The following is a 63,204-nucleotide window of genomic DNA, read 5'->3' as shown; positions in this document are numbered from 1 at the left end:
TGTCTATTTGATGAGAACAATGTTGACTGTAGTCATCGATGATGACGTATTGATCTTAGATGTCTTGAACAGATGATCACAAATAGAACTGATGGATGAATGGTATTTAGATCATTATGCTTGATGCTCTTATGAAGCATCATTTATTTTCTCTTCTTTTTCATCGGTTTACTCGAGGGAGTCTTATCTACTCAGTGATGTGACATTACTGGTTCCTTTCATGATTTTATCCACTTAAAATGTCTGGTGGAAATCCCGTACACGTGCATTTCATTTATTAGGTATTTCAGTAGAAAATTCATTTTCCCAAGAATCATTGATTTTTTTCAGGACAATATCTTTAAGAAAATGGATTTTTTGATGCGCTGAGGCTGTGTCCTGCAAATATTTTGCTCGTGGCACTCACAATTATTATTTTAAAGAAAATATCCTTTGTGACATCTGAAAACATGATTTGATGTCAAAGGGTTCTTGGGGGACAAAATTCTAAGAATTTAAAAAAAATAAAAAAATTTCACCATTGAATTTTAATTTTACAAATAGGAGTTCGGTAGTCATCCATTTTCAACACCTTCATCAAGTTCTGATGGTGGTTTTTTAATCTGATTTTTTAGATGAAATCTAAAAATCCATAATGTTAGTAGGTGATAATCCACGTGGATTCAACAACCCTTATTATGATTTGAAATCTTATTGAGGCTAAGGCTTATTCTATTTTTAATAATAGAAAGCTTAGGCAGATAAAAGAAAGGAATCGTTGGCAGCTGGGTAGATAGAGTTTGGTTAAGAGAAATTTTTTTATGTTTTGACTCTTTCCCACGTGTCATGCAATTTGGGTGGGGATGGGGGGTGAAAATTTTCTCATATATTTCATTTTATTATATCCTAACTAGGTAGGAATGATAAGATTCATATATGACATTATTGACTATATAAATAATCTTGTGCGAGAAATAAAATAACAATTAGAATAAAAAATGAATAATGCAAGAGGTGATATCAAGATTGGACCTCACATTGCACACCATGATGTGGGAAGCATAGAGGCTTTTCCTCTTGGTACAAGTGAAAAAGCATTTATGGTGCCTATTCACTTTCATGTCAAGACATGTGACGTGAGGTTTAATCTTAAGGTCATTTCAGCATGACTCATAAAAAAATAGAATAATGCAAACATGACTTCAAGGATTGACATTATTTCACACTTTCATGATGCAAAGTTGTGTACGAAGTACTAGCCATTGATGTTTTTCATCGAGGTACGAGTGAAAAATATCTATGATTTTGTGTGCACTTGTACGACAGGAAAGTGTGAAATGAGGTTAATCTTGAGATCACTTACAATACGATACAAAATTGAAGTAATTCCATAAGATTGCCTACGTCCATGGGCGATGATGAGATCCTTTCACGGTGAGGCAATGAATGCAATTCACATGCATTTTAGAGAAAATACTCTCTTGGAAATAATTTTCTTTGGTTAAAGTTTACAAACATCCAAATTTCTTGGAAAATAATTTCATTGTTAGGGATCAATAGATTCTAATAGATTTTTTTAATTATTATTACCCAATCCAAATAAAAACATTTTCTTATTTGAAAAAAATTCCATGCAAACATTCTTTCATAAATCTAGCTTTTCATTAATCCTCTTAGTACTAGAAAAAAGGGGTTTTTTTCAACAATAGTACATTGGGGTAGTTGAATTTAATGGATATGGTCGGCTTTTCTCAGACAAGTTTATAAATTATAACCCTTCCATAAGTGGACATAAATTCAACTCCTTTTCTATAAGAGTCTGGCCAAGTAGTACATTCGACTATTTTATATTAATTTTTCACATACATACATGTTAAGAGTTCATTGCTTATTAAGATTCTAATTTAGTATTAGAATTTGATTAGGAGTCATATATTTAGAAAGAAAGTATTATTAGTTAGGAGTCTAAAAGGAAAATCAAATTTCATTTGGAGTAAATTATTAAAGGATAAGTGTTACGAATTCTAGTAGGAGTTTACTTTTGCTTTTTCTATAAATACTTTATGTAGCTTCAAAGAAAGCAATTAACATAGAGAAAATCACTTCCTACTTACTCCTTTATTCTCTAGGTATTGTGTGGTGATCTATGATATACACTACTATGTGTATAATCTAACCTTATTTTGTTACAATACATAATCAATCTTTAAAAAATTAGATAATTTTTTTATTATAGCTAAGTTGATTTTTTAATGGTACCCTCGATTCATTATTAAAAAGACCCAATTACATTGGAATGTAATTAGTAGATGTATCATCCTCCCCCAAAGATAAGTCCCCAGAACTTGACGTATTTAGCATAGAATTTTCACCTCCTATTGGGATATGATAAGGGTTGATGTGTGTGAGGCCATTCTCAATCCTTTTGGGCGCGGAAATTTTTTAAAATAAGTGAATGCCACTCTTATTTATTAATTGCTATGCAAGTACACGAGATTTATAGTAATGTCAGAAAACTGTACACGTTAGTGACACTCTCTATTTTACAATCCGAATTCCACTCTTATTTTCGAATGATAGACATCTTGAAAGTTTTAGGCCTATCTCTCTTTCTAATTTCTTGTATAAAATCATTTAAATTTTTTTGTCTAATAGATTCTCCCTTTTTCTTCCTTTTTTATCATTAGCTCCTTTCAATTGATTTTTGTGAAAATCCATGATAACATTCTCTTGACACATGAAATGGTTAGAAACTTCCACCTAAAAAATTGTTTTCCAATTCTTATTTGTTAAGACAGACATTCGGAAAGCCTTTGATTGTGTACACAATCCAATTCTCTTAACATGTTAGCAAGTAACTCCTGAAGTCAATCCTTTTCCAATTAGGTTGCTCGGATTGTTGGATAAATTAGATTATGGAATGTGTTTTTTGGGCCAAGTTTTCAGTTTTAATCAACAGGTTGAGTTTTGGGTATTTTTCTTGATAGAGAAATCCATTTGGTTAGGTAGAAAAAAAATGTGCATCTCCCCTTGAAAAACAATTCGTATTACATTGTTTTTACTTATATCCCATGATCCACACCTTTTATATATATAGGAAGCGTTTAACAAGTACGCTCACTAAAAATCCCTACACTCCTTCTCTATAAGAGTCCGGGCAAGTTATGCATTCAACTTTTTATTTATTAATTTTTTTCACATGCATACATGTTAGGAGTTCATTGCTAATTAGGATTCTAGTTTGGAGTTAGAATTTTATTAGGATTAATTGTTTTATTTAGAAAGAAAAGTTTTATTAGGATTCTCCAAAGAAGTTGAATTTGATTAGGATTGAATTATTGTAGGATAAGAGTTACCTATCTTAGTTTACTTTTGCTTTTCAAATAAATACTTTGTGTAGCTTCAAATAAAAAATCAATATAGAGAAAATTTTATTTTATTTTTTGTAGAGAAATATCACTTCCATACTTTATTCTCTATTCTCAACTTTTTACCTTCTTTTTTTATACAGTTATTGTATGGTGTTTCATGATATACACTGCTATGTATGATCTAGCCTTATTTTGTTATAATATAATCAATTTTAAAAAATTAATTAACTTTTTTCTTATAACTAACGTGGGTTTTTTAATTGGACCTCCATTCATTAATAAAAGGACCCAATTACATTGGAATGTAATTAGTAGATGTGTCATCCTCTTAGCCCTATTACTAGGGGAGAGATTAAAGAAGTGATTTTTGCCTCTTAAAAGAAGAGGCCTTGGGGCCTGATGGATTTGGCATGAAAATTTTCACCTCTTATTGCGATATAATAAGGGTTGACTTGTGTAAGGCCATTCTCGAATTTTTTGAAATGGAAAACTTGTACAATGGGTGAATGCAAAAGATTCGAATGCTAGACGTCTTGAAAGTTTTAGGCATATCTCTCTTTGCAATTTCTTGTATAAATTCAAATTCTCTATTTGTTGACTTTTTATCGTTGGTCCCTTTCAATCGAACTTTGTGAAAAGTAAGAAATCCAGGATAACATTCTCTTGGCGCATGAAATGGTTAGAAAACTTCATCTAAAAAAATTCTTTCCTAATGCTTATGTTCTAGGATAGACATTGAGAAGCATTTTGATTGTGTTAGTTGGTCGTTGCTGAAGTCAATTCTTTTCCAAATAGGTATGTCCAGATTGTTGGATAAATTGGAATATTATGAAATGTGTTTCTTCGGTGGTGAAGTTTTCAGTTTTAATCAATAGGACGAGTTTTTGGTATTTCTCTTGATAGATAAATCCATTTGGTTTAATTGGAAAAAAATGCGCATCTCCTCTTGATTGGGGGGGGGGGGGGGACGACACTATGTGAAAGAATTCAACGGGCCAAGGTCCATGAATTTTAGAAATCAAAATTTGACGGCTTAGGGCTGTCGAATTTCTCCCACCCTCCATTAATTTGATGGTTTCAATCCGTCAAAAGAAAAAAAAAAATCTTGATAATGAAAAAGTTGATGCCATGGTTCGTCAATGTCGAATATGAGCTTTTTTCACGTCGTGAGACTTGGATTTGAAGATTACGAGATTGTAACAGAGTTGTATGATGAAAATCTTTCATACTATTGTTGAAAACAAGACCCGATGGGCTAAGTGGTTGAGGAAAATATATGGTGAAGACATTTGGAATGTTGAAATTCCACAAAATGTTTCATGGTCTTGGAGGGGAATTAACATGGTCAGAAAAGAGATGCTATGTCAAAATGTTAATTTATTGCATTATGGTGCTTATACTCTCATGCTGAATGACCCTTGGCTTGAAGATGGGCCTCTAATTTCCCAATTTCGGAATAGAATAATCCATTTCTTTGAGAGCCATGCGGATGCACAAGTCAAAGCCTTTCTGGATGAGAATTCTTGACAGTTAAAGATGCCATTTAATACAAGAATGGAGGAAGTTTTGTGAAATCCCAACTAATAATAATAATAATAATAAACATTTTTTTTTGTTGTTGATAAATTTAAAAATTTAGTGTTGGACTGAATCAAGGCCCATAAGAGTTTACTTTATTGTAAAAATCAAGTGTATTTTTAGGATTTTGTTTTACAATTAAGTAGAAGTAGTGGTGGCAGGAGTTTGCATGTACAGAGTGTGTGCGAGATTTTTAAGGAGAATTCTAACTTAACCCTTGGATAAAAAATCTATGGCTTACAATTTGAGAAGAAAAAAAAAAGGTCTTTCATATGAATCAACAAAAGAAAAGATGATATTTTACTTTAAGAAAAAGTCTATTTCAATTCAATTAGTTGCAAATTATTTAAAAAAAAGGGGGTTTTCAAAATCTTTTTTTCTTTTTGGAGTATTTTACTTTTGTTAGAATCAGAACTTTATTTTAGGGGAGAGAAGAACTATGATTTTTTTTTCAATGATTTAAACTTTACTGTAGCAAATTTGATTGGAGAAGAGAAAAAATAGGTAATGTTTTATTTTATTCAAGAATCAACTTGGATTAATCGAGTTATATCAAATCGATCACACAAATTTCTAGGGTTTATGGTTTTTTTTTCTTGATTAATTGACTTGGTTTAAATTTCTTTATATGTGGATAATCGTTATTTCTAGTTTTTCTCAAGTCAATTTCGATTTAAAGTCCATGAAAATTTATTTTTTATCTTGTTCGGATGCCACTATTCCATATTTATAATTGTAAGGTTTATTTTAATTATTTTAATATTTTTATTTCAATATTTAATGACTTTAATTCTTTATTTTGTTTTACTTTAAATAAATCGAATTAACCATATCTTTTTTGAAGAATTTATGTTTCTAGTTAGTCAAAACAAATTTGTTGGGTTAATTGTAAAATCTATTGAGGACTTGTTATATATCCATTTACGATGATCCATATATCATTAGAAAGACTGAGAAGTTATCTTTACAAGATAAATATTATAAAATACTTTTCAATAGAGAAGCAGTCTTGCAATTCACAACTTGTTTGTTGGTTTTCGTTTTGCGAGGTAGCACAACAATGCTTACTTGTAAAATTCACCAAAGTTAGTAGTTTATTCGAGATGATCCCTATATCATTAGAAAGCTTTGAAATTATTATATTTTTGAAAAATACCAAAAAAAAAAAAAATTATCCTGTCAGTTTTTGTTGTTTTTTGAATATTGTGTTGTTTTAATATTTTTGTTGCTTTTTAAAAAAAAAAAATTTATTTAAATAAAAAATCCTTCGGATGGGAGAGACACTAAGATTTTATTAGGGTAGCTTGGCCATCTTTAGTAGTCATGTAATTTTTATTGGTATAATTATTTTATGTAAAAAAATTAAGAAAGGCGTATAAATACAGAAGAAGGAATCATATTGTATTAGGGGGAATTTATATATGTTTTATATGTGCCTATCGATAAATAATGTGGGATATAAATGTTTAGTAGTTTTTTGTTATAAATTTTTATTTGTCATAATAATATTTATATTGAAATTATATAAAATGTTTAATCAGATTTTTTAGAAGTTACTAGGAAAATTGGTCTCATTATCTGTTGATTGTTTTCTTTGTAGATAAGCTTGAACTTCCTTATGTTAGAGCTGTAAATTAAGGGCTAAGCCTTTTGTACAGTTTCCATCTTTATAATAAACAAAATGCAATTTTTGACCAAACTAATTATAAGGACTGTTTGATTTTACTCAAAGCCATCGAATTAATTTCAATTTTCATTAATCTCCCAATGAGAATGGATCCATCAAAAGATATAGATATTAGAATATTGATATTAAAATGATGGGAAGAGTGGTCTAAAGGTACAGACGAGAATGAGAGTTGAGAGAGAGAGACGTGTGGGTATGGAGGGGAGTTTCTCTATAATAAAAAAAAGTTCTCCCTGGATCTTTTGCAAGCTCATCCTTTTATAAATTTTATTGATAAGATTCATGATAATTTGATTACCACATGTGGCAAACTCAGTTGACTATCCTAACGTGATAAGTTTGGGAACTGTAGATCTGCATTTTACGGAATAAATGATTACACTTCCTCATAAATAAGTGTATCTCGAGGGAATCATGTATTATGAGGAGCACAGATCTACAATTTTTGAACTTATCACGTCAAGTTGTTGATTGAACATGCCCACGCCGGTGGTCAGATTATCACCACTCTATTGATAAAATTGTTTTTAGGAATTACCCGACACATTATTTCCACTTTTTCTTGTTGTCAATGCGTGATTCCACTAGATTGTCTATGTTCCTTGGCGATGATGAGATCCTTTTACTATTATGCCGAGGGAAGTGATCATTACCATCTCCCCCATTGTGACAACCTCAAGACTTTCTCCACTTTAGCTAGTGGGCAGAATTCAAGATCCTATAGATTCTAGTTAAGGATTTTGCCTCTCACCTCCTCCTTATAAGTCAAGCTTTTTTTTTTTTTTTTTTCTAGATCTTAAAATCTCAAAAATAATAGTTACAAGATTCAGGTTTTGTCCTAAGGTGTATGTATCCTATCAATTCTTCGGGGGATTGAGCTCTTTATCTATAGAAGGTGGAGCCGGGGATTTGTCTACGTTGGGGGGTGGGGGGGAGGGGATAGTTTCAATTTTTTTCTCCACCATTATTATTTAATTATTTTGTTTATTGTGTGTATCCTCACTCTTCAAGTTAGACTAGTCACAAGCACCGCCCCCTCCATAAATCCTACGTGCAACTGGTTGAATCAAGGGTGGTGGATGGCCCCAAGGAATTCATTGCTTCATGAGGTTTCAAATATTTGCCCTACCCTTCTCGAACTTATCAAGTGCCCCCATTGTAGATCTATTGGTCTTTGTTTTCATACCATTCAATGATTCATATGTTTGATTCCTCTACTTCATACTCATACTACAAAATTTTGGTTTACACTCTTTTTCGATTCCGATTAGCAAAATTCAATTTTAATTTCGAGTTCGAACTATCCATCAATGAGATTAAATGTACAACCCCACTTTCTGTTTTTTCTATAAAAAAAGAAAAAAAAAAAACATAATATTGGGCAGAGACCTCAAAGTACCTTTTGTTAACATAATTAAGAGTTCCCAGTACAAGTAAAAATCTTGAAGTAGATTTATTTTTATTCCCTCATCTACAATTCTCTTTCGCATGTGGGGGGAAAAACTCAGATTTTTCTTGGCGACTAGACTTAGTCACACACATAAACAGATCATGTGAATTAGGGGTGTCAATGGATGGTCAAAAATTCGAATTTGAAAAATAGGATATTATTCGACAATTTCAGTTTTATGTATTTGAATCCTGATCAGATACGGATTCAAATGTTAATATTTCAAATTCGATGATATCCGATTTAAAATAATATATAATATATATTATTTTATATAAGTAATATAATAAATATTATTTTATTTGATTTATTTATCATATACATAATATAATATATAATAGGTTTTTTTTAATAATGAAAAATCACTTGGATAAAGAAAATTTGTGTGTGTGTGTTTTTTTTAATATACAAATTATTTGAATTCTAATTGGATATTATCTAATATTTGATAGAATAATTAGATTCGAATTTGGATAGAATTTTAGAACATTTGTCGGATTCAAATTCGGATTCGAATTCGAATTCAGATTCAGATATTATGGTATCCGAACCGACAAGCATTCGTTGACAGCCCTAATGTGAATTAAGTGTTACATTTATTTTCTTGTTAGACATTTTACCTGTTAAGAAAAATAGAATGAGAAAAAAAAAGATGCAATGACACACAAAACATAAAGATTTTTACGTGGTTCACTCAAGATTGAAGTACACCCATGGATCGTATTGCTTCCACTATAAAGAAAAAATTCACACTTACATATTTTTTACCTTTTCATCACCAATAATAGAAATATATACCCTCTCGAAAAAATCTAACTAGGATTTTACATAATACCAGTGAAATTACGAAAATACTATTGAGGAATATTCTTTTGAGACCTTTGCCCCCAAATCCCCGTCTTTAGGACAGGGGGCCCTAGTCCCGCCCCCCCCCCCCCCTAAGCAAACTTAGCTTTGAGGTCGATTGGTGAGCATTGTGTTACATGATGACCAATACTCACTACACGAAAATTGGAAAATTTGACTAGAAAATTCGACGGGTCAAGGCCCACAAATTTTAGAAGGCCCATTGAAATTTTGATGTTCCTTAGACTTGATGGCTTAGAGATGTCGAATTTCTCCCATCGTCCATTTATTTGATGTTTTCGGTCCATCGAAAAAAATAAAAAAAATATGACAATGAAAATTTCAATGCCTTAGGTGGGTTGAACATGGGCTTTTTTCACATTGGGACTCGCTGCTGACCAGTAACGTCAGTCTCCACAAACAATAACATCGTCATGGTCTCCTAAAATCAATGACATGGGTTTCCATCAAGATTCAATTACCAAGACAATGGGCTTATCAAAACTTGAATTTTTTCCTTCCAAAAAAGAAAACTTGGGACCTTATGTTGTTTATTTTTATTAGTGAAAGACGCATTTATTCATGAAAAGGAAAGGGTTGCAAAGGAATACAGCTTACACACAACTACAAGTGAGACAGCTTCCCACCAGGGAAAGAGAAATGAAGAAGCATTTATTCATGAAAAGTAAGGGTTGCATAGGAAGACAACTTACACACAAGTGAGACAGCTTCCCACCAGGGAAAGAGAAATAAAGACGCATTTATTCATGAAAAGGAAAGGGTTGCAAAGGAAGACAACTTACACACAAGTGAGACAGCTTCCCACCAACGGAAAGAGAAATAAAGGAAGAAAAAGAAACAAACTAAACTAGGAGTTCCTAGTTTCCAATTATTCATACATATATAAATAAAACCACGCAATAAAAATCAAATGCTGGGGACAGGGTAGTCCTCTTTAGATACGGCCTCAATCCATTCTCCATCTTCATTAATCACCATCCCTTTGTTCTCCTCAACCCCCCATATTTTAGGAATCATGTACTCATCTTTAAGCAAATCTTGTTCCTTGTTAACCAGACTAACACTCCTCTTAACCTTCAAGTCAAAGTCACCATCCGTTCCATTCCAACCTGCAACAATATGTAGCAATAATTGAAGGTCATGAAACTTTAGTAAGAGGAGAAAGTCCTGCTTGAGGTATGGTGACTTGAAAGGGTCCATCACGAGATCGACACCGATAGGAGCATTTTCGATGGGAAAAGGTGATACCGGGTCATACTTATTCTTTGTGTGCAAGATTCGGAGGTTCGGGAATGACTCGACCTTCTCCTTGAAGGCCTCGTTACCGACTTTCGGGCAATTAAAGAGAAAAGCTGTTACCGGGATATCCGACAACCCATTTTCGACTACATCAAATGCACTTAGGACCGATAGAGCTCCACCGAGGCTGTGTCCCGTAAATATTATGCTTAGAGTATCGTCTTTGTACCGTTCCACCAATTCTTTGATCTTTGTTTGAAGTTGGGTTCTCGCGCTAGGTATGGTGCTAGTCGGTTTTGGGTTATCGGAAGTGTAAATGCTGAACCAACCCTTCGTGACCTTCAAGGTATCATCATCGATGTCGTCTGGGTTCAAAATATCATTTATCGAAACATGCTCTAGTTCGAAGACCTTTTTACATTCAAGAGATGTCCTAGTACCACGCCATGTGACATATATTTCACGTCTCCCAGAGATTTGACTTACTTCATCGGATGTGACAGCGATAAATCCAAACCAATTGACTTCGGAATCGCCATTTTCGATCACGACCACGGCATAAAGGAACGTATCGACGAAGTAGTCTGATGCTAATTGGAAATGAACCTTATGCAAAAGTGATTTCTTGGAATGGCGGCATTTGCCAAAGTATTGGGAGCTTTCATCGCTAATGAATGGATCGCCGTTTGCCTGGCAGAAGTCACCACATTGAAGGATGAGTTGCCGAAGTTTTAGGTTTAGAGGTTCTAGCAAACCTTCCCAATTTTTGCTCCCTAGCAATTCTTCCCACGTTGGTTCAATTTTGTTCATCTCCATAACCACGATATAGATGAAAATGGCTAAGTTAAGTGAAAGATTGATATTGATTCAATCAAGCATACTAAGGTCCGTATTTATAAGAAAAAATGCTCGACTTGAAATGACACATGCATGCATTAGAGTGTGCACAAAATCATATATATTTTCTCGAGATGTGAAGTATACAATCGAGGACAATCAATGGTTCTCTATACTGCATTCTTATTTCGACTACCTTCTATCTAAAAACGAGGAAAATGCCCCTTAAATTTTTTATTTTACTAAAATACCCTCCAAATGCAATTTTCACAATGTATATTTATTGCATTAACGTGTGCATATAAAACACGTATTAACAAGTCCTGCACACAGTTTGGGATAAGCAAATGATATGGCGGGCATAGAACCGTAAATCTTTTTCTTGAGTACACATGAAACATGCTCTTGCCACGTCAGCTTCGTACAGAAAATCACGTGCATTAGTTGAATTTAATGATAGAAGTTGGCTTGTCTTATTCAAACTTTTTAAGCCCGACCCCACAATGTGTGAATGTGGTGTGGTTGGCTTCTCTTATTTGCTTTAGAAAAAGGGGGCGTCTATTTGCTGCACACACACCAAAAGTACTTTACTTACCCACCTTAAAATGTAAATGGCATTTACTATTTTACCTTTTTTATTTTAAATTCTCAATATACACATCTAAACATACCGATTTAAAGAGGAAAAGATATCCATGACAGGTGGATTTACAATTGGGGATTGGGGGGAGGATTGGGGCATTTTCCCTTACAAGAATTTTCAAAGTCTATGGATAGTGAGATATTGTGATAGATTTTAATGATAGATAAAAAAAATCTATCAAAATTGTCCACATATTTTTTTTTTCCCATTTTTAATCCTTCCCACAAATATTTTTTTCACCCTTAATTGTTCTTACAAAAAAAATTTCTACTCTTGGTTGCCCCCACACATGGGTAAAATCCTGACTTTGCCCCTGTGAACCGATTTGAAATGCGTCTTCTTCTTCTACCAATTGAAATCATACTTCATTATATCAATTGAAACCTTAAAATTTCTAGCTCAAAATTAAGAGTATATCATTGTTTATTTATCATTCACGACCAAATGTCGTCCAAAATGATCACAATTGGTGTTGAAAAATCATATTATGGGAAGAAGATGAAAAAATGGTAGTTTGGGTATTTCAAAAACATTATAATGTAATATGTGCTTCAAGACTATTAAGAAAATAAAAATTTACTAAAGAAAAATGCTGAAGTAACATTTAAATTGACATTGTGGGGGACATTGTTGTGCACTGAACCATAGATGATTCTCACTTGCATCGAGATGCTTCTCACTCGTATCTCAATGACAAGCATTTATGGTTCTGACACACATCCACGACAGTAATGTCCCCTATGAGGTCCCCAACAATGTTACTCCAACACGAGTCTTTATTAGATGGACTATTAAGATACCATCCAAAACTTATAGACTATTGAAAAAGAAGTCCCTCTATTAGGGTCTTTTAAGTAATTTTCTCTTAGAACTATTTATCAAAAATGCTTTTTACTAACTTTGTAAAATAGTCTAGAATGTTTATTGTCTCCAATAAATGAGATGATTTCACTACATGTTTTGGTAACTCATCCTTCAATAAAAATACTTAGAGGAATGCTAGTTTCATGCTCCTATTAACACTTCGTTCCTCATCTCTTTTCATATTAGAACTATGCATCTCGAACTTTGTAAATATTTGAGATGCCTTTTTATGTTTTAGATTGATGCATGACCCTTTGACTTTAGTCTTTTTTTATGAACTAATGAAAAATGATCTTAATACCATTATCATAATTATCATCATCACCATCTAAAATGACAATAATGCCCTCATCATCATCAATATTGACATAAATATTTGAAGGCGATGGTGGTGATGATGAAGACGATGAGGGCATTGTGGTCATTTTACAATGGTGAAGATGATTGATAATTGTGCAAATTGATTATATTTAACCATAATTTGTGGTAATTAATTAATATGGCCTAATTAATTGAATTTTCTTTCTTGAAGTCTTGGAAGTTCAAAATGAGAGGAAAAAAAAGGGTTAAAGATGGATTTTTAGTGAATAAAACATGCAAAAGGATGGATGAGCAATTATGAGACAAGTTAAAAAAAGGGCTAAAGAAATAAAAAAAAAATTTCGAAAAAATGAAAATCTCTACATATTCTCTTACGTAAAATAATAAAATTCTCTCATATTTTGTCTCATTTTAAAAGATCTCATACATCTCTCCATATTTTTCTTATTTCTATTTCTCTCTATCTTTCCTCCAAATATTAAATTCTTTCTTATCACATATCTCGCACCTTCTATTTTAATTGATTTCTATTTTTCTCTATTCTCTTAATATTACTTATTTTTTTACACTTCTAATTATTTTTTTTCTTTTTCTTCTTCTCTAATCTTCCTCTCTAATCCATTTTCCTCTTTAATCTCTTTTTAATTTCTTTTAGTTTAATTTTCTAGGTATTTTATTCAATAATTATGATAGACTCGCTTATGGAGCTTGTCAGATAAAATCCTAGTTAGAACTAAAGGTGAAACTCGAAGATTATAATTTTATTTCGATCAACAATAGTGAATTAGTATTTATAATTTTTTGGATTGATTTAATGTGAGTTAATTATTGTTATTTAATTATATATCTATAAATTCTATTTGAGTTTTTGTTTATGATCATCACATTGAATGCTTGAAAATTTTCTTAATTGATAGTGGATGATTGTTACATTAATTGCTTAAAGAATATTTTTGGTATGTGAATGTACAACACGGAGCAATCTTATATTTTTCAAAATATTTTAGAACATAGTTTTGGTTTAATTGTTATATCATCTGATTAGGGAAAATCTTTATTTGAACCTAACTGAGAAAGAATGTTGAATGAATAAAATTACAATTTTTTTAGTGGATCCTCGATGCTTTAGCACTTTTAATTTCTATTTTTAATTTTTTAATTTTTGCTCCATACGATAGTGTGAAAAATCATCTTTTTTATAATTTAGGTCAAATTTTCTTCCACCTCATCCATATTTTAATTCAATTTTATATAATCCCCATGGATCGATCTCGGACTCTCGAGATTTTATTACTTCACTACAACCTTGCACTTGGGGTATTTAACCTACACTATTTCAATTGTTGTTATGATAATGGCAGTAATGTCATTGATGATGAAAATGTTGATGATAGATAGCATTCCTCAAATTATTAATTAAATATTTTGAGAAAATTTTGGTAACTAAAATTGGAATTCATGTACAAACATCAGTAAACTTACACTTAAGAGTATGTAAGAAGCATTAGGAAATTTCGAACAAGTAGTATATATATATATATTAGGTGTGCAGGTTGGTTCGGTTTTGAGGTCAAATTAGAATCGAACCAACCTAGGTTGATTCCATTAAATGAGAACTGAAATCGAACCAAATTTCCATGGAACCAAACCGAGCTAAGGTCGATCGGTTCGGTTCTATGAGTAGCCAATATCTTAAAAACCTAATTGAATCAACATATTTTTAATAAAAATAAATTAATATGAATCTCATATAATGAGTCATTACTCTATCAATCAATCAATAAATAAAACCATTAATGTATCCATTCAGAAAAATAAAGTCAATAGTTTTTCCATTAATTGAAGAAAATCATTAATCCATCCATCCTAAAAAGTGTCATTAATCTATAAAAAAACCGAACCAAATTGGTTAATAATATTTATCCACAAAATGGGTATAGTTTATTAAATAGGTTAATAAAAGTTATTTATAATTTTATTAATGTAGACACCCGAATTTGAGCGGGCCCTCGACGTAAGATGCCCCCAAAAATTGAAAATTGGAATGGGCCCTGAAGCCCAAACACAAAACCCATCACATTTTCTATTAATAAATGTCCGAGGTCACCCACGTGGCCCATGGACCCGCACACCTCACCACCCTCCTACATCCTTAAATTCAACCCACTACTATTCTACCCAAACCCAATCACTCTCATTAAACCCAAGCCCATCCAATTACCCACACCGAAACCCAACCTAAGCCAAGCCCATCCTATTCTACAATCCAATTACCCACACCGAAACCCAACCTAAGCCAAGCCCATCCTATTCTACAATCCAATCCAACACAAACCCAACCTAAGCTAAGCCCATCACATAAAACCCAAACTATTCTCCTAAACCCAATCCAACATAAACCCAATTCAATCTAAACCCAATCCATCATAAACCCAATTCAATCTAAACCCAAGCCCATCACATAAAATCCAAACTACTTTCCTAAACCCAACCCAACCAAAGCCCAACTCACTACCCAAACCCAATCCAAACCATCATCATCACATCAAACCAATCACCAACTCAATACAAAAAATGACACATGTCATCACACCCTTCCCCCTCCCTCATCTAATCAACCAACTCCATCACTTCCCTCCAAAAATCAACTCAACCCATAATCCTACCCTAACCTAACCTATTACCCATCCTCTCATCATCATTAACCAACTCCATCACTTCCCTCCAAAAATCAACTCAACCCATAATCCTACCCTAACCTAACCTATTACCCATCCTCTCATCATCATTAACCAACTCCATCACTTCCCTCCAAAAATCAACTCAACCCATAACCCTACCCTAACCTAACCTATTCCCCATCCTCTCATCATCAACCACCAACATCATAACCCATAACCCTACCCTAACCTAACCTATTCCCCATCCTCTCATCATCAACCACCAACATCATAACCCATACCCTACCCTAACCTAACCTATTCCCCATTCTCTAACACTATCAACCACCCACATCACAACCCATATCTATCCATCACTTTCCCTTAAAACACTCCCATAAAATCACCTCAACCCATACCTCCCATACTCTTCTCTCTAATCATCTAACCACCATCACCAATCAACCAATCTCATCATCTCCCCATTTGCCACATGTCTTCATCCCTTCACCTCTCCCAAAATCCAACCAATCAACCTCTTACACTACACATCATCTCAAATCTAACACCTTACCTCTTCAACCATCTCTACACTCATTCTCCAAACAACTCTCTTACACCCATCAACCATCATTCATCTCACCCCACCAAACACTCTACCCAAATGGATTTGGGTAAGATCCAAACCATTTGGGTTAAAACATAACCCATTTCCCTCATTACAAAAATACCCTCATTTTCATCTCAAATTTCATACCCTTTTCCTCTTAACCCATGCCATTAACCACTACTCTCATCCTTCACCCCATTATACCCTTAAAAAACCTCTCAACCTCTATAAAAACCCCTACATTCTCCCCATACAACAACTAATGAAAATTTGAGAAAAAAATCCTAAAAATACTACAACTCTCTACTTTACTCTCTTCACTACACTCAACTCTCTCTCATCTAATCTCAACACTTCACTCTCAACTCAACTCAATCTTCTACAACCTCAAGCAAGTTCAAGTCAACTCAAGGGAAGACATATTTGAAGTTCAACTCAAAGAACAAGGTGGGTTTGGACCAAGAACCCCCTCCCAACTTCCCCCTTCTACTCTCCTTTTTCCCACACATTTGCACACACCACCATGGGTTAAGTCACAAAAGGGGCCCTTCTACATAAGGGTCCCCTTAATGATTGAAACCAACATTGAAAGTCCCTCACACTGGAGGGTACACATCAAGTTTTTTTTTTAATTTCATTTTCCTTTTCCTTTTAAGTTAAAAAACCGAATCCGAGGTTACCACATCACGTGGGTGGAGTAGGGTGCCTAACACCTTCCCTACTCCATAAATGGACCCCCTTACCTTGAATCAAAGGTGGGACCACGTGCATTATCCTACGAGAGTCATCACATAAAAAATGACTTAATTTTCAAAAAACGAGACATCGGGTGACCATTCACACCCAATTCCATACTTGAATGGTGGCGACTCCAAAACACCCCCAAAGTGGAGGGAGGTTTGAAAAATATTCAAAATCCCGTGTCCACAATTAATATAAGGATTTGGTTCTCGGTTTGGTTCGGCTCTATAGAAGGCATGAACCAAGAATTGAACCAAATCGGTTGCTTCTCTATTTTGTTAATCCAGATCCGAGCCAAAGTTCATTACAAACCAACCCAAACCAATCCAAAGCTCTCGGTTTGAACTGAACCAAGTTGCACCCCTATATTATATATATATTTATCCCAATGTACTTTCTTCTTTAAAATCATTTATTGTTTCATGAGTTGAACAAGCAGAGTTTGTTGTGTACTGAGTTATGAGAATGCTACCTAACAAGTTTTAATTTTTTTTTACAATATTACTTAATAAGGTTTGAAAAATTAAGGTGTAATCTCAAATAAATGTTGAGGTCATGTTATTATTATTATTATTATTTTATAGATAAAAAGGACATTTGTCACATAAAAATGTGGATTCCTCCAAAATTTTGAAGCATGGCCTCTTGAAAGTCGGTTTGTGTTACATGTCACAACTTACAAGTTTACACTTTAATACATACAACAAGTTATAGTCGCATTTTTTTTTTCACCGAATTTTATAAAAATTCGTAACAGTAGTAAAAACCGTGTTTTATTCTTTTCAACGTAAAATCTGTAAATTATTCATAATAGTTCAATAATCTAGAGAATAATACTTTCATTGAAAAAAAACAAATTCGTGAAATTTTCAAGAATTAAACGAGAGATTGCTAACAAGGGTTTTGAGACCCACTTTAATCACTTTATAACTTTTTCTCTTTGCCCCCTGAACTTTATTTTCATCCTCTAATTTTATTATATTTCATCTTTTACCATTTTTAATATTTTTAATATTTTTCATCTTTCAACTCTTTAATCTCAATTTTTTTTTAATAATATCTTTCAATTAATTTTATTTTTTCACTTTTATGCCCTTAACCCTCCCATAAAGTCATAATTTCTTGTGAGACCTACTTTATTTATTTTGCACTTCACCCCAAGAACTTTAATATATTTATTCTTTTTCCACATTAATTACCTTTTTAACTTTAAAATTTTTCATAATACCCAAAACTCAATCTGGCTTGACCCAAACAGCATTAATTTCTTGTTGATTTTGAGTTGTGCTCGTGGTTCGTATTAAAATTGTCACCACCTATTCTAATTTTCTTTTTTTTCGTTTTTACCCCCTTAACCCGAGAGAGGATGTCCGTGCCGTAGGTACGGGTGAAGTTTAATATAACAATAAAATTGATATTTGATTGTATCATATGTTACTCAATATATAAGGTTTTAGAGGTGCTCCATAGTCCACACCCTATGATACTGTTGAATTTGACACTTTCATATTCTCACTACCCTTGCACTCGCACCTGCTCCCAACTTAATCTTAATTGATCGTTAAGTTTCTACCTAAAATTCATCAATTTCTACTTCCGCAAAAGTCCTATATATATCTTGTTATTGGCTGAAGACAACAATAAAATATTTTATCTATGAGGTTGAAGATGACCAATTAAGAGAGGAAAAATTAAGGAATTTTTGCTATAGGTTGAAGACAAGTGCATTTTAAGTTATTTTCGATTCTTTCCTTAGAGAAGACCAAGGTCAAGGTGAACGACATCAGTTAGAAATACAAGGGTCTCTCAAATATTCACCAAAAGATGGAGGGTATGTCTATATCAATTCAAACTTTTCCACTCTCCATCATATGAAGGGTAGATCAACTGTAGTGCCTGAGGGTACAAGAAAAATATTTAAAGGTTAAACTAATATTTATGGACTTCTAGTTGAAGACAACACAATTCCTTTTCTTCACGTTGTCTCTTAGAGTCACTAAATCTTCAATTTTTATAACATGTGGACATCTTTTCACAGTGAACCTATCCAATTCTATGTTATGGCTATTCACTTGATGTGGCTTGTGCCTATCATCATGCCATTTGCACCAACTCATTAATTCTTCCAGCCAACTTTTTGTCTTTTTTGCCACCACATAGGGCCACATTCCTTATCTTGTTAAGACATGCGTGATGTTTTTATGTGAACCTGACCTAGAGAAGAAAAATCAGTCAGATTTTTCTTAAAAGAAAGAAGCCCACGTTATACTTGTTATAAACATGGCTTAAACTTTAAAGTAGACATTCACCTCACCATAGATAATCCTCAACCTCTAAAATGTAAATTAATTTTTTTACGTTTTAACTTTAAAAAATTAATTAAAAAATCTTTTTTGATCAATGTTCACATACACATCTATTCAAATAATAAATTAAAAAAAAAATATTTTTGATCCTCATAGACATGTCTCTTCAAATAATTAATTAATAAATTAATTATTATATTTGCATATTTTTAACGTTTTATATTTTACTCATTTTATGACATATCTCTTCAAATAATAAATTAAAAAATTAATTATTATATTTATATCATTTTAACAATTATTATAGTAACAAATAATTAATTAAAAAATAATTGTTAAAATGGTGTAAATATAATAATTAATTTTATTATATTTCATCTTTTACCATTTTTAATATTTTTAATATTTTTCATCTTTCAACTCTTTAACCTCAAATTTTTTTAATAATATCTTTCAATTAATTTTATTTTTTCACTTTTATGCCCTTAACCCTCCCATAAAATCATAGTTTTTGTGAGACCTACTTTATTTATTTTGCACTTCACCCCAAGAACTTTAATATATTTATTCTTTTTCCACATTAATTACCTTTTTAACTTTAAAATTTTTCATAATACCCAAAACTCAATCTGGCTTGACCCAAACAGCATTAATTTCTTGTTGATTTTGAGTTGTGCTCGTGGTTCGTATTAAAATTGTCACCACCTATTCTAATTTTCTTTTTTTTCGTTTTTACCCCCTTAACCCGAGAGAGGATGTCCGTGCCGTAGGTACGGGTGAAGTTTAATATAACAATAAAATTGATATTTGATTGTATCATATGTTACTCAATATATAAGGTTTTAGAGGTGCTCCATAGTCCACACCCTATGATACTGTTGAATTTGACACTTTCATATTCTCACTACCCTTGCACTCGCACCTGCTCCCAACTTAATCTTAATTGATCGTTAAGTTTCTACCTAAAATTCATCAATTTCTACTTCCGCAAAAGTCCTATATATATCTTGTTATTGGCTGAAGACAACAATAAAATATTTTATCTATGAGGTTGAAGATGACCAATTAAGAGAGGAAAAATTAAGGAATTTTTGCTATAGGTTGAAGACAAGTGCATTTTAAGTTATTTTCGATTCTTTCCTTAGAGAAGACCGAGGTCAAGGTGAACGACATCAGTTAGAAATACAAGGGTCTCTCAAATATTCACCAAAAGATGGAGGGTATGTCTATATCAATTCAAACTTTTCCACTCTCCATCATATGAAGGGTAGATCAACTGTAGTGCCTGAGGGTACAAGAAAAATATTTAAAGGTTAAACTAATATTTATGGACTTCTAGTTGAAGACAACACAATTCCTTTTCTTCACGTTGTCTCTTAGAGTCACTAAATCTTCAATTTTTATAACATGTGGACATCTTTTCACAGTGAACCTATCCAATTCTATGTTATGGCTATTCACTTGATGTGGCTTGTGCCTATCATTATGCCATTTGCACCAACTTTAAAAAATTAATATATATGGGAGCGGTTCGACAGCCCTAAAGTTTGCCAAGTTTTATGCCAAACATTTTTTGTAAATCACTTTTGATGGAGTTCGAAGTTTTGGAATAGGTTGATTATTTGTGAGGATGATCTCTACGGTGAAGAGATCATCTTCACCAAAAATCAGCTCATTTTGAAACTTCTAACCCTAGTTTACAAGTTGAAGAATCGTGGACCGTCCTATTTTTGTAAATCACTTTTGATGGGGTTAGAAGTTTTGGAATAGGCTGATATTTGGTGAGGATGATCTCCTCATCATAGAGATCATCCTCACAAAAAATCAGCTCATTCCAAAGCTTCTAACCCATATTTAAAAAAATGTTTGGCACAAAACTTGGCAAACTTTAGGACTGCTGAACCGCCCCCTATATATATATATATATATATATATATATATATGGGTAGCGTTCAAGGGCAAACTTTTTGGCAAAACATTTTTCAAAACATGGGTTAGAGGTTTTGGAATGGGCTGATTTTTGGTGAGGATGATCTTTACGGTGAGTAGATCATCCTCACCAAAAATCAGCCCATTCCAAAACTTCTAACCTATGTTTTCCAGCTGAAAAATCGTGGACCGTCCATTTTTTGTAAACTGTTTTTGATGGGGTTAGAAGTTTTGGAATGGGCTGATTTTTGGTGATGATGATCTCCTCACCGTAGAGATCATCCTCACCAAAAATCAGCTCATTCCAAAACCTCTAAATCATGTTTTGAAAAATGTTTTGCCAAAAAGTTTGCTAAAAAGTTGGCCATTGAACGCCCCCCTATATATATATATATATATATATATATATATATATATATTATATATATATATATATATATATATATATATCTTATTATTGGCTGAAGACAACAATAAAATATTTTATCTAAGAGGTTGAAGATGACCAATTAAGAAAGTAAAAATTAAGTAGTTTTTGCTATAAGTTGAAGACAAGCGCATTTTAAGTTATTTTCGATTCTTTCCTTAGAGAAGACCGAGGTCAAGGTGAACGACATCAGTTAGAAATACAAGGGTCTCTCAAATATTTACCAAAAGATGGAGGGTATGTCTATATCAATTCAAACTTTTCCACTCTCCATCATATGAAGGGTAGATCAACTGTAGTGCCTGAGGGTACACGAAAAATATTAGGGGTTAAACTGATATTTATGGACAACACAATTCCTTTTCTTCACGTTGTCTCTTAGATTTACTAAATCTTCAATTATTTTTCAAACTTGTGGACATCTTTTCACAATCAATCACCCATCCAACGCTATGTTATGGATATTCATTTGATGTGGCTTGTGCCTATCATCATGCCATTTGGCACCAACTCATTAACTCATCCGACCAACGATTTTTCTTTTTTGGCCCCCACATTCCTTATCTTGTTAGGACACGCGTGATGTTTTCACAATCAATCACCTATCCAACTCTATGTTATGGCTATTCATTTGATGTGGCTTGTGCCTATCATCATGCCATTTGGCACCAACTCATTAACTCATCTGACCAACAATTTTTCTTTTTTGGCCCCCACATTCCTTATCTTGTGGACCTCAGGACCTGCAGAAGATGAATCAGCGAGCTTTTTTAAAAGAAAGAAGCCCTCGTTATAATTGTTATAAACATGGTTTAAACTTTAATGTAGACATTGACCCCACCATAGATAATTTACAAAGAGTATTGAGAAATATTTCTACATTTTGGCAAATATTTTGGTATCCTGTATTTTTCAAACTGATGGCATACTCTTGACCTCAGTCCTCTCAGAGAACCATTGAAAAATGACCCAAATAGCCTTGTCCTCAATCTCAAACCATGAATCCTTGATCTTTCTTCCCAATATATCAATCATTTTCAACTTTTGAAGTAAAAAATTTCACCGGCTACTTGACTGTCAAGTCAAAGAATGAGGAGAAAATCAAGAATTTTCTACAAAATGTTAAGAGTGGGTTGAATAGGATAGACTGAAGACAATGATCATTATATTATGGAGTGCAATTGGTAGTTGGAAGAAGAAGACAAAAGGACAAAAATACAAATAAGAGGGGAAAAGAAGGGAAAATTACTTAAAGGACCCTGACGGAGGGATTTATTTTTAAATAGTCCATAAGTTTTGCACAATAGCTTAATAGGACATTTAGTCAACTTTTTTATTTATTAATGGTCCCTCATTACTGGCGAATCTCACTGCTTTTTTATTTAATGTGGAGTTCACCACTTTTTATTTTTGTCTAACTCGACGCTTTTTTATATAGTGTCGAGTTCACTACTTTTTACTGTTGAACTCAACACTTTTTATTTATTGTCGAGTTTTCCATGCGTCGAATTTTTCTCTTTTTAAATAAAATGTGGTGAACTCGACACTGCTAAAACCCATCCATTTTTAATTTTCTAGTTTTTTATTAAAATACATGGAATGATTGACTAAAAACTTGAAAAAAACAACTTGTTTAGATGATTTCAATACCCAAAAAAAAAAAAAAAATTCTTGATCGATTTTCATCCAAAAATTATGAAAAAAAAGTGAAATTTTTTTTCTAATTTTTTACATACATTTTCAAAATATTTGAAAAAATCATTGAAAATGGATTCTTCCTTCTTAAATCTCTGACCGAATGGAGTCTTCAAAACTTGATTGAGATGCCAAAATCAAACTTTTTTGGATGAAAATGATGAGTTCGAATAGTTAAGGCATTCAATCATGAGAAATGTGGGAGATGAGGTCTAGGGATGGTTAAGAAAATAAATTTTTTACTAAATAGACTATTAAGAAAGCATCCAAAACTTATGGACTATAAAGAAAAAAGTCCCTCCACTTGGGTCCTTTAAGTAATTTTCCCAAAAAAGAAGTTAAAGAAGAAGCAGAGTCAGCTGTACGTAAAATGTATAGGAGGTTTTTTTATAAATGGAGTGCAATTGATACTAGGTGATGTGCAACAAATAGATCCCTATTTAATTATTTGATCAAATTATACTATTATTATCAACATCTTTGTAGTCTTGTCACAAATATTTAAGTTGGAAGGAATGAATTATGTCTTTTGTTAATATAAATTAGAAGGTGGCATGTACAAAGGCACATGTCCCAAGGCTTATTTATAATTTTGAATATTAATGAATGAAAGGTGATTTTGAAGATTACATAGTAAAAAAAATGATATTTTTAAAATTTTGAAAACTAACAAACGTGATTTTAGAGATGTGGGACTGAAATTTTCTTGATTTTTGAACAAAAATGATTCCGATTATATTAAATTTAAATGTTAAGATGGGGTTCATTTTTGAATTCCAAATTTTGGTGTGGAAGTGAACCACTTCTACTCCGTCTTCTCTTGTTATAATAGTAAAGATGTAATCTTATGAGGTCGGGATCCATTAACTCAGTAAAAATGACTAAAAAACTGATCTTAAATACAAAATCCAATTGTCACGATAAAAACAAATTAAGTTATTTTAAAAGAATAATGATTTTTTGATGCCCCAGTCACAGAATTGTAGATCATTTGCCTCGGGATATGTAAATCATAAACCTTGTTCTTGTGTGGCCCTAGGCAAATGATCTATTGTTCTATGATGAGGCCGTATGTCAGAGGGGGAGGGGGGGGTGGGGGTGGGGGGTGGGGGTGGGGTGAGCTCAGATTATTGTTTCCACTTTGTCTTGTTGTCAATGGGTGGGCCAATATGAAATTGCAATAGGAAGAGCACTTTAATTTCCTAACCTTTTGTGTTTTCCTTTTTTTTTCATTTTTCGTTTTTGTGTGTGCACTTTGATTTCTTTCATGTTTTAGAACATGTTGGCGGGACCCATCAGAATCTGAGAATTTCAACATTGAGAAGGCTTCCATTTTTTTTCATCTTATTTGATTTCATTGATTTTCTTTTCTTAAAAAATTGCTCGTGCAACCACTTCCATGGTTAACACGGCCAGTCCAAGTTTCTCAATTGTTTCAAATTTCGATGGGACTCACATATAACTTTGATAATTAAAACCATGGGTCCATGAATTAGTTTTTATTAATTATGATTTTTAATTTTTTTAGTAATTTTAATTAATCCAGATTATTATTGTTGGTTTGTTAAAATCTTTTATTATTTGTTTTTTAAAATTTCTTGAATGTTTGTTTATTTATTTATTTTTTTTTTGTTTTAATCTTTTGAAACATTTACTTGTTTGTTCTTTTTTCAGATTTTTTTGCTTGGTTTAAATTTTTAATTTTCCTAGTCGTTTAATATTTTCAGTTTGTCTAAGATTTTTAAATTTCAAAGTTGTTTAAGATTTTTATTAAATTTTAATGTTCACCTTTTATGTTTAAATATTAATATTTTTTTTTGTTGTTTCAATTTTTGTAAGCATAAGTGGGATTGTGTTGAAAGAAATTATTGCTTTTCCTTTACAGAATAGTCTTCTAATTGGGGGCATGTTTTTTTTTGGGGTTTCTAGGTGTCTCAAGATTGTTCTTTTTTTATTTTTTTTTATCATGTTTTTGTCAAAATATTGGTTTCAAGTTTTTCAACGTGGAATGTGGGTGCAGACCCCACGAAGGGCAATTTGCCAAAGTTTTGGAATGTTCGATTTTGTCCCGAGTTATCATTTCATGTTTTTGTGGGTGTTCCTAAGCGCAATAGAGTTGAGTTGTGTTTTGAATGTCAAGGGTATATTTGTCATTTTGTCAAATTTTATTAATTTTGACTGAAAACTTGACTTGGCCCCCAAATGATAATTTCTATGTCCCGTAGTTTTGTTTGCCTAGCGTAACATGGTCTCTTAGCATCGATCGACTTTGTGAATTGTAGGTGTTGGTGGAGTGTACCTAGGCATAATTTCTATGTCTAAGAATTTCGTTGGCGTAGTGATCGGAAGGAAAAAAAGAATCTGAGAAGGGTCCCAAGAGGCATTACACAAGTTTTTAGATTCTCCAATTCTTTTACTCATCATTAGGAGTCCATAGCAACCAATGTGACGAATTGCGGGTGCAAAATGCGGTTTGTCTATAGTTAGTGGGATAGGAAAAATTAGGTGCTGTTTGTTAAACTGAAAAAAATAAGTGCTGAATAGCATTAAGCGCTGAAACTTATAAGCGCTAAATTTAAGTGCTGAAAAAGTTGTTTGTTTAAATGTTTAATCATGCTTGTTACACATTGCTGAAACTAGTAAATTATCTTTGTTACCCTTACAATCATATTATACATTGTTTGCATGTTTCAAATGCTTATTTATTATCAAAACACAATAAAATATATTATTTCTTATAAAATTAAAATATAATTTATTTTTAAATAATAAATAATACTCAAATCTTCAATCTATAAATAATAATTTCTATTTATAAAAGCACACAAATTTCAAATTAAAAATAATAATGTCATACAAGTCACTAAAATTTGAAATCAACTTTAAAAGAACTTAATTTTGGATGAATAATTTTTAATAAAAATGAAGGATGTGTAATTATAAAAGCACCACCCTATGAATTAATAAAGGCAACCCACACTATAGCCATTTTTTTTTTTTGTTTTATATGGATTAAAGTTTTTGGAATAAGCAAATTTTTAGTGAGGATGATCTATATGGTTTAGAGATCATCCTCACCAAAAATCAGTCTATTTGAAATCTAACTCGTCAAAAAATAGTTTTCAAAAAAAAAAAAGGGATGATTTCCGGTTCTTGAACTGATTTTGATAAGGTTAGAAGTTTCAAGATATGCTGATTTTTGGTTAGGATGATCTCCTCATTGTAGAGGTCATCCTCACCAAAAATCAACTCATTCTAAAACTTTTAACCCATATAAGACAAAATAATTTAGCCATGATGTGGGTTTATTAATTTGTGGGGTGTTTATATACTTATCTCGAGATATAAGAGGTAATATCCTTTTAAGAATATGGGCATACTTGTCCATGCTCAAAAAAACAAGGGGCATACTTGTCCGTTTTGAAAATACGAAGTGCTTACCGCTTCAGCACTTTTTTTCAGCATCAAAATAGTGCTAAATTTTTTTCACTTATTTTCAGCAATAAATGTTGAAAATATAGAGTAAACAAACGCGCTATTTTGACAAAAGTGCTGAATTTAATTTTTTCAGCAATAAGCACTAAAAAATAGCGCAAAACAAAACCACCTTACTCAAAAATCAAAAAAACATTGTGTTTTAACTATTTTGAAGTCGTGGGTTCAAGTTGAACTTATCTATAATAAAAACTATACACCCACTTAATATAATACTTACTTTTTCAACGTTACATTATTGAGGATAAAGAAAATCCTATGCAAGAACTAAAAATGATAACTAGAATGAAAAATAAAGATACAACACAATACAAAATTTTGCATGATTCCACGAGATTGTCTATGTCCATGGGCGATGATGAGATCCTTTCACTATTATGTCAAGGGAAGTGATCATTACTATCTCCCCTGTGGCGACAACCTCAAGACTTTCTCCACTCTAGCTAGTGGGCAGAACTCAAGATCCTATACTATATTCTACTTAAGAATTTTGCCTCTCACCTCCCCCTTATAAGTCAAGTTTTTTTTTTTCTAGATCTTAAAATCTCAAAAAGAATAGCTGGAAGATTCAAGTTTTGTCCTTAGGTGTCTATATTCTATCAATTCTTCGGGGATTGAGCTCTTTATCTCTATAAGATGGAGCTGGGGTTTTGTCTACGTTTGGAAGGGGAGGCGGGGGGGGGGGGAGGGAATAGTGGCAATTTTTTCTTCTACTATTTTTTTTTTTTTTTGGCTTATCGTGTGTATCCCCACTCTTCAGGTGAGACTAGTCACAAGCACTGTCGCCTTAGTAAATCCTACATGCAACTAGTTGAGTCAAGGGTGGTGAGTGGCCTCAAGGAATTCATTACTTCGTGGGATTTCAAACACTTGACCTACCCTTCCTGAGGAGCTTTTTGAGTGAACCCAGTGTAAATCTATTGGTCTCTATTTTCATACCATTGATGATTCATATGTTTGATTCCTCTACTTCATACTACAAATTTTGGTTTACACTCTTTTTCGACTCCGATTAACAAAATTCAATTTTAATTTTGAGTTTAAACCATCCATCAATGAGATTAAATGTACACCCCCACTTTTTGTTATTTCTATAAAAAACATAATATTGGGCAGCGACCTCAAAGTACCTTTTGTTAACATAATTAAGTGTTCACACTAGTCAGTTCATCTAGCAGTACTTGTAAAAATCTTGAAGTAGATATTTTTTTTTTATTCCCTCATCTACAATTCTCTTTCACATGTGGGGGAAGAACTCATATTTTTCTTGGCGACTAGACTTAGGCAATGTTGTTTGTGTTATTTTTCAGCGCTTATTGTTGAAAAAAATAAATTCAGCACTTTTTGTCAAAATAGCGCGTTGTTTACTTTATATTTTCAGCGCTTATTGTTAAAAATAAGTGAAAAAAAATCAGCATTATTTTGATGCTGAAAAAAAGTGTTGAAGCGGTAAGCACTTCGCTTTTTTGACACGAACAAATATGCCCTTCGTTTTTTTAGCAAGGACAAGTATGCCCTTATACTTAAAAGGATATTACCTCTTATACCCCTTGGCTAAGTATATAATACCCCACAAATTAATAAACCACACCATGGCTAAATTATTTTGTCTTATATGGGTTAAAAGTTTTGGAATGAGTTGATTTTTGGTGAGGATGATCTCCTCATTAGTATATAAGCACCCCACAAATTAATAAACTCACACCATAGCTAAATTATTTTGTCTTATATGGGTTAAAAGTTTTAGAATAAGTTGATTTTTTGATGAGAATGATCTCTATAATGAGGAGATCATCCTCACCAAAAATCAATCCATCCTAAAACTTCTAACCCTATCAAAACAAGTTCAAGAACCGTAAATCGTCCCTTTTTTTTTTTTTTTGAAAACTATTTTTGATGGGTTGGAAGTTTCAAAATGGACTGATTTTTGGTGAGGATGATCTCTAGACTTCATAAACCATCCTCACTAAAATTTGCTCATTCCAAAAACTTTAGCCCACATAAATAATAAAAAAATGGCTATGGTGTGGGTTGTCCTTATTAATTCATAAGGTGCTTTTATAATTACGCATCCTTCATTTCTATCAAAAATTATTCATTCAAAATTAATTTCTTTTAATGTTGACATTATTATTTTTAATTTGGAATTTGTGGGCTTTTATAAATAGAAATTATTATTTATAAATTGAAGATTTGAGTATTATTTAAAAATAAATTGTATTTTTATTTTATAAGAAATAATATATTTTATTGTGTTTGATAAGAAATAGGCATTTGAAACATGTAAACAATGTATAATATGATTGTAAGGGTAACAAAGACAATTTATCAGCTTCAACAATGTGTAACAAACATGATTCAGCATCTAAACAAAAAACTTTTTCAGCACTAAATTCAGCACTTATAAGTTTCAGCGTTTAATACTATTCAGCACTTATTTTTTTTCAGTTTAACAAATAGCACCTTAGTCACACACTTATACGGATCATGTGAATTAGGAGTGTCAATGAATGGTCAAAAATTCGAATTTGAATTCAAAAAATAGGATATTATCTGAAAATTTTGATTCGAATTCGGATAGTTTTATATATTCAAATTCTTATTGGATATAGGTTCAGATATTAACATTTCGAATTCGATAATATCCGATTCGAAATAATATAATATATATTATTTATTTTATTTATTTATCATATACATAATATAATATATAATAGGTTTTTTTAATAATGATAAATCAGTTGGATAAGGAAAAATTGTGTGTTTTTTTTAATATACAAATTATTCGAATTCTAATTGGATATTATCTGATATTCGATAGGATAATCGGATTCGAATTTGAATAGAATTTTAGAATATCCGTTGAATTCGAATTCGAATTCGAATATTAGATAAAATTCCAGATTCGGATTCAGATATTACTGTATCCGAACTGATAAGCATCCGTTAACAACCCTAATGTGAATTAAGCGTTACATTTATTTTCTGGTTGGACATTTCATCTATTAAGAAAAACAGAATGAGAAGAAAAAAAAAAAAAAAGATGCAATGGCACAAAAAACGTAGAGATTTTTACGTGGCTCACTCAAGATTGAGGGACACCCATGGATCATATTGATTCAACTATAAAGAAAAAATTCGCACTTTCATATTTTTAACCTTTTCATTATCGAAAATAGAAATATATACTCTCTCAAAAAACCCTAACTAGGATTTTACATAATACCAATGAAATTACGAAAATACTTTGAGGAGTTTTCTTTCGAGACCTCTACCCCCCAAATCCCCGTCTTTCGGACATGGGGAGACTAGCCCCCATCCAACCCCCAGCCCCAACAAACTCAACGCTGGGGTCGATTGGTGAGCATTGTTTTAAATGATGACCAATACTTACTATGGGAAAACTGGAAAATTTGATAAGAAAATTCGATGGGCCATTGAAATTTGATGTTCCTTAGACTCAATGGCTTAGAGATTTCGAATTTCTCCCTTCATTTATTTGATGTTTTCGGTCCATAAAAAAAAAAACAATATTCAACAATGAAAATTAAGACCTCTTGTTCAGTCGAACAGAGGGCTTTTTCACATTGTGACTCCCTGCTGACCAGTACCATCAGTCTCCACAAACAATAACATCGTCATGGTCTCCTAAAATCAATGACTTGGGTTTCCATCAAGATTCAATTACCATGACAATGGGCTTATCAAAACTTGAATTTTGCCTTCCTAAAAAGAAAACTTGGGACCTTATTTGTTTTTTTTAATGAAAAGGAAAGGGTTGCTAAGGAAGACAACTTATACACAAGTGAGACAGCTTCCAAGGGAAAGAGAAATAAACGAAGAAAAGAAACAAACTAAACTAGGAGTTCCTAGTTTCCAATTATTCATGCTTAAATAAAGCCACGCGATAAAGATTAAAACTTAGGGACAGGGTAGTCCTCTTCAGATGCTGGGGCCTCAATCCATTCTCTATCTTCATTAATCACCATCCCTTTGTTCTCCTCAACCCCCCATGTTTTAGGAATCATGAACTCAACTTTAAGAAAATCAACTGCCTTGTTAACCAGACTAACACTCCTCTTTACCTTCAAGTCAAACTCACCATCCTTTCCATTCCAACCTGCAACAATATGTGGCAATGCTTGAAGGTCATGATACTCACCAGGAGCATACTCCATTAGGAGGGGGTGCATTGGTACCAAGTCAATCACATTCTTTGTGTGCAAGATTCGGAGGTTCGGGAATGAGTTGACCTTCTCCTTGAAGGCCTTGTTACCGACTTTTGGGCAACCAAAGACAAAAGCCGTTACCGGTATATCCGACAACCCATTTTCGACTACATCAAATGCACTTAGGACCGATAGAGCTCCACCGAGGCTGTGTCCCGTAAATATTATGCTTAGATTATCGTCTTTGTACCGTTCCACCAATTCTTTGATCTTTGTTTGAAGTTGGGTTCTCGCACTAGGTATGGTGATAGTCGGTGTTGGGTTATCAGAAGTGTAAATGCTGAACCAACCCTTCATGACCTTCAAGCTCTCTTTCGATGTCCTTTCTCCATTCAAGGGTTGTTATAGTACCACGCCATGTGACATATATTTCACGTCTCCCAGAGACTCTACTTACTTCATGGGATGTGACAGTGATCTATCCAACCCAATTGACTTCGGAATTGCAATTTTCAACCACGACCGTGGCATGAAGGTACGTATCGACGAAGTAGTCTGATGCTGATTGGATATGCACCTTCTCCAAGAATGATTTCTTGGAATAGCGACTGTTGCCATAGTATTTGAACTTTTGATCGCCAATGAATGTATGGCTGTTTGCTTGCTCCCTAGCAATTCTTCCCACGATGGTTCTCTTTTGTTCATCTCCATAACCACGATATATAGATGAAAATGACTTAGTTAACAGAAAGATTGATATTGATCCAAGCATACTAAGGACCTTATTTATAAGAAAAATGCTCGACTTGAAATGACACTCCAAGCGGCACTAGAGTGTGCACAAAACCATATACATTTTCTCAAGATATGGGCATTATACAATTGAGGACAATCAATGATTCTCTATACTGGATTCTTATTTCTAGTACGTTCTATCTATAAAAGAGGAGTTGACACCGTTCCACCGACACAGTTCATAATTGAAGTGATGATAAAGTGTGTGAGTGATGATACTAAAGATGAGTTGTGATAATCTGACTCCCTCACATACTTAATCGACTCCCCTAATGTGGGGGTGTGCCAAAACCATAGATTTCCTTTCATCGGGATATACAACCACACAGATTTTTGGGATGTGTAATTTTGTATCCATAGACATAAAGTCTATGGTTATAGCACACCCGACGTCAGGGAGTCGACTGAGGGGAAGTCCTATTATCACCACTCTACCAAAGATACTTCATTGTCATATTTCATTTTCAAAGGATTATGGTACTTCCGTAATTTTGTTGAACTGTCAAAACATTCCCAGGCAAATGCCAAGATTTATGGTTCTGCGCGAGGCAAATGATCTACGATTCTATGATGGGGGTGTTTGAAAGGAGGGTGTCATATTACCACGACCCTTAAGAAATTTAGTGTTGATGGCAAGGATGCATGGAAATATACGTTGGGAAGCATTGAATGTACTATCACAAATAAAATGGACAATGGGATGGAAAGCATCATACTGGATGCAATGGGAAGTACAATGTATTTTCACTTTTTCTCTTTGTTTTAAAGTCCCGTGACTACCCACTTCTCTTTCTGTTAAAATAAATGTTAATAAATGATGATTAATATTTATTTAAAATTGATTCAAATAAAATTAATTTGGTTTATTTTAAATTGATATTTGAAAGTTACTTTATGGTTGGTGTACTTTTTGTTAAAAGAAAAGTAAGTATTTTTTAAAAGAGCATTTCTATTGGTTGATAACTTTTCACATGGATTGGAATTTGTAAAAGTTCTTTTGGCTCCTTTTTTCAAATTTTTATAAATCCCACATTGCTTTTTAAAATGTTTTGGAGGGATTTTTAAACTATAAATAAGAACTTATTCTCAACTCTTTCTTCATTCCAAAGACTCTCTCCTTGAGAGCTCCTAATGGCTTCAAGCTATATGGAAATTTAATAATTCGTTTTTATTTTATATATATATATATATATATATAAAATAAGAAAGAAAGAAAGAGAGAGAGAGAGAGAAAAATTAATATTTAATAGGGCCGTCCAATTTTGGATAGGCACCAAGGCCGAACCGAAAGGTGTCGAAGGGGCTTAAGGGAGCTTAATGGATTCCTTGATCCGAATAGGTCCCTAGTGGTTCCAATGGGTTTCATACCTATTGAGATTCAAAAACCATTTACGAATGGGTGTGTTTTTAAAATTGATATATATTTATAGAGATTAATTCTGTTAAAATAACTAATTAAAATTTTTTCTACAAAAGAGGCATTCGTGTATCCGAGATTCTGTGTGACAGATTTTCTCAAAATAGTGCAAATTTTGAGGAAATATACAGTTGTGTTAGAACTGGGCTCTGTTGTATCCTAAAGACAAGTTCGCCAGCAACCCATTTGCATCTTCGTGTTTAATCGGAGTGTGGGGCGTCTGTTGTCTATAAGACAACGTAGATTACTACGTGCCTCAGAGCAATATAATTTAAGTTCAAGTTCTATTTTTTCTAACACTTTCTTCAGGACGTGGCCATGAATGCAATTGATGTGCATTTTAGAGAAATATTTTCTAGCAAATCACATTCTTTGGTTAAAGTTTAAACGAATTCACAAATTTCTTAGAAAATAATTTCATCGTTAGGGGTTGAAAAGTTCTAATAGCATTTTTTTAGACTAATGATAAAATGCCTCTCTAAAACTGATGCGGTTGACGTGGTATGTGCATAGAACCACAAATATTTTTCCTTGTGTATCCCGAAGAAAAAGATCTATGATTTTGTGCATTGTTATGTCAACCGCATCAGTTTATCGTGACTCTTATTATTATTATTATTACCCAACCCAAATGATAATATTCTTTTTCTTATATGAAAAAAGAAATTCCAAACAAACAGTTTTTCTCAAATCTAGTTTATCATTAATATTCTCTCTACTAGAAAAATGGGGATTTTGTTTTAAAGAAAAAAGAAAAGAAGGAGAAGCAGCACTAATACATTGGGGGTAGTCAAATTCAATGGCTGTGGTGGCTTACCCTGGACAAGTTTATAAATTATGACCCTTGGATAAGTGGACAAAAATCCAACACCTTTTCTTTAAGAATCCCAGGCTAGTTGTACATTCAATTATTTGTTTTTATTAATTTTTTCACATTTTTATAAAATGAATAACTATATTACGCCTCCCATTATATATTATATATATATATATATATATATATTATATATATATAAATATATATATATATATGGATTAGGATCCGTATACACATAAAGCTACTCATAAAGCTACAACGTGTTTTGTCTTATATGGGCAAAAATATTTGGAATGGGCTGCTTTTTTGTGAGGATGATCTCTATGGTGATGAGATCATCCTTGCAAAAAATCAGCCCATTATGAAGCTTCTAGCCCCATGTTTACAAGTGAAAATTTGTACCGTCCAATTATTGTCAATCATTTTTTATGGTATTAGAAGTTTTGGAATGGGATGATTTTTTGCAAGGACGGTCCCCTCACCCATAGAGATCATCCTCACAAAAAATCAACTTATTCCGAATCTTTTTGTAGCTTTATGAGTAGCTTTATGTGTCTACGGAACCCCACCCTATATATATATATGGTGGGGTTCCGTAGACACATAAAACGACTCATAAAGTTACAACATTTTTCTCTTATATGATTATAGAGGTTTGAAATGGGCTAATTTTTGTGAGGATGATCTCTATGGGAGGGACCATCCTTGCAAAAAATCATCCCATTCCAAAACTTCTAACCCCCATCAAAACTGATTTACAAAAATTGGACAGTCAAAAAATTTTTAACTTGTAAACATGGGGCTAGAAGTTTCATAATAGGCTGATTTTTGACAAGGATGATCTCCTCACCATAGAGATCATCCTCACAAAAAATCAGCCCATTCCAAACATTTTTGCCCATATAAGACAAAACACGTTGTTAGCTTTATGTGTATATGGGTCATAATCCATATATACATATATGTTGAATATTCTACTAGCCTGGCTTTGGATTTGGTATGGAATTTTAAATTTCACCTCCTATTGGGATATAATAGGGTGGTTGATGTCTGTGAGGCTATCCTCAATTATTTTCAGCATGGAATGCCACTCTTATTTTTGTTTTAATCTCAAATATTCGAACCCAGACATCTTAAAGTTTTAGGGTAATTTCTTGTATGTATAAAATATTTTAAATTTTTTTGTCTAATATATAGATTCTTTGTTTGCCTCCTCCCTTCTATCATTAGTCCAGTTCAATTGACTTTTTGTGAAAGGTAGGAAAATCTAGGATAAAATTCTCATAGCACGTGAAATGGTTAATTAAAAGCTTCTATTTAAAAAATCTTCCTAATTCTTATGTGTTAAGATAGACCTTCGGAAAGCTTTTGATTGTCTTAGGTGGTTGTTCCTGAAGTCAATCCTTTTCCAAATAGGTTGTTCGAATAGTTGGATAAATTGGATTATGGAATGTGTTTCTTAGGCCAAGTTTTCAGTTTTAATCAATAGGACAAGTTTCGCGTATTTTCCTAGAGGAAGAGGTCTTCGTCAGGGAGATCCCCTTCCCGTTACTTATTCACTTTGGTAATGGAAGCATTCTCTTGTTTACTTCAAGAGAAGGTAGAGGGAAACTTAATCCAAGTTTCTTCTATTTCAGTACTCCTGGGATTTCTCATCTTATTTTTGTGGATGATGTTTTTCTTTTTTTCACAAATGAAACCAATTGGCTTAATTAAATCTGAAAAGTCCTTAATCTTTTCCATCTAGTTTCTGAGCTCCAAGTTAATGATGGTATAAGTTTAATTTTCTTAACGGGTCTTGTGTTTAGGAAAATATTTCATTTGAAAAGGTTTAAAGAAGGTAGTCTTCTTGTCAAATACGTAGGTCTTCCACTCTTTTCTTCTCCGCTTAATCATTCTATGAGCTAACCTTTGGTGGGACAATTTAAAAGAAAATAGAAGGTTGGAGAGCAAGTTGTCTATTCTATGCGAGTCATTTAGAACTTATTATATCGGTCCTCTGGCTTTCAGATCTATTGATCGAGTTCCTTTAATATTCCCCATAGCACTCTCAAAAAATTGAAAATCTTTTCAGTAGATTCCTTTGTGTGTGTCTGGGGGGGGGGGGATGCTTCTCTTCATAGATCAATCCATTTGCTTAATTGGAAAAAATGTGCATCTCCTCTTGACTGGGGGGGTCTTGGCATTCAAAGATTGTAATAGAGTTGGTATGATGAAGTTCTTTTAGATTATGGTTGAAAACAAGACCCTATACATGGGCTAGGTGGATGAGGAAAAGATGTGGGGAAGACATTTGGAGTGCAGAAATTCCACAAAATGTTTCATGGTCTTGAAGGGAAATTATCATGGTCGAAGAAGATGCTATATATGTAAGAATTTTATCACGGTGCATCTATCTCATGTGGAAAGATCTTGAAGGTGAGCCTCTAATTTCCCAATTTGGAAAATAGTATAATCCATTCTTTGCAAAAGTCAAAGACTTTCTAGATGGGAATACTTGGCAGTTAAAGATGCCATTTAATACTAAAATGGAGGAAGTCTGTGATCTAGTCTATCAGTACCTTTAATCCCTGAACACTTAATAAATGATGGCCCTATTTGAATTGCTAGCCCAAACGGTAAATTCAGCTCTAAACATGCATTATAGGGTGAAACGAATGTAATAGACTGAGAAAATCAATTCTATTCTTTTCATATACCATTCAACAGTAGTTAAATACACATACGGGATAACAAACACTTGTTTGAGATCCTAAAATATAGGACAGTTTGAAATTGTTTCCTAATTCTAAGGAACAACTATTTTGAATGAATCCAAAAATAGAGAAACTAATGGGCTGTTACAATCCTATGACTTATGATATGCCCCTCAAAATGGAGCTCGAGAAAGAAGTCCAATCTTGGATTTGAGATCAAGAAAGCAGGCACGATGAAGAGGCTTGGTGAGTGCATCAGCAATTTGATCTTCTGAAGATACATGACCAACACAAAGGACACCATTTTGTACTTGATCCTTGATGAAGTGAAAATCGATGGCAACATGTTTCATTCGGGAGTGAAACACGGGATTGGAGCAGAGTTGGGTAGCACCAACATTGTCACAGTATAAGATGGGACAACAAAGTAGTTGAACACCAAGATCAGTTAGGACATAACAAAGCCAGTTGAGCTCAACAACTGCATTAGCTACTGACCTGTATTCAACTTCAGTGGAAGATCTTGCAATAGCTTTCTACTTCTTAGAACTCCAGGAGACTGGATTGCGCGACCAAGATAGATGACATAAGTACTGGTAGATGAAAAATCATCATTGTCACTTGCCCAATCTGCGTCTGAATAGGCGTGTAAGTTCAATGGGGATTGGCGATGTATTTGGAGGCCTTCATTAATAGTGCCACAGAGATAGCGTAATAGACGTTTAACAAAGCTCCAATGGTCGGTTGTTGGAGTATGCATGTACTGAGAGAGCTTGTTAACCACAAATGCAAGGTCTGGTAATGTAATCAAGAGATATTGAAGGCTGCCAACAATTGTCCTGTACTCTGTGGGATCAGACAAATGAGAGCCTGATTTTAACATCAGAGGTGGGCAACTTGGAATGGAAGTTAGCATGGGTTTGGCATCAGTTATATGAGTTCGAGCCAGAATATCCAAAATGTAACGCCTTTGAGATAAGTAAAATACCTTGCTGATTTGGGACTACCTCCACACCCAAGAAATAAGATAGCTGTCCAAGATCCTTAATTGAAAATCGATGAGCAAGAACATCAACAAAAGAGTCAATAATTTAATGTTGTCACCAGTGATTATTAAGTCATCCACATATACAAGTATATACATAATATGTCCAGTAGTAGTGAAAACAAATAGTGAGGTATCTGCATGAGAATTCTTAAAGCCAGAGTGAAGAAGGAAAGTGTGAAGTTCATGATACCATGTTCTAGGTGCTTGTTTGACGCCATAGATTGCCTTTTGAAGTTTGCAGACATAAGATGGATGATCTAGATCAACAAAACCTGGTGGTTGTTGCATGTAGACATTCTCGGAGAGGTGTCCTTGAAGAAAGGCGGTGTTGACATCAAGTTGGCGTAATGACCAACCCCGAGATACAACAAGGTTGAAGATAACACGAACTGTGGTTGGTTTACAACAGGGCTAAAAGTTTCTAGGTAATCGACTCCTGGCCTTTGATGAAATTCTTTTGCGACCAAACGTGCTTTGAACCTGTCAATAGAGCCATCAAAGTTATGTTTAATTCTAAAAATCCATTTACACCCAACTATATTCTGTGTAGAATCAGGTGCAACAAGTTCCCATGTTCCATTTCTAACTAAAGCATCACACTCATCAGACATGGCTTGACACCACTTTGGATCAATAAGGGCTTTAGTCACGATTGTTGGTTCAAGGTCGTTGGATTTTGAGAGTTGGGTATGAAGGTTCATCTTAGTTATTGGTTTATATGTGTTTTGGCTTGAGTGGTCATGAGTGAGTTGGAAGGGGAATGAGTTTTAGTTGGGTTAGGAGGTGTGACGTTGGATATGTAATGGTGGGGTTGGATGGTGAGGATGGCAAGGAAGTTGAATTGGGTGGGTGGGTTGGTTTGTGTTTGTTGATAGAACTTGCACTGGAGGGTCTGTTGGAATTGCACTTAGAGGTTGCTGAGGGACGATGACTTCAGATGGCATAGTGAGTGGCGGCTAGGAAGAGGGTGAGATAACTCTAATTGGTGCAGGAATCCAAGTGGCAATGGTGTTGGGATGAAGACTAGAGGATGGACTAGATAATGAGGAGTAGGGAAATTGAGATTCAACAAATTTGGCATGTCTGGAGATATAGATTTTTGAAAGGGTCAAGCAGGCAGTAGTATGCACTTTGAGTGAGAGAGTACCCAAGGAAAACACACGGCTTAGACCATGATTCAAGTTTGTGTGATGTATAAGGTTGGAGCCAAGGGTAGCATAAGCAACCAAAGACTCTTAATTTCGAGTAATTTGGTTCTGTCAGAGAAATATTTGTGGTAGGGTGAAGAGAGATTTAACGTGGGAGAGGGGCATTCTATTGATGAGGTAGATGGTTATGGCAAAGGCATAAGTCCAGTAGGAGAGGGGTAAAGAAACATGAGTGAGGAGGGCAAGGCCTGTTTCGACTATATGAAGGTCCCTTTTTCAAAGTAACCATTGTGTTCAGGTGTGTGAGGAGAAGTGGTGAGATGAGCGATACCATTGGTTGAAAGAAAGGTAGCAAGGGAGATGTACTCACCACCATTGTCAGAATAGAGGGTTTTGATGGTTGAATTGAAGTATTTTTCTACAATGGCTTTGAATCTTATGAAGACTTCTTCGACATCGGATTTGTTTTTGAGTGGGTAAAACCAGATATATTTAGTGAAGTAATCAATGAAAATTACATAATATTAAAGCCATTATGTGTGAAAATTGGAGAGGTCCATACATCTGAAAAATATGATTTCAAGAGGTTTAGTAGAGACAATTGTAGAGTTGGAGAAAGACAATTTGTGATTTTTATTGCAAAGACAAACATTACATGAGAAATCACAGGATAAAGAGGAACAAAGGCCTAAATGATTGCTAGAAATAATATGTTTGAGAATTGAAAAAGTAGGATGTCCTAATCTATGGTGCCAGTCGACGCAAGTGATCTTTATTGTGGAGAAGACAATCAAAGGGGAGGAGGTTGGCTACTCATAGACACCATCTTTAGTTCGTCCTTTCAATAGTGTTACCCCAGTTCGAAGTTCTTTCACAAGAAAAGTGGATGGTAAGAACTCTATGGAAACATTGTTAGAATAACAAAATTGTGATATAGAGATTAGATTATTTTTCATAGATGGAACACAGAAAGCATTGTTTAGTGTAAAGGTATTGTGAGGAGTTTTAAGAGAGGTGGAACCAGTGTAGGTGATGGGAAGATTGGAGCCATCTCCGATCATGATGTCATCAATGCCAATGTATGGAGCATGCATGAAGAGGTTTGCTCAAATCAGATGTGACATGGTGTGAGGCACCACTGTCCAAAAGCCAGGATGGCGTGGTGGAAGGATTGGTGGCAAGGTGAGCTTGTGGTTGCCATGGTGTGCTTGTTGGGAAGAGCTGGATGTGGGGGAAGTGTGAACTGGTACGAGGCAAAATGAAGGGCACCGTTTGACAGTGTGACCTTGACTCTTGCAAATTTGACAGTGACCAAGGTATGGTCTAGGAGGAGGACGAGGGCCATGTGATGAATGGGGTCCTGCATTGGTTGCAGCAGGTGGGAGATCGGTTGAGTTGAAGGATGGGTGCCAGTTGGTGGTGGTAGTACCTTGTGGTTGAGAAGAACGCCAATTTTTGTTGTTGGTACGGTATGTGGGATTTGTAGTAGCTGGAAAATGGTTGGGCTCGGGTGGGATTGTTTGAAGAAAGGCTTCAAAATTGAGGAGTTTTTCATGAAGTTCTTCAAAGGTGATAGAGGTATCTCTTGCTTGGACAGCGCGGACTAATTCTTTGTAATCATCACCGAGACCATCTAGGATTTTGTCTGTGCTTTCTTCTTCATCAATTGAGGATCCAAGAAGAGCAACATCATCTGCTCGAGTTTTGATAGTTTGCATAAACTCAATGATGCCAAGGGAGCCTTTGGTAGTGTTTTTTTAATTGGTTTTTTATTTGTTTGATGCAGCCACGAAGGGCTTGGCATAGATGTTGGCTAGAATTGTCCAGGCTTGTCTAGAGGTTTGGCTTGAGCTATGAAGGGAATAATGGTGGGGTAAGATGGAGCCAATGACAACGTTAAGGATCAACTGGTCTTGTTTGGTCCATAGAATGTAACTGGGATTGGGTCTGGCTGTATTGGACTGGATCAAGGAGGCTGGCGGACATGGTTTGGAGCCATCAATATAGCCAAAAAGGTCATAGCCAATGAAGAGTGTTTGGAACTGTAGTTTCCAGGAGAGGTAGTTGGTAGAGGTGATTTGAGAGGGGCCTGAGCAGCAACGTTGATGCTGATGAGAGTTTGGTGTGGTTCATTAGTGTTGAGGATGGTTGTAGGGTCAGATTCAATAGCCATGAGTGATGAAGAACAAGGGGAAAAAATTGGATCAACTTATACTACTTATGGTTGCTCTTACCATGATAAATTTGGGGGTCCAACTCAAAACCAATTGGCAATAAGTAGAGAGGCCCAAGATCCTATAAGGAGAGAGACAAGGCAGGCAATTTGTGTCCGATATGGGACTAAACTCAACACGCCCCCGCACGTGTGGGCCGGATTGGCCCAAAACACATGGAGATATGAATTGGGTGACAAGGAGAAGAGAAAGGCCCACTCTGATACCATGATAGACTGAGAAAATCAATTCTATTTCTTTTCATATACATTCAGCAGTAGTTAAATACACATACGGGATAACAAACACTTGTTTGAGGTCCTAAAATATAGGATAGTTTGAAACTGTTTCCTAACTCTAAGGAACAACTATTTTGAATGAATCCAAAAATAGAGAAACTAATGGGTTGTTACAATCTGTTACAATCTTATGACTTATGATAGAATGTGCATTGGTGGAAGATTATTTGGAACCACAAAAATGTTCCACGTTACTCTTTTATTACATGGCTTGCAATAAATAAGAAGCTAACAACGTGGGAGAAGCTTCAAAATGAGGCTTTTCATTTGCTTCTTGATGCATCTTATGTAAGAAGGCTTTGAAAAATAATTTTTGAGGGTTTTTCCTTTAGCGGGTGGATTTGGAAAAGGGTACTTAAAAAATTTGGGGTCTCCAGAGTGGGTATTGGTTCGGCATTGGATGAGATTCTAGCTTTGAAAAGAATCAGATTTCCAAGCAAATTTGTCTATCATGTGCTCTGTTTAAGTTTTTGGGTAGTTATTTTTCACATATGGAGAGAACGGAATGGAAGAATCTTTGATGAGATTGAGCTTTCTCGCTCTCTAAAATTTTGGACATTGTTGAAGAAGATATAAGGAACATATTTGATGGAGTGGTGATAAATGACGATAATTCTGTTGGAGAGAATGGGTAATGATTTCTATGAAAAGATAGAGAAGAAGATTGAATAAATTTCTGATTTCTGAATTAAATGTAATAGAAAATACTTAATCTAGAAGTAATGGTTGACGCATACAAGTGAGTGATTGAGACAGCTTCTCACCCGGAAAGGGAAACGAATGAAGAAAAGAGAAATAAACTAGTAAAGCAGCTGATTGAATACTAACCCATGGAACAACTAGCTTCCAATTAGTCAAACATAAAAGCAAAAGTACACAAAAGTACTCAAAACTCAGGGACAAGGAAGTCTTCTTTAGATGCTGGGGCCTCAATCCATTTTCCATCTTCATCAATCACCATCCCTTTGTTTTTCTCAACTAACCATGATTTAGGAATCATGCACTCTTTCTTAAGAAAATCAGTTTCCTTGTTAACTAAGCCAACACTTCTCTCGACCATAAACTGAAACTCTCCATCCTTTCCATTCCAACCCGCAATAATATGGAGCAAAGCTTCCAAGTTGTGCCAGTCTTCGGGTTTTGTCGAATCCTTCAAGTATGGTGACTTCCTAGAGTCCACAAAAACTTGAGGCCTGCAGGAACATATGCGACCTGAATGGGGTAGCCTGGTACCAAGTCTATCACATTCTTTGTGTGCAACATTCGGAGGTTCGGGAATGACTCGAATATTGCTATGATTAATTTCGAGGAAAATCGACTTCGTCATTAAATTCAAAAGGATCAGAATATATACATTAGCCTGTAAGTAAGTTCGAATTTGAATTCGGATGGAAAAGTTATAAAATTCTCGAATTTCGCATTAAGTGGGACCCAAAACAGTGGAATTTTGTTAGAGCGAGAATCGAAAAGATTTGATGACACCGTTAGATCCGTAGAAAAAAATTATTCGAAATGGTATATTCACTTGTCAATTTCCAAGTCCGAATAGTTAAGTTACGGTCGAAACTAGAAATAAGGGAGAAATTACAAGTATGCCCTTAGCTATGTTATAAAAGAAAAATCTGATTTTTCTTTATTTCATTTTTCTCTTCTTTTGTAAGAAACCCCAACGACAGTCACTTCTCCACCCTAGGATTTCGACGCATTCCCGTTAAGTTCTAGCCCGAACGAGGCCGAGTTGAACCTCGACGAAGAAGACAAAGTTATCGGCCACGTCGAGAGCTACAACTTCACCATCTTTACTTACCCATTCTTGTTCGTTTTCTCCATCCTCCATCAAAACCAGTCGGGTAGCTCGAGTAAAACTCTACACCTTCCATCCAAGGACTTTATCGAGTTAGGAGTTAGGTCTATACTTCATTATAGAGGAGAAGGAGAACGTCATTGTCGGATATCTTGCAAACCCTCGCTCATTTGGCATCCAAGTCAGCCCAACCTCGACTCTCGAGCCACCAACATTTATCATTGTGCGAGTTTATCATGTTCGACGTCCACAACCAAGTAAGAGACTTCCAATTCTTATTGGTAACTTTAGATTTATCAAATGTGCATTTAGGGTTTTGAAACAAAACTTATTGTTTGCATTTAAATCGTAGAAAGTTGTTGTTTGATTTCAAAATCATGGTAGAAATAGATGTTTTGATGATGTTTTATCAAATTTTAACTACGAACTCATGGGTGGGTCGAATGGTTCGAAGAATGGAAGAAGAAATCGAAAACTCGAAAGTTCGAGTGAGGTTCAGGCTGTATGCAGGTAGGGTCGGTGCCACCGGCACCTACCGAAGGCATTCTGTCGGTCCCACTTATTTCTATTTACTTTAAGTTCTTTAATGAAATTAAGGTTTTACCCCCCATTTCGGAACAATGAAAATGGTTTTAAGATCCAAATCTCAAAGGATCAAAATCCGAATTTTGGTTTCAAGAACAAAACGTAATTTTCGACGTTTTCGGCAAGTTTTCAAAATGTAATAACTTTGCGTTACTTTGAATTAGATTACAAAAACTATATGATGTCGAATCTCGTGATCGAGACTTTCATTTCGAAAAATCCATTTTCAATTTCGAGAACTTTGAAAAATTGAATTTCTAACACTTAACCAAATTTTCACCAGCTTTTACTACTTTGACCAACTTAGGCACCGTGTATCACGGGACCTTGTTTTTTAATAAACTTTGATGGTTTTCAATGAAAATACCAAAAGAATGACTTTGAAATATTGGAAATGGATGGTTGATTTGAAAATATGAAAAGTGAGAATGTTGAGAGAATGGGAAAATGGAATGAACGGTAAAATGTCAGAATCACACCCGAGGGGTGATGTCTACATTTTACATTGTATGTTGTGTGTAGGTTGGTGAAAGGATATCCAGGTTATTAATGAAAGGGTTGCATGTTTATTTTCGATTATGTTAGCGCGTGCGCTGAGTACTGTTGTTTATTTTTAGGCCGAGTGGCCACAGTTGCATGGTAGGAACTGGATATCCGTTCTCAACCCTGTTTTGTTAATTTCTCTTTTATTTTAAATGAAAAACAATATATATATGTAGCTATTTTGTGAGCTGTTAAAGGGTTTGTGAATGCCTGAAGGGATAGTGCGTCACATCATCCGGAGGGGTGCACTATCCTGGGATGTACGGTAGGGACCACCAAACTCATACGTGGTATGGGACGCGTATGAGAGTGGAGTCACAACTGGAATCCGGGTCCATTCCTTTCTTATCTTTACCAGTGAACGTGTATTGTAAAGGTGGTCGTATACGAGTGGAGTGTCATTTGGGAATCACATGCACGCCTGATAGGCATAGACGAAGATGATTAGTCAGTGATCACTAACAATCTAGTAGTAGTCAAACGTTCTGACACATCGAAAAAAGACCAATTGCTTACGGTCACGTCAAACGGTCAGCCTAAGCCGGATAAATGGTCCCGCAAGCGTGGTAGACACGACCAGCCACAAAATCAGGAACTACGATGTTATTGAGGAATATCATGTCCTGACTGGAGCGATCCAGTCGTGAATCCCAACTCTTTAATTCCAATACTCCACCATTTGTATTATGTATCTGTTGTTATATTTCGAATTATAAATGAGAAGCATGTCTATTATTTAAATATTGGCAATATTATTTGCATAAAATGGAAAATGTATAATGAGTATGGATGATTGATGCTATGTGTAATTTTTAAAACTGTTTAGTTGCTCATCCCTAGTTATATGTACCAGTTGATCGTATTTTATCTTGTAAAACCTTGCATGTATTAAAATGTTCAGTATGCTTTATTCGATCATGCTTAGGAATGGTTATTAGTAGGAATTGGTTGTGGACTTACTGGGTAACCATTGTTACTCACCCTTTCCTTCCTATTTTTTTTTAGTTTCAGCACTTGCAGTTATCGAGACAGGCGCAGAGTCAGTAATTGAGGAGCATCTGGTCGGTCAGATCGACGACCAGAGTCTTTTGCCTGGTGAGCACTAGGGCTACATCCCTTAGTGTTGTCAGTTTCCTCTAGGATGTATGTAGTTTTTGGATTGAGAGTTTAGGCCCATGTTAGAGTGAGAGTATTTTGTAAGCCTGTATATGGTTAAATCTTCCGCACTCTGATCTACTTACATGTTAGATGTAATTAGTCTTCCGCTGTTCATTTCCTGTATTTACAACTTTACATCAGGCTTTGTTATAAATTGTTTTATCAGGTTTGAGTTTTGTGAAACACTAACATAAACAGAGGAGACCATGCCGAAATTTTGAGGTGCCACCTAGTACCTTGAGGTTTGGCATTGGGATTTGTGTTAGCGTTTGGCGGGGCGCCACACTTGAAATATCGGCTTTTGCCATAGTATTTGGAGTTTTGATCTCCAACAAATGTATCGCGATTCGCCTGGCAGAATTCACCGCATTGAAGGATAAGTTTCCGAAGGTTTGGGTTTAGAGGTTCTAGCAAACCTTTCCACTGATTGCTCCCTAACAATTCTTCCCATGTTGGCTCCATAACAAAGATAGATGACTATGTATCCTTGTTCTTGCTGAGAGATCAAAATGTAAGTGAGATGAAATATGCTTATGGATGCAAGGTGATTTTACCTTTATTATAAAGATAGAAGAGCTGACACTGTTCTTGTACATAGAGGACAAGAAACACTGTTAGCTAGTCAGCTAGCTTAGTATGTATAATCTATAAGTGAGAAAAAACCAAAAGACCTTATTCAAGATTTTGAATTTTAAAAACAATGGTTGTTCCCGAGGAAATATCTGTCTATCTATCTATTAATCGATTTAGATCATTAAAAACTGGTGGGGTTGGTGATTTAATGGTAAGGACGGTAACATACATTGGAAATGTTAAATGTCCTGATAATTTGATAACAAATATGGGATGTAGAACATCATACTCGATGCCCTTAAGAAATACCATTTCTTTTCTCTTCTTTTCTTTCACTCCATTTTACAGAATGAAGTCCAGTTCCTCCTCACTTATTATTTAGGGAAATGTTGGAATGATACAAACGGAGACACAAAGATGACAAAAATGATGTGGTGGCACGCTCATAACCGTAGATGTTTTTTACTCATATCTTGTGGAAAAGTATTTACAGTAATGTGTGCGACACCACATCATTTTGTCACTTTGTATCTCCGTTTGTGGACTCCAACTCATTTATTTATACTTATAGGTGACCTCTTTAATTTACTCCCCACCGACAACTTCATCCAACTATTTATTTATAGATGGGAAACATGAGGAAAACGATTTCATGAGGCAATATACACGCAATTCAAGTGCATTTCATTCACTAGGCATTTTTAGAGAAAAAAATTAATTTCCTCAAAAATCATGTTTTAAGTTATTGTTTAAAATTATTTGACTTTCTCAAAAAATGATTTTTCATTTAAAGGGTTCAGATCACATGTAATTTTCACGAGTCATTCTAAGGAGACGATGGATCCCAACCCATCAAAAAATAGGGTTTAAAAAAAGGACTTTGTTAACGGGTGCCTAAAGGAACGTGTTAAAGTGCAATAAATACTCTTTGGAAATTGGATTTTGTACCCAAAATGCCCTTAAAAAATTTTATTTTACCAAAACACCCTCCAATTATAATTTTTAAAATGTATTTATTCCACTTTACCGTGTGCCTTTAGGACACGTGTTAACAAGTCATCATGCATGCACCTGATTTTGAGAAGGGCAAAGAATCATAAATATTTTCTTCGGGATACACATGAAAACGATCTGGGATTCTGTGTTTTTGCCACGTCAGCCACGTATTAAAAATCAGTTGCAGTCATCACCATTCTACTATATTATATTGGGGTAGTTGAATTTAATGAAAGTTGTTGGCTTGTCTTATACGAGTTTTTTAAGCATGACACCAGTTGCTGTGGTTAGCTTGTCTTATTTGCTTTAAAAAAAGGAAGCGTCTGTTTGCTGCACACACACCAAAAGTACTTTACTTACCCACCTTAAATGTAAATAGCATTTACTAATTTACCTTTTTTTTTATCTTTTAAATTCTCAATCAATACACACATTTAAACATACCGATGCAAAGAGGAAAAGATATCCGCAGCAACTGGTGGATTTTCAACGAGGAGGATAAAAAAATGTTACCACCATTCCCCCCTTCAAATGGAATAGTCCTCATAGATATTTTTTTTCACCATTAATTGTTCTTACAAAAAAATTTCTACTCTTGATTGCCCCCACATGAATAAAATCCTGACTTTGCCCTACAAACTAATTTGAATTGCGTCTTCTTCTTCTACCGATTGAAATCACACTTCATTATATTGATAAAAATCTTAAAATTTCTAATTCAAAATTAAGAGTATATCATTCTCTATTTTTATTTAAAACTATAATAAATTAAATTCTCTTCTTGATATTTTCCTGGGTACAATAAAATGGTGGAATTCATGTTCCCATTACCATTTACCAAAGGAACCCGTGTTCCCTTGAAAACGAATATCCTGCAATCAAACAGATCGTAACTAACCTGAACCATTATAGGATTTGGCCCAGATGAAGATATATAAACTGCTGGTCCAGCATTCACCACAGATTCAGCCTGCAGTTGCACGATAACAATTGCTCACAAAATTTATTCGAAATATCAGAAAAAATAAGCAAAGAAATGTGAAGGAAGAAAATCGTACAGGAGACTGCCCCATACGTAGTGTCAGAATTGTATGGCCAAGCTCCAAAAAAAGAGCACCTAAATGTTGCATTGCTAGCCTTGCTTGCACTGATTCGGCCTGAATTTGGCTCCGTGTTGTAGGATCAGTAGAATCTCCATCTCCTTCCAAACGTCCTGCAATATTCTACATAAACGTAGGAAATTACAAACAATGAAGAATTAGAAACAAAGAAAAAATAACCAAAAAGGGGGGGGGGGATGCAAGGGATGTCAACGTAAAACAATTGCCACTTTGGGCATGCACACACAATTTACATTTCATTATGTTTTCAGCAAAGATCTGGGTGGCATTACAAATTTAAACATATCTACTAATCTAGCCCATTTACTAAATTTACTTATTTAAAAACTTTTACATTACACCATCCATACTAAACTCGCCAACTTAAATGCCTGTTTACCACTACATAACAACACTCAATTTCTAGAAGATAGACTCATCAGACACCATGTCACAACAAGCTTGTTGAATGCATGATGAGATACTTTATCAAAAGAAAATCTCCCTTAACAGATGATAATAAATTGTACACATATGCTGGCATATCAGGATTGTGGGGATCGGTGTGTCTAACACTTCGTACCTATGTTAGACACCAATACACATGTCCTTGTCATAGAGGACTTCCAGCAGTCAGATCTGCAGAGATCACCGTCGGATTACTCAAATATGCATATGTGAATAATGCCGCAAAAAGATTACTCAAACATGCATAGATGCATTATGCCACAAAAGACTTGCGGTCTTGAAGGAAGTAAGGCATCTAGGTGTTTATATATAGCATTAAAGCTTTGAAGAAACTTATGATGGGTGAGATTGTGAGAATTCAGCTCACCTTATCTCAAAAATCCTGGGATCAGCTTTTGAGACCACTCAAATTAAAGATCTTGAAAGCTCAGCATTGCACATCCATTCATGCACAAAGTGTGCACTAACAAACAATGCCGCACACGTGCACAAGAGATAACCAAGCTATACATCTACGAACAAAGCTAAAAAAATGGGGACATACAGAAAGTGCAGCTACAGCACGACCACTAAGAAGTTGCTATGCTCTCCGCATAATGATGCATAGTGCTTCAGGTGTTGCCAGTTCACGTGCATTAGATGGCAAGTCCACTCTCTGTTGATCTCCAATATTGGTTGGTGAAGGAGATGCTTGATTCCCTGCATCAATCAAATAAAAAAAAATTATATATAAAAAGGAAAAGAAAAAGAGGATTATGTTAAGCAACAGATAAGTAGAAGTGATTCAGTCAGCCAGGGCAGACTGTCGCCCCTAGATCAAGATGATTGGATGGTCATCGGGACTCAACACACAAATCTCTCAAAGGCCATTCAACATTCTTGACTCTATGGATGACATGTTCCCGAGTCTAATAGCAACATCTTACTCCTATTAGAAGTTAATTCGGTAACATGTTTGAAGTTAGTACCATCGACTGATAAAACCAGCTTCGTGCGGTTTATGAACTCAGAAAGTGTGTTCAAAAATCAGGAATAGGCTGAATTAAAGAAAAAGAAGCCACATAAATTTTCAATAGAAGCAATTAAAAGGTGGGGGGACACATAAATACAAAGCAGGAAGACCACCGTTTGATAAGAAGGAACAGCTACAGTTGGGAAGGGCTGAGGCAGAGAATGGGCTGGGTGATTGGTAGATGTCTGTACATGTGGTACCTGATTTCCTGCCTAGCTCCTGCCATGTGTCCCTTCTGTTTCAACTCCTCGGGAGGCCTGACTAGAAGCATTGGCTCTTGTTAAGCATGATGGAAGGGAGAACTACCAATCCAAACTCCTGCAACAGCAGCAATTAGAAGGAAAAAAAAAATTATTAATTGTTTTGCTTGAAATGAATTTATCAATAACCTCAGACACGGTGGATTTTTGGAGTAGGTTACCAAAAAATAAAAGTGTATAACTAAAGGGAAAGAAGATTACTAAAAACGGCAAAATATGTTCTAGGGTTTAGTTCTAGATCTAAAGATTATAGTGTATGATGGCTTTCAAAATTCTTGTACTATGTAGTTCTATATTCCTAACGTTGTGAAATGATGACTTGTAAAGAATCTTAACTGTCCAATTTAAACTATTAGTTCATCTAAACTTTTCAAGAGATAACTTAAATGAACAATTGTATAATGCCAACTAAAGATCATAGGCACAAAAAGCCATATAAGTACTAATTTCAATATTGCTTGAGAGGATTGGAGTAGCAGGAAAGAACCCCAATTTCAAGCAAAGCAATAAACTCATTTTAAACAGATTTTCCTTTCCTTCTAGATACCCCAAAATATAGCTAAAAGGTGCAAACGCAATAAAATCCTTTTATGGCATAAAGTGTAAGGGTGCCATCTTCGAAATTAGAAATGATATCTAACTGGGACAGCACCATAACATGTGGAATAAGGAACTGAAATGAGCCCCCACTTCATGAGTTAAATTGCAAGGGCGAACCAAATGATTAACAAATTCGCTACTAGTTTCAGAAAGTGCATAAACTTTCAGAAGTAATACCCAGAACAATGATGTATCCATAGTTAGGATTCTATCTAAAACAACCAACCAAATGAGCTACCTTGGAACCCAGAAATCCAAAGATATCTGAGTTTAACAAATCACAATATACAAATTCAAATAATTAACACAAAAAAAAAAAAAACCTAGGTTTAACAAATCACAATTAGCAAAAGAAACTCAAATAAAAAATCGATGGAACTCTAGGGTTTGAGATTTGAGTCGTATTGGGTGGTTGAATCCATGGATGAACAAGAATCAGATAGAAATGGATGAGTTGCAGAGTATCAATTATAAAAAATAAAATATCGAAACATGAGAGAGAAAGATCTTACCGGATGTTACAATCTAGCTTTTCAAAGTGTTCTCACAAGCACCAACAAACGGCAATGAAAACGAGAGAGAGAGAGAGTGACAGACGAAGTAACGAGGGAGATAATGAGAGGGAAAAGGGAAATGGGATTTCGTGCCCTGTTCTTTCGCTCTCAAATTAATTTCTTTTTCTGCACGTGAGGGTGTAGACAATTTACAGACGGATCGACCTTCTGCTGACTATGAACGGACCTTTTCAAGGCGGATTAAATGATTCGCTACAACAAACCATCATACTGCAGCCGAACTCCCTATCCGCTGTTATAACCGACGGTATATATCAGATTCTACTACGAAAACTATATTCCGCTACTATATTTGTTTTTAAAAAATTTATAGTTGTGGAAAATATCATCCGCTGTTATATTCAATTTGGAAAAAATATTGACAGAAAGAACTCACAAAACTGAATTTTATATATAAAAAAATAGTATTCTATCGCTGCGGAAACCATAATCCGTTGTTATAGTCAATTAAAAAAAAATATTGAATTTTTTTTATATACTCTATCGCTACGGAAACTATAATCTGCTGTCATAGTCAATTAAAAAAATTATTGAAATTTTTTTATATACTCTATTGCCGCGGAAACTATAATTTGTTGTTATATTCAATTTTTTAAAAAAATTGATAGAAAAAACTCACAAAACTGAATTTTATATATAAAAAAAAAAAAAAAAAATTGTATTCTATAACTACGAAAACTATAATCCGCTGCTATATTCATTTTAAAAAATCGGGGTGTGGGCGAGCCCTATAGCGTTTTATATCAAAACAATGATTTTGTAGTAGCAGATATATTTTTCCGTTGCTATATAGACTGAATTGGGGTAAGGGGGCCCTATAGCGGCGAATATAAGTATCCACTGCAACAAGTTCTATTTATAGTGGCGGATAAAAGTATCTGTTGCAATAAAAATAAATACAGAGGCGGATAAAATTATCCGCTGCTATTAACAGTCGCTATAGATCAAAAAAGTTGTAGTGATGAATGGAAATATACGTTGGGAAACATTAAATGTTTTGATCACAAATAAAATGGACAATGGGACGTAAAACATCATACTGGATGCAATTGGGAAGTACCATGTATTTTCACTTTTTCTCTTTTGTTTTAAAGCATCATACTTGTTTGAGGCGACATTGATAAGGTCCCAATTATTCAATTTTGGGACTGTAATTCTACGAAGATTATTAATATTTAAATGTTAGTTCCCATAAATAATTGCAAAATTAAATATTTATCCAAATTAATAGAGCTAATGAGATGTTATTGCTAATTGCAGATAAATAAAGCGTACGTGAAAGTTATCAAATCACGAAACAAAGACGGTTACAATGTGCGAGCAAAAAGGAAGCTTCCAACAAAATCTCGATGAATTTGGCCACCACGTCACCGCGCGGCAGTTAGGCCTTGGTGCTCCGCGGTGATTTCGAGGAATTTTTCTCGAGATTTGTACAAGATGTTCCAGATACTTCGGTGGTTGTAACTGAATGGTTCTTTCGTAGCGAATCATCTGAAAAGTTGATCCAATAACCCGATTACGAATGTTATAAATTAGACAGTTGATTTTAGAGAAGGGGTCCTCTTGACCCTCTTCTTCTCCTTAATTTCTCTGTATTTTTCTTAGTTTTTCTTTTAGAGAGAGTGTTTTGTAGTAGTGAGAGGATCAAGAGTTGATTGTGTTAATTTTTCCCCCATTAGTTCTTATTGTAATTCTTTGGAGAAACCATCAAAGAAGGAATCAAGTTGCATCTCTGTTTTACATTCTCTTCTTCATCTACTATCTTTTTTTACTTTCTTATTGCTGCAATATGATTCTTGCAATGATCGGCTAGATCCTCCTTAGAGAGATCAAGGATGCCGGAGCAAGTTCATCCTACCTATGCTGTTTTAATTCTTTATTTCAGTTTTACATGTTAAATATGTGAATCTCTTTATGATAAGATCATCTAACTCATGCTTCTAATTCAAGCTTTGATGAGTATTACTTAGATAAGTTCAAGAACACTCATGCTCTGTGATGAATAGAAGCATAAGTCAGATAATCTTGTCTAAATCAGAGATCTTTATGGAGACTTTTGGGTTTCAATCAATGGTTACATCGAATCATCTTCCAATCCACGAGCAATGACTTGCTACGTGGATTGAGTTATATTTAGAATTAATTAGCATTTTGGATGGCTTGCAATGGTAGACTTGAATTCTCTAAGCCTCTTTCTTATATTTTCAATCTCTATTTTCTATTTTGATTCCAATTTATAAGTTGATTTCCATTTTATTTGTGCAACAAATCTGTTTTGTTTTTAAAGAATCTGTTTTAAAACTCTGTTTTGATTTTTAACCGATTGAACATTTGAATCCCAACTGTCCCTGTGGAACGAATTCGACTTACCCAAAGTCTATATCTCTATTTTTTAATTTGTTTTACACATCAAGTTTTAGAATCGATCAGACATCAGGATTACATTATAGATAACATGTGAGAAATGATTTCATGACGTGGCCATGAATGCAATTCATGTACATTTTAGAGAAAATATTTTCTAGCAAGTCACATTCTTTGGTTAAAGTGCAAACGCATTCAAAAATTTCTTGAAAAATAATTTCATTGTTAGGGGTTGAAAAGTTCTAATAGCATTTTTTTTGGACTAATGATAAAATGCCTCGCTAAAACTGATGCGGTTGATGTGGTATGTGCATAGAACCACAAATCTTTTTCCTTGTATATCCCGAAGAAAAAGATATATGATCCTGTGCACTGTCATGTCAACCGCGTCAATTTATCGGGACTCTTATTATTATTACTAACCAACCCAAATGATTATCTTTTTCTTATATGAAAAAAGAAATTCCAAACAAACAGTTTTTCTCAAATCTAGTTTATCATTATTATTCTCTCTACTAGAAAAATGGGGTTTTTTTTGTTTAAAGAAAAAGAAAATAAGGAGATGCAGCACTAATACATTGGGGGTAGTCAAATTCAATGGCTGTGGTTGGCTTACCCTAGACAAGTTTATAAATTATGACCCTTGGATAAGTGGACAAAAATCCAACACCTTTTCTTTAAGAATCCCAGGCTAGTAGTACATTCAATTATTTGTTTTATTAATTTTTCCACATTTTTATAAAATTGAATAACTATATATATATATATATATATATATATATATATATATATGTTGAATATACTACTAGCCTGGCTTTGGATTTGGCATGGAATTTTAATTTTCACCTCCTATTGGGATATAATAGGGGTTGATGTCTGTGAGGCTATTCTCAATTATTTTCAGCATGGAATAGTTTTAAAATAGGTGAATGCCACTCTTTTTTTCTTTTAAATCTCAAAATATTTGAATCCAGACATCTTGAAAGTTTTAGGGTAATTTCTTGTATGTATAAAATCATTTAAATTTTTTTGTCTAATATATAGATTCTTTAATTTGTTTGCCTCCCTTCTATCATTAGTCCAGTTCAACTGACTTTTGTGAAAGGTAGGAAAATCTAGGATAAAATTCTCATAGCACGTGAAATGGTTAATTAAAAGCTTCTATTTAAAAAATCTTCCTAATTCTTATGTGTTAAGATAGACCTTCGGAAAGCTTTTGATTGTGTTTGGTGGTTGTTCCTGATGTCAATCCTTTTCCAAATACGTTGTTCGAATTGTTGGATAAATTGGATTATGGAATGTGTTTCTTAGGCCAAGTTTTCAGTTTTAATCAATAGGACAAGTTTCGCATTTTCCTAGTGGAAGAGGTCTTCGTCAGGGAGATCCCCTTTCCGTTACTTATTCACTTTGGTAACGGAAGCATTCTCTTGTTTACTTCAAGAGAAGGTAGAGGGAAACTTAATCCAAGTTTCTTCTATTTTCAGTACTCCTGGGATTTCTCATCTTATTTTTGTGGATGATGTTTTTCTTTTTTTCACAAATGAAACCAATTCGCTTAATTAAATCTGAAAAGTCCTTAATCTTTTCCATCTAGTTTCTGAGCTCCAAGATAATGATGGTAAAAGTATAATTTTCTTAACGGGTCTTGTGTTTAGGAAAATATTTCATTTGAAATTCTAAGGTTTAAAGAAGGTAGTCTTCTTGTCAAATACGTAGGTCCTCCACTCTTTTCTTCTCCGCTTAATCATTCTATGAGCTAACCTTTGGTGGGACAAATTTAAAAGAAAATAGAAGGTTGGAGAGCTCGTTGTCTATTCTATGCGAGTCATTTAGAACTTATTAAATCGGTCCTCTAGCTTTCAGATCTATTGATCGAGTTCCTTTAATATTCCCCATAGCACTCTCAAAAAATTGAAAATCTTTTCAGTAGATTCCTTTGTGTGTGTGTGTGTTTTTTTTTTTTTTTTTTTTTTTTTTTTTTTGGGGGGGGGGGAGGTTGCTTCTCTTCATAGATCAATCCATTTGCTTAATTGGAAAAAATGCGCATCTCCTCTTGACTGGGGGGGTCTTGGCATTCAAAGACCGTAATAGAGTTGGTATGATGAAGCTCTTTTAGATTATGGTTGAAAACAAGACCCTATATATGGGCTAGGTGGATGAGGAAAAGATATGGGGAAGACATTTGGAGTGCAGAAATTCCACAAAATGTTTCATGGTCTTGAAGGGAAATTATCATGGTCGAAGAAGATGCTATATATGTAAGAATTTTATTGCATGACGGTGCCTCTATCTCATGTGGAAATTATCATGGTCGAAGAAGATGCTATATATGTAAGAATTTTATTGCATGACGGTGCCTCTATCTCATGTGGAAAGATCTTGAAGGTGAGCCTCTAATTTCCCAATTTGGAAAATAGTATAATCCATTTCTTTGCAAAAGTCATAGACTTTCTAGATGGGAATTCTTGGCAGTTAAAGATGCCATTTAATACTAAAATGGAGGAAGTCTGTGATCTAGTCTTTCAGTACCTTTAATCCCTAAACGCTTAATAAACAATGGCCCTATTTGAATTGCTAGCCCAAACGGTAAATTCAGTTCTAAATGTGCATTATAGGGTGAACCAACGAATGTGCATTCGCGGAAGATTATTTGGAACCACAAAAGTGTTCCACGCTTTTATCACATGGCTTACAATAAATAAGGAGCTAACAACGTGGGAGAAGCTTCGAAAATGAGGCTTTTCATTTGCTTCATGATGCATCTAATGTAAGAAGGCTTCGAAAAATAATGACCATCTTTTTTTTTTTGGGTCGTTCCTTTAGCGGGTGGATTTGGAAAAAGGTGCTTAAAAAATTTGGGGTCTCCAAAGTGGGTATTGGTTCGGCATTGGATGAGATTCTAGCTTTGAAAAGAATCAGATTTCCCAAGCAAATTTGTCCATCACGCGCTCTGTTTAAGTTTTTGTGTAGTTATTTTTCACATATGGAGAGAACGGAATGGAAGAATCTTTGATGAGATTGAGCTTTCTCGCTGTCTAAAATTTTGGACATTGTTGAAGAAGATATAAGGAACATATTTGATGGAGTGGTGATAAATTATGATAATTCTGTTGGAGAGAATGGGTACTGATTTCTATGAAAAGATAGAGAAGAAGATTGAATAAATTTCTGGTTTCTGAATTAAATGTAATAGAAAATACTTAATCTAGAAGTAATGGTAGACGCATACAAGTGAGTGATTGAGACAGCTTCTCACCCGGAAAGGGAAACGAAGGAAGAAATGAGAAATAGACTAGTAACGTAGCTGATTGAATACTAACCCATGGAACAACTAGCTTCCAATTATTCAACCATAAAAGCAAAAGTACACAAAAGTACTCAAAACTCAGGGGCAGGGAAGTCTTCTTTAGATGCTGGGGCCTCAATCCATTTTCCATCTTCATCAATCACCATCCCTTTGTTCTTCTCAACTAACCATGATTTAGGAATCATGCACTCTTTCTTAAGAAAATCAGTTTCCTTGTTAACTAAGCCAACACTTCTCTCGACCATAAACTGAAACTCTCCATCCTTTCCATTCCAACCCGCAATAATATGGAGCAAAGCTTCCAAGTTGTGCCAGTCTTCGGGTTTTGTCGAATCCTTCAAGTATGGTGACTTCCTAGAGTCCACAAAAAACTCGAGGCCTGTAGGAACATATGCAACCTGAATGGGGTAGCCCGGTACCAAGTCTATCACATTCTTTGTGTGCAAAATTCGGAGGTTTGGGAATGACTCGAGCTTGTCGTTGAAGGCCTTATTCCCGACTTTTGGGCTGCTAAATATAAAAGCTGTTACAGGGATATGTGACAACCCATTTTCGACCATATCAAATGCACTTAGTGTCGATAGACATCCGCCGAGGCTGTGGCCTGTGAATATTAAGCTTAGATTATCGTCTTTGTACCGATTCACCAATTCTTCAATCTTTGATCGAAGTTGAGTTCTCGCGCTAGGTATGGTGATAGTCGATTTTGGGTTGCCGGATGTGTAAATGCTGAACCAACCCTTCATGACCTTCAATGAATCATCATTGATGTCGATTGGGTTCAACACTTGCTTCATTGATGCAAGCTCGCTTTCAGCATCCTTTTTCCATTCAAGATCTGTCGTAGTACTACGCCATGTGACATAAATTTCACGTCTGCCGAAATTTTTACTAACTTGATCAGCAGAGGTGACAGCAATATATCCAGCCCAATTGGTTTCGGGATTTTGATTTTCAACTATGACCGTCGCATAGAGGAAGGTATTGACGAAGTAGTGATCTGATGTCAATTGGAGTTGAACATTTTCAAAGAATGATTTCTTGAAATATCGGCTTTTGCCATAGTATTTGGAGTTTTGATCTCCAACAAATGTATCGCGGTTCGCCTGGCAGAATTCACCGCATTGAAGGATAAGTTTCCGAAGGCTTGGGTTTAGAGGTTCTAGCAAACCTTTCCACTGATTCCTCCCTAATAATTCTTCCCATGTTGGCTCCATAACAAAGATAGATGACTATGTATACTTGTTCTTGCTGAGAGATCAAAATGTAAGTGAGATGAAAGATGTTTATGGATGCAAGGTGATTTACCTTTATTATAAAGATAGAAGAGCTGACACTGCTCTTGTACATAGAGGACAAGAAACACTGTTAGCTAGTCAGCTAGCTTGGTATGTATAATCCATAAGTGAAAGAAAAAACCAAAAGACCTGATTCAAGATTTTGAATTTTAAAAACTATGGCTGTTCCCAAGGAAATATCTGTCTATCTATCTATTGATCGATTTAGATTATTAATAACTGGTGGGGTCGGTGATTTAATGGTAAGGACGGTAACATGTATTGGAAACGTTAAATGTCCTGATAATTTGATAACAAATATGGGATGTAGAGCATCATACTGGATGCCCTTAAGAAATACCATTTCTTTTCTGTTCTTTTTTTTTTTTTTCACTCCATTTTACAGAATGAAGTCCAGTTCCTCCTCACTTATTATTTAGGAAAATGCTGGAATGACACAAACGGATGCGCAAAGGTGACAAAAATGATGCGGTGGCACGCACATAACCATAGATATTTTTTACTTGTATCTTGTGGAAAAGCATTTATGGTAATGTGTGCGACACCACATCATTTTGTCACTTTGTATCTCCGTTTGTGCACTCCAGCACGACTCATTTATTTATACTTATAGGTGACCTCTTTACTCCCCACCGACAACTTCATCCAACTATTTATTTATAGATGGGAAACATGAGGAAAATGATTTCATTAGGCAATATACATGCAATTCAAGTGCATTTCATTCACTAGGCATTTTCAGAGGAAAAAAAAATTAATTTTCTCAAAAATCACGTTTTAAGTTATTGTTTAAAATTATTTGGCTTTCTTATAAAATGATTTTTCATTTAGAGGGTTCACATCATGTGTTATTTTCACGAGTCATTCTTAGGAGACAATGGATCCCAATTCATCCGAAAATAGGATTTAAAAAAAGAATTTTATTAACGGGTGCCTAAAGGCACTTGTTAAAGTGCAATAAATACTCTTTGAAAATTGGATTTTGTATCGAAAATGCCCCTTAAAAAGCTTTTATTTTACCAAAACACCCTTCGATTATAATTTTCAAAATGTATTCATTGCACTTTACTTTGTGCCCTTAGGACACATGTTAACAAGTCATGATGAATGCACCTGATTTTGGGTATGCGGTCGATATGGCAAGGGCATAGAATCATAAATCTTTTTCTTCGGGATACACATGAAAACGATCTGTGATTCGGTGCTTTTGCCACGTCAGTCACGTATTAAAAATCAATTGCATTCATCATCATTCTACTGTATTATATTGGGGTAGTTGAATTTAATGAAAGTTGTTGGCTTGTCTTATACGAATTTTTTAAGCATGACCCCACAATGTGTGGTTTGGTTGGCTTGTCTTATTTGCTTTAAAAAAAGGGACCGTCTGTTTGCTGCACACACACCAAAAGTACTTTATTTACCCACTTTAAATGTAAATGGCATTTACTAATTTACCTTTTTTTTTTCTTTTAAATTCTCTATCAACACACACATCTAAACGTAACGAAGCAAAGAGGAAAAGATACCCGCAACTGGTAGATTTACAATGGGGGCTGTGGGCCCTACAAGAATTTTCAAAGCGTATGGATAGTGAGCTATTGCAATAGATATTATCGGAAGATTAAAAATTTTTACCACCATTGCCCCCCTCCTGAAAAAAAAACTTCCACTTTTAATTGTCTTCATAGATTTTTTTTTTTTCACCTTTTATTACTTTTACAAAAAAAAAAATCCTACTTTTGATTGCCCCCACATGAGCAAAATCCTGACTCCACCCCTATGAACTAATTTGAATTGCATCTTCTTCTTCTACCGATTGAAATCACACTTCATTATATCTATTAAAATCTTAAAATTTCTAATTCATAATTAAGAATATATTATTCTCCATTTGTCATTCACGATAAAAGATCATATACATCTCTCCAAGTCTTTCTTGTTTCTATTTATCCCTATTTTTCTTTCACATGTTAAATTTTCTCTCATCTCATATCTCTTATCTTCTATTTTAATTAATTTTTATCTTTCTCTATTCTCTTAACACTACTTATTTCTCTACATTTTTAATTATTTTTCTCTTCTTCTTCTCTAATTTCTCTCCTTCTTTAATCTCTCTTTAATATTTTTTTAATTTATTTTTCTAGTTGTTTTATTCAATAATTTTGATGGGCTCGTCTATAGAGTTTGTTGGTTAAAATCCTAATTAAAACTAATAGTTAAACTCGAAGATTGTAATTTTATTTCGATTAATAATGTTGGATTAATATTTATATTTTTTTGGATTGATTTAAAGTGAGTTAATTATTTTTATTTAATTATATATCTATAAATTCTTTTTGAATTTTTGTCTACAATTCTCACATTGAATATTTGAAAATTTTCTTGATTCATTATGAATAATTGATATAATGATTGATTAAGAAATCTATGTGGTATGTGGATGTCCAACATGTGGCAACCTTATATTTTTCAAAATATTTTAGAAAATAATTTTTTATTTAATTGTTATATCAATCAGTTAAGGATAATCTTTATTCAAACCTAACCGAAAAAGAATGTTGAACGAATAAAATTATGATTTTTTAACTGAATCCTCAGTACCTTAGCACTTTTTAATTTCTATTTTAAATCTTTTAATTTCTATTTCATATAATAGTGTGAAAAATCATTTGTTTAATAGTTTAGGTCAAATCTTCTTCTACCTCAGCCGTATTTTAATTCAATTTTTACATAATCTTCGTCGATTAACCTTGGATTCCCGAGATTTTACTACTTCGCTACAACATTGCACTTGATGAAGTCTTGAGTGCTTATTACATCATATTAAAATGCATGAGTAAAGATCAAACTTTATTGATGAAATCTTAGGTGATGATTACATGAACCCTAATAAAATATTTATTAACGTAGTTGTAACGTGTGAATCAATAGATTAAAAAAATTTGAGAATTTTTGCTCAATGGTACACACAAAATTAATTTAAATCAATAGATTCAATTGATAAACAAGAAATAGCTTAAAAGAAAACGAGTCAACTCGATCTGAAAACTCTAATCTTCCTCATGCATGTAGATGTCCTACATCATTTATAAATGGGTTGGGATTTGTTAATCACTCTATAAAGAATGACACATGGAAAAAACACATAATCCCATTCATGTAAACATGAAATCCAACGATTAAGACTTATCCTCAAAATAAATATCCTTGATATTTGTGTTATATAGATACATATGAATCACAAACATTGAATTTCATATTTATATGATTGAGATCACTTCATAAATATTAGATCAACCAAGATATATCCCCCTCCTCCCCTTGGGATTATGTGTCATTCTCTGCCTAAAAAGCAATCATTTTGTTGAAACTAATTGGAGGTGGTAACATAGAAAGATATTGATCACAGTCAAGCTATATAGATCATAGATTGCACAAATAATGCAATCAAGCCATGGCCATGGGATGACTGAAAATCTAACAATTATGGACCACAGTGGAGTCCTGATTTATAAAGAGTGATTGAGAAATATTTCTACATTTTGGCGAAGATTTAAATGGTTTAGATCTTGTTCTTGTGCAGCCCGAGGCAAATGATCTACGGTTCTATGATGAGGGCGTATGTCAGAGGGGGGTGTCAGATTATCACAGCTCATTTTAAAACACTGTCATGTCAACACTTATCCGTACCTTTGGATTTCATGTTTGTTACGAGTCACTTTTGTTCACAACCTTAGAACAAACATTCTTTTAGATCTTTTTCTCTCTTTGAACTTTTAACTTGTAAATGGGACTGGAATCAATCTCCCCAACAATGGGACAATCTCCATGAATTTAACCTACATGTCCATCCTTTGTCATCCACACAAAACAATATCCTCTTTCTTTAAGAAAATACCCAAAACCCAAAAATTAATTTGTCCTTTTAGGAAAGTTTGTGACCACCCCCTAGGAGGATACCTCGGCAATCATCTCTATGATCAATCCCACGTCTTGATCGTAAGATTTACATTACACAGATCTCAAGGACCATAAAATAGCCTCAATCTTGGGTTGACATAACTAAAGTATACACCTAGGATGGACACTAATATTTCCTCTACATGAGAATTTTTTCTCAAAAACCGCACATAGTCTTGGATCTTGAGCACCCTCTGTAGAGAAGGTTAGCAATTTCTTGTTTCTTTGTTTCAAGTTTCAAAAAATTCAAACCAAACCTGATGTTCATAATTGGATTTTTTAAAAAAAATGCATGGAACTATGGAAGTTATATTGATAGAGATAATCTGTCCATGTTTTACTAAATATAGCATCATATATAACCTCCATACAGAATTCAACCAAACTTTTACTATATTTAGGACTGGTTTTTCTGTTAGCTAAAGTACATATGAGATCAATTCCATTTTAGAAATTACTTGTAAATCTCAAGAGGAGAAATCTAATTCAACTTGCCCCAAGAGGGGCCAGGTTTAATTTCTCATATTATCCTCCTTCCTAAGATCACCATCATTAATTATTTCTGTTTCAGAGCCAAAACAGAATATAATGCAAGAGGCAGTCTTCTTCAATAATTCGAGTTTATTTGATTTGGCTTTGTTTGGAAGGAGGAATATCAATGGAGAAGAAAGGGACTATCTTAATGCAAAGGTACGAGCTCGGGCGAATGCTCGGCCAAGGTACCTTTGCAAAGGTCTACCATGCTCGGAACCTAAGAACAAGTCAGAGTGTCGCAATTAAGGTTATCGATAAAGAGAAGGTTCTAAGGGTTGGGATGATTGATCAGATAAAGCGGGAGATATCTGTGATGCGGCTTGTACAACACCCCAATGTGGTTCGGCTCAACGAAGTTATGGCTAGCAAAAACAAGATTTATTTTGCGATGGAATACGTGAAGGGTGGAGAACTTTTCAATAAGGTCGCGAAAGGAAAGCTCAAGGAAGACGAGGTTCGCAAGTATTTCCAACAATTGATTGGAGCCATTGATTTCTGCCATAGCCGAGGTGTATACCACCGCGATCTCAAGCCAGAGAATCTCCTCCTCGATGAGAATGGGAACCTTAAGATTTCCGACTTTGGGCTTAGCGCTTTGTGCGAATCGCAGAGGCAAGATGGTCTCCTCCATACAATGTGTGGGACACCAGCCTATGTTGCACCAGAGATTATTAACAAGAAAGGTTACGAAGGTGCGAAAGCCGATATATGGTCTTGTGGGGTGGTTCTCTTTGTTCTTTTGGCGGGATATCTCCCTTTCCATGAC

The 63,204-nt window shown here is 34.3% G+C and overlaps 1 protein-coding gene, 1 long non-coding RNA gene and 3 pseudogenes across 2 annotated transcripts; 1 reads left to right on the top strand and 4 right to left on the bottom strand.

The window, feature by feature from the left end:
• Window positions 1-9,657: 9,657 nt before the first annotated feature.
• Window positions 9,658-11,020, bottom strand: LOC147381499 (phospholipase A1-IIdelta pseudogene; annotated as a pseudogene).
• Window positions 11,021-30,613: 19,593 nt separating this feature from the next.
• On the bottom strand, window positions 30,614-46,513 carry LOC147381498 (phospholipase A1-IIdelta pseudogene; annotated as a pseudogene).
• A 1,208-nt stretch (window positions 46,514-47,721) lies between these two features.
• LOC147381497 (uncharacterized) lies at window positions 47,722-48,178 on the bottom strand. The gene is made up of 2 exons (XR_015174510.1): window positions 48,019-48,178; window positions 47,722-47,930 (listed from the first exon to the last, which is right to left on the bottom strand). It is a non-coding gene; the product is annotated as an uncharacterized LOC147381497 (long non-coding RNA).
• An 8,513-nt stretch (window positions 48,179-56,691) lies between these two features.
• LOC147381496 (phospholipase A1-IIdelta pseudogene) lies at window positions 56,692-58,219 on the bottom strand (annotated as a pseudogene).
• A 4,340-nt stretch (window positions 58,220-62,559) lies between these two features.
• On the top strand, window positions 62,560-63,198 carry LOC147381495 (CBL-interacting protein kinase 5-like; the record flags this gene model as incomplete). The annotated part of the gene is made up of 1 exon (XM_086430332.1): window positions 62,560-63,198. A coding segment is annotated over exon 1 (636 nt), but the record flags the coding sequence as incomplete, so codon positions are not given.
• Window positions 63,199-63,204: the final 6 nt, after the last annotated feature.

This window comes from Akebia trifoliata, unplaced genomic scaffold (assembly GCF_017979445.1).
Source record: "Akebia trifoliata isolate Shusen 1 unplaced genomic scaffold, ASM1797944v1 Contig00390, whole genome shotgun sequence".
In the NCBI taxonomy this organism is placed as follows: domain Eukaryota; kingdom Viridiplantae; phylum Streptophyta; class Magnoliopsida; order Ranunculales; family Lardizabalaceae; genus Akebia; species Akebia trifoliata.
The sequence above is the reverse complement of the archived record's forward strand: the minus strand, read 5'-3'. Positions and strand labels throughout refer to the sequence as shown.